Here is a 72,089-nt window from a genome sequence, read left to right on the forward strand (position 1 = left end):
AGCACATCAGTGTCAAAGCATGACTCATTTAATCAACGCATAAGCAAAGACTGGATTCTAATGCTACTAAAACTTCACAACATGACAGGTTTTTAAAAAGTTATCTGTAAGCAAATACATGATACCACCAAATGCTTCTCTCACACTGATCCCAAATACACACTAACTCACACTGTGATTCTAGACATGCACCACTATCCCTAGGAGTTTACCAAAACTCATTCACTACAGTGCAACTGGTAAGTTAACTGCACACAATCTACATATTTCAGGACTGCACTTTTCTGTCAAAGCCTGACTCATTTAATCAAATCATAAGCCATAACTGTCTTCTAATGCTACTAAAACTTCACAACATGACAAGTTAAAACAGTTATCTGTCAGCAAATACTCAATGTCAAATGCTTCTCTCACAGTGGTTCCCAAATGCACACAGACTCACTGTGTGATTCTAGACAAACAACACTATCACTTGCACTATACCAAAACACATTTCTTCATCTAGACGTAGTACTACATTTTAGTATAGAAACATAACATAACTCATTTCACAAATTCATAAACAATGACTGGTTTCTAATTCTACCAAAATATAAAAACAGCACAGTTATCTGTCTACAACCACATGAAAAACACAAATGCTTATCAAAGAATGGTTTCTACATGCACACACATTGTAGAGAAAAAAAGTACTCCCTACACTTTAGCAGGAAAAATACATTAGTCTGATTAAAATCAAAAAAGTCTACATACATCCCCTCACAATTAAATAACTCATCTTTCAAGTTCTTTTGTAGATTAAGAAGTATATCAGTCACTCACCATATTTTCTTTTACAGAATCTCTGCACTGTGCACCTCTCAGCAAAAGCAAAGAATGAAAAAGTTTCCCTTTCATTTTCCACACATATATATGTAAACATCAAATCACAATCCTTCGCACATAAACTCAAAAGCAAACACACATTTCTATTGGTTAAATATTTCAACCCTTTCCAACTGAAATACATTTCAACCCTTCCCCCAATCTGCCTTCTGCCTGTTACCATAGAAACAGGTAATGGAACACTGCACTGAGCTCACAGGTCACAAGTTCAGCACACAATGTTCCTACATAAGACAGGAAGTGTGCTTGACTTTTCAACATATCAGCTTATCATATATAATGTTCCTTACAATCTGTTTTTGTTAACCAATAACAATCATACCTTTAAAAAACAGAAATATACACCCTACCTTTCAGTGTAGAAAGTTGTCATATAACCAATGATTTCTTGTCGTTTTTCAAAAAACGTTGCTGTGGATCCGCGCACCCACCGCGAGAGAATCCGTGCATCCAACGCGATAGGATGCGCGCACCGTGCGCGCATTTCCCCGTGTTTTAAAAAAAAAAAGTGGGCCCCAGGGGGTCTTTCTGGGACCCCCTAAGCACCTCTAGAGGGTCAGAGTATTTCCACTCTGCCCCCTTTATATGTTTTACACACTTATTCCTCTTGCATCTTCAGCCTCGCTTCTACCGAGGCGGAAAATGGCCGCCAACAGTTCCTGGTTTCGAATGTAGAGAGACACTCGACAGCCAATTAGCATTCAGCGTGCAATCGGGAGGGTGCGCGCTCGGTTCGGGGAGGGTGCGCTTACGGTGCGGGTACGGTCCGCGGTTCCTCCGCGGCCATAGATATCACTAACTTTTTTACCCTAATTTTCTCAGGAACTACTGAACAGATTCACACCATATATGCAAAAAGCACGAGTCCGAACTGAGGACTAGCTCTTTGCCAAATTTGGTGTCATTCCGTTCAGTGGTTCGGGCTGTAGCTGCGACAACAGATCCTATGGGAAATTGCATGGGGAAAACGTGTTTTGGGACCCCCCTTTTTTCTCAGCCCTCGCTTGACGGATCACCGCAAAACTTTCAGGGGGTGGAGCAGAGCGTAGCTGGCCAAAAGTTTGGAAAATTTTGCGAGGATTCGTCAACCGGCGCCAACGTTATTCCAAATAGAATGTTGCGGATTTCCGATGGAAAATAGGTCCTAACTATAACTATCTACTTGCGACCGCCAGTAGATAATATATATATAAAACCATAGGTTTCAGGGGCGTTATAGTTAGTTGGACATTTCACTCGTACAAAACCATAGAAATTCCCCCGTTATAGTTAGTTCAGCTAACTATAACTGGCGCGCCCGCAATGCACTGCTGATGATGTCACATCCTACATCAGTCATGACATGATCAGTGACATCACTCATGACATCACTGGTGACATCTCAAATGACATCACTGATGACATCACTGATAACATCATCCTTGTGATAGAGTGGCGGACCTCTTCTCACCCTAATATAAACTTTGATACACACACTCAAGAATACAAACTAACATTTTCAAAACAATGGGCATACCAATACCAGTTACCAGTAATTCCAAGATCTACACACACATCAACTTATTCACCAACAGTCCCTATACAGTCACCCATACATGTACTCACTCATCACATGTACTCATACACCTATACATCCTGTTACACACTGCCACTCATCCATAGTGTTACTCACACACATAGTCACACATGCAAACAAAGTATCAAACATCCATTTACTTGCATATACAGTTATGCAGACACTACCACACTTACTTCTACAGAAACTTACACATACTCTCTTATACAATCACTTATAGAAACACCTACTTATTTGTACAGGAACTCTTCCAATCTCTCACTCTCACATATACTCACTTATATACACCAATACTCACATATACTAGTTTAAAAGATATATAGTTACTCATAAAGACACTATTGAGACAGTCATTCACTCACTAACACACCCATACACACACTCATTCACCTATACAGTCCTGCACACATGCTGTCTTCAACACATACAAACAGTGAGTCACTAATTCATGCATCTATGCACTACATAATACCCCCCGCCGAACCATGCAGACACTCAGACACTCATACTGGTACTCAAAAAACCAACTAATAACCCATATAGACACTCATGTAGCTACTCAACAATCCATGCAGCCACTTATACACAAAGTGAGAGACTGATACAGATATTTACATATTTAAACATTACTCACTAACCCATGTTTTCACTAAGATACACTTAAACAGTCAGTTACACAATTAATTTAAGCAAAAAATCATACATTTAGACACTTATATACCCATTTATTCTTCCATCGACCTTGAGATATACATATATAAAACATATTTAATTTTCAGAAAAACACACATTCACTGGATGATGTCATCAGTGATGTCATGAGTGATGTCACTGACCATGTCATGAGTGATGTAATATGTGACATCATCAGCAGTGCATTGCAGGCGTGCGAGTTATAGTAAGCTAAACTAACTATAACGGGGGAAATTCTATGGTTTTGTACGAGTGAAATGTCCAACTAACTATATCACCCCAGAAACCTATGGTTTTTTCAGTGAATTTCTAAAGTTTTTTAAATGCTAATTTCTAACTATAACGTGCCTGAAACCTATGAATTTTTCAGTGAATATATATATATATTTTACAATGTATACATGTGAAAATGTCTCGGTCTGCCTGTTTGCCTCGGTGGCACAGAAAAAATGGGTGGAACTGACGTCAGCACTCCGACGAGGTCCTCTTATGGCTCCGGTGACGTGATATGGTGTCGCGAGCGGAGCCGTGCTATTATGACGTCCTCGTCGACGTGGGAGAGCTAGGAAAGAATTTCCGTGGAATGCTGGTGCAGGGGATATTCACCTAAGTGTTCAGGCTAGTCCTTTGGGAGCAATTGTTTATGTTGCCACTCCAGAAACCGAAACCAGTGAGCAGAGGGCAGAGGCCCTGTAGATGGCAGACGAGGTGGGGTGCCCAGTCATGTGCATCAGCGGGGCAGCGAAGTGACAAGCACCACAACCCACAAAAAAGGTAACAAGGGCATTGAATAACACAGGATCTTCTCTTTGTATCTGGCAGAAACAACAAAGTTAAAATACCCTAGTACCAAAATGTAGAATTAGTGCTACAACGGTCTTCAAGAGGACCTGCGATGCCGCTTCTGCCTCCCGAACCCTGGAGGCGGCACATGGGTCACGCGTTACGGTCATACAACGGTGAGACGCACACTCGTTGACCTCTCATGGCACTGCTCCACACTTCAGGGTGGACTCTTTCCATTAGCTATGTTTTCTGATGACTTGTCGCGCCGGCCCGTCCAACAACAGAACTCCTTTAGATCCAAACAGACTCTTCCACTTTATCACCGGAAGTGAAACCAGGCCACGCGGACACTTTCACAATACAACAGCTGGGAATGCACTTTTCGGTAAAACAACCACATTCCTTCCTCCTAATTAATCAAATAAACGTCTCACTGAAGAACAGGGGCCAGCTTCGATCGGTAAACAGCTGTTACAATGACTTTTTTACTTTGCGATACCATTACAACGCATGCATTACCACGCATGCGTTGTACATCGCAAAGTCATTACTTCACATTTTTTTGGAATGCATGGTCATTTATCACACATGCCTTTACAACTAATTTTGTTGTAAAGGTATGTATGGTAAATGACCATGCGTTCTAAAAAACATGTAGACGATCCACGTTGTTGTAAGGAAACAGAGGCTGTTCCATTTCAACACAATGACATGCACTGCCCCTCAGAGACGACGTGAAGCAGGAACCATGAGGAGAGAGGAACCACGAGGAGTGAGAGGTAAGGGGGATTGGGTATGGGGTGTTTTTTGTTCTAGGGTTAAGGGTGGTGCAGTGGTGTTTGGGTAGTGTGGAGGGTCATGCTGGGGGTAGTGTTTTAGGGTTTAGGGTAGTGCAGTGATGTTTGGGTAATGTAGGGGGCCATGCTGGGGTAGTGTTTTATGGTTTAGGGTAGTGCAGTAGTGTAGGGGGTCGTGCTGGGGGTAGTGTTTTATGGTTTAGGGTAGTGCAGTGGTGTATGGGTAGTGTAGGGAGTCGTGCTGGTGTAGTGTTTTAGGGTAGTGCAGTGGTGTCTGAGTGGTGTAGGGGGTCATGCTGGTGGTAGTGTTTTAGGGTTTAGGGTAGTGCAGTGGTGTTTGTGTAGTGTAGGGGTAGTGCTGGGGTAGTGTTTTATGGTTTAGAGTAGTGCAGTGGTGTTTGGGTAGTGTAGGGGGTCGTGTTGGGATAGATTTAAGGTTTAGGGTAGTGCAGTGGTGTTTGGGTAGTGTAGGGAGTCATGCTGGTGATAGTGTTTAGGATTTAGGGTAGTGCAGTGGTGTTTGTGTAGTGTAGGGGGTTGTGCTGTGGGTAGTGTTTTAGGGTTTATGGTAGTGCAGTAGTGTTTGGGTAGTGTAGGGGTTAGTGCTGGGGTAGTGTTTTAGGGTTTAGGGTAGTGCAGTGGTGTTTGTGTAGTGTAGGGGGTAGTGCTGGTGTAGTGTTTTAGAGTTTAGGGTAGTGCAGTGGTGTTTGTGTAGTGTAGGGGTAGTGTTTTAGGGTTTAGGGTAGTGCAGTGGTGTTTGTGTACTGTAGGGGGTCGTGCTGGCTTCTAGTGGTTTAGGGTTTAGGGTAGTGCAGTGGTGTTTGTGTACTGTAGGGGGTCGTGTTTTAGGGTTTAGGTTCGTGCAGTGGTGTTTGGGTAGTGAAGGGGGTCGTGCTGTGAGTAGTGTTTTAGGGTTTAGGGTAGTGCAGTGGTGTTTGTGTAGTGTAGGGGGTCATGCTGGGGTAGTGTTTTAGGGTTTAAGGCAGTGCAGTGGTGTTTGTGTAGTGAAGGGGGTCGTGCTGGGTGTAGTGTTTTAGGGTTTAGGGTAGTGCAGTGGTGTTTGTGCAGTGTAGGGGGTTGTTCTGGGGGTAGATTAGGGTTTAGGGTAGTGCAGTGGTGTTTGGGTAGTGTAGGGAGTCGTGCTTGTGGTAGTGTTTTAGGGTTTAGGGTAGTGCTGAGTGTGGTGCTGGGGTTAGTGTTTTAGGATTTAGGGTAGTGCAGTGGTGTTTGGGTAGTGGAGGGGGTAGTGTTTTAGGGTTTAGGGTAGTGCACCCAACCAGCCACAATATCCGTGGGCAAAGGGGATCCTGACTCTTCTGAACACTCCGCCAATTGAATAATTTGGGTCAAGGGCCCTACCACGTCCAAGACCTATCAATTCCTTTCTTGGGATCCCTCCTATACTTGGAGAAAAAGGTGCATAGTTTCTCATCAATTTCAGGCGTGTGTGCCACCTTCCCCTTCAGTGAGGGCCTGGGGTATTTTTCCCTCATCCTATTCCTGACATCCCTTTCAAGGGGTTGATGGATTTTCCCCACCACATACTCTGCCACTTTGGTGTCAGGGGTCCACTCCGCCGACCTAGGAGGGTACATTTGGGTAGGCTCAAACATGTCCGAGTGGACCCCATCCCCCACCCAGGACTGAGAGGAGTGGGACTCTGGATGCCAGGGATGCCCCGAGTCCTTATCCTCATTGGAGGAGAACTTGTCCTCTGATACACCCTCTCCCTCTAAGGGAAACCCGCCGTTGGGATCTACAATAGTGGTGACAGCACCGCAATTTTCTCCGTACTCCTCCTCCTCCCGGCAGGGTGCATGTTTTAGCGCTTGCGGATTCTTGAAGAAGGTCTCTGTAAGTTTATCAAATCCTTCCAAGTGCCCCGTGTTATGCTTAACGGCCCTTTTTTTCCCCATCTGGAAGCTACTGGGACCCGCCACCACTAGATCTGGGTCACTGAACACCCCAGGGATGCTTTTCGCCAGCTTATCAACCTGATCCCTGAAAGGAGCTAGTGCCCTAGAAATAGCCAGAGAGAGGGCTTGGTCCACTGCTGGAGGGAGAAGTTGGGGGGCCATTCCTCCTCCACTTCCTGGTAGGAGGGTGTGAGCACAGAACAAATGCCCTTAAAATCCTTAAGGCAGCCCCCTCGCCGGTGCTCCAACAGCTGGGCTTTCCCCAAAGCTGTTACAAGAATAGACTGAGGTGCAATACCAATTACCACCACCTGGTGGTGCTGGTCACTAACGTGGCCATGTGGGGAAATCACCGCGTAGCGGTGTCAAAATTAGGCGAGGGTTGGTCGGGAATCAAGCGGACACTAAAGGAGTGACCGGATTCCCAAACGCGCATAAAGACCAGCGGGAGCACTCGACAGAGCATCCTCGCTCTGACCAGACGCGCCTGACAGGATTTCACTGCGCGCAGAGCGCACAGTGGGAGAAACTGCAAGGGGGAGAACGCTCTCGGGCAAGAGCCTGCTGCGCAGGGAATTTGAAACAATACCAAGGCTAATAACGTGCACAAGAAACCTCTAAACAAACAGCAACAACGTCAGATTAAGAAAAGAATGTAAGGAATGCACTTAACTGACGAGCAGTGAAGAAAGAGGAAGCGGAAGGGATGTCACGATATTATATACGATGGACTGTGATATGATTGGACTATAGTTGCCTTGGAGACTACCCCCTAATGGTTCATGGGTTGTGTAGTCTTTTGTTTAATGATTGTTGTGTCACGTTTTCTTTGAACTGCTATGCAAATAAATTGAGGAAAGATATGCATAATCCTCGCCTCCGTCCAGCCATAGAATTCATTAAACTTTATTTGATCTGATTTAGAAACATAGATCATAAAAGTGTACATAAAAACAGTAAATCCTCTTTCCTAATACAATACAGTGAGAATTAATTAAAACCAGTAGGTAAAAACGGGTGTTACAAAGCCCGGTTCAGAGCAACTTCCAGTTAACAGAATCGTAAAGTTCAATGTTTCACAAGATCAATCTCATGTACTTCGTGCAAAATACGCAGTAAGGGGTCCAAGTAAGATGTAACACTCCAATACCTGACCAGTCTGCACTATATAAAACTGCAGAAAAAATAAAAATAAAAAGTGTTTTGCACACTTCTGTCATTGGGCTATATGTGGGCTACATCTGGGTGATATTTGTGCTACATTTGAGCTCTTTTTACTCTGGTGGCCATCTTGGGAGACTTATTTGTTATGAAGTTTCCTAATTTCCTCATTCACTGCAGTCTCCTCAGTAGGAAATGCTTTCAGTTTTTTACTTTGATTCCACCAAGAAGGCATTCAGATGTGTTACACATTTGCCATATATTCAGAATGTTAGCACTCTGGTTGTTCATTAGATCACTGTAGAAAAGCTACTGCTCACCAGGGAGTTAACTGGAAGTCTACTGCTGGTATTGAAAGTGATTGTTTCAGCCTGCATGTCAGAATTTTCTAATGAAATAGAAGAGGACTTGAGATCTCACTTAAACATGCCATACATTTTCTTTCTGCAGCACTAACCATAATTTCTATGCCGAAATGAACCCCCTCATTTTGTTCCTTTTTAAATTAAATGTTTTTATTGCTATCAGACTATTCCAATCAAGATGGCTTCAGGTGTGCCATAATGTTGTCATAAGTAAGACTCTTAGCTCTCTAGTTGTTCTGTAGAACACTCTGAGAAGCTGCAGTAGAACACAAAGGCATCAATTGACAGGCTGCTCCTGGTGAAATATAACAGCAAGATATTTGAGATCTCACTTAAACCATGTCCTATTTTTTCTTTCTACAGCACTAACCATAATTTCTATGGCAAAATGAACCCCCTCATTTTGTTCCTTTTTAAATTAAATGTTTTTAGTGCTACCAGACTATTCCAATCAAGATGGCTTCAGGTGTGGCATAATGTTGTCATAAGTAAGACTCTTAGCTCTCTAGTTGTTCTTTAGAACACTCTGAGAAGCTGCAATAGAACACAAAGCCATCAACTGACAGGCTGCTCCTGGTGAAATATAACAGGAAGATACTTGAGATCTCACTTAAACCATGTCCTATTTTTTCTTTCTAAAGCACTAACCATAATTTCTATGGCAAAATGAACCCCCTCATGTTGTTACTTTTTAAATTAAATGTTTTAAGTGTTACCAGTTTATTCCAATCAAGATGGCTTCAGGCGTGCCATACTTTTGTCATAAGTAAGACTGTTAGCTCTCTAGTTGTTCTTTAGAAAACTCTGGGAAGCTGCAGTAGAACACAAAGGCATTAACTGACAGGCTGCTCCTGTTGAAATATAACAGGAAGATATTTGAGATCTCACTTAAAACATGTCTTAATTTTTCTTTCTACAGCACTAACCATAATTTCTATGACAAAATGAACCCCTGCATTGTGTTCCTTTTTAAATTAAATGTTTTAAGAGTTACCAGTTTATTCCAATCAAGATGGCTTCAAGTGTGCCATACATTTGTCATAAATAAGACTGTTAGCGCTCTAGTTGTTCTTTAGAACATTCTGGGAAGCTGCAGTAGAACACAAAGGCATCAACTGACAGGCGCTCCTGTTGAAATATAACAGGAAGGTATTTGAGATCACACTTGAAACGTCCTATTTTTTCTTTCTACAGCACTAACCATAATTTCTATGACATAATGAACCCCATCATTTTGTTCCTTTTTAAATTAATTTTTTTAAGTGTTACCAGTTTATTCCATTCAAGATGGCTTCAGGTGTGCCATACTTTTGTCATAAGTAAGGCTTTTAGCACTCTAGTTGTTCTTTAGAACACTCTGGGAAGCTGCAGTAGAACACAAAGGCATCAAATGACAGGTTGCTCCTGTTGAAATATAACAGGAAGATATTTGAGATCACATTTGAAACATGTCCTAATTTTTCTTCCTACAGCACTAACCATAATTTCTATGACAAAATGAACCCCATCATTGTGTTCCTTTTTAAATTAAATGTTTTAAGTGTTACCAGTTTATTCCAATCAAGATGGCTTCAGGTGTGCAATACTTTTGTCATAAGTAAGGCTGTTAGCGCTCTAGTAGTTCTTTAGAACACTCTGGGAAGCTGCAGTAGAACACAAAGGCATCAACTGACAGGCTGCTCCTGTTGAAATATAACAGGAAGATATTTGAGATCACACTTGAAAAATGTCCTCATTTTCCTTTCTACAGAACTAACCCTAATTTCCATGACAAAATGAACCCTATCGTTTTGTTCCTTTTTAAATTAAATGTTTTAAGTGTTACCAGTTTATTCCAATCAAGATGGCTTCAGGTGTGCCATACTTTTGTCATAAGTAAGGCTGTTAGTGCTCTAGTTGTTCTTTAGAACACTCTGGGAAGCTGAAGAAGAACACAAAGGAATCAACTGACAGTCTCTGCCCTTGTTGGATGTACATGATTTACTGAGAATGACAGACCTCATTCTCACATGACTGAGAAAGATAATGTGAATTTACAGAAAATATGATCTCATTTTAGCTTCAGTTTTCTCTCAAACATGATTCATGATATCCCAGCAGAAGGTTTTTCCCAGGGTAAAATCACCTTAGAACACACCACAATTCCAGAAATTAGTATGCTACCATCAACAAATGAATTCTAATGTAACTAAAGTCTGTTATCACCCTTTATAGTTCTCCTTTTGGTAACCCTCAAAATCTTTGATTCACTGCAATGCATTTCAATGGGGTACTATCATGTATATTGGTCCCAAGACGGCCGCCAGGATGAAGTGCTGACAGCCAATCAGATCTCACGATGAGATATGTTGTTAGGCTCTGCCCAGATATTGAAACTTTTTCTTTTTCTAATTTCTCATGAACTACTGAATGGATTTACATCATTTAACAAAAAGGGATCTTTCTGAACCAAGGGCTACCTTTTCGCCAAATTTGGTGTAATTCCGTTAAGCAGTTCGGGCTGTAGCCGTGTCTAAAGTTTCCTATGGGAATTAACATGGAGAAAACATGTTTTGGGACCCCCCTTTTTTCTCAGCCCCCGCTTGCCAAATCACCCCGAAACTTTTAAGATAGGAGATGATCGGAGTGCCCCACGAGCTTTGAAAATTTCGCAAAGATTCGTCAACTGACGCCAAAGTTATTGGGAAAAGAATGTTACGATTTTTCTATGGATAATAGGTCCCAACTATAACTACCTACTGGTGACTGCCAGTAGGTAGTATATATATATACATATATATATGTATATATATATATATATATATATATATATATATCGATATGAATGAATGAAATGAGTGACCGTTTCTTAGAACGAGAATATCCCCTTGGTGTAATTGAAACTGCAAAAAAGTCACCATGAAAGCAAGAGCTGATCTTCTACGATCCAACAGAGAAAATCCAGAAAGATGTAGGAAAGACAATACTATTCGACTAATCATTCATTTTAATAATCAAAGTAGAGAACTAAAAAACATCATCCGTAAGAACTGGGGTATACTAATGCTAGATGGAACACTTCAAAGGATACTGTCTCCCCAACCCAAAATCACGTATAGGAAAATTGCATCCCTGGGGGACATTCTAATACAGAGTCACCTACAACTGAAAAGACCAACTACATCATCTTGGCTGAATACTCCAGGGGCCTGGAAATGCTCTAAGTGCAGAGCGTACAAACATGGTCAAAATGTGACATCATATCGACTTCAGAATGGCCAAAGTGAAAACATTGAGCATCATATAACATGTGAATCAAAATTGGTGGTATACCTGTTAGAGTGTCCATGCAGAAAACAATATGTAGAAAGCACCATCAACAACTAAAAATTGAGAGTCCTACAACATTTATGAGCAATTAAAAATAAAGACTTCACTTACCCTATGGCTAAGCACTTTCACGACTTTCATTCAAGTGATTGTCAGCATCTAAAGTACTCTGGGATTAAGATTGTGAAACAAAATGAAAGAGGTGGAGATAGAACCCTCAATCTACGCCGAGCAGAATCAAGATTAATCCTAGCGATTGGCACGGAAAATCTATTTGGCCATAATCAAATGCAGAATTGCACATCCATCTGTAATGGTAGAAATAGAGGGTTGAAACATGGAGAAAAGAGAGGGAAAGAAAGAAAAAGCAAAAGGAAGGAAAAGGCTTATCTCCATTACTACCAGTGAAGATTTTTAAAATCCCAAAAACTTGATGGCTAGATCCTACATGAGAATCTATTAAAAAACACACTCACATTGGAAGATCAACTTTGAGATACCTCATAAGATTTTGATCTATTTGCTGCTAATGACTTGATAACTAGGAAAACAAGTGAAGGTTGAACACATGGGACACTGCCTTTTTTAGTATGAATACTGTGAAATGACTATTTTTTATTACTGATTTTAGACACTTAATCGACTATTTTATGGTACATTTTAAGACTTTTAAAAGTACTCTTGGAACATGAATTGAAAACCGATATCCTGTAGGGGTCAAGAGAGTAATATGTACTTTACTACTTATTGTTGTGAATAATGAATTTTATAATGAATGCACTAGTCACTTTATCAACAGATGACCAAACATCTCTTTTGACCGCTTTCTAGATATAATTTTGAGGACAGAAAAATAAAAAAAATAAAAGAAATCAAAACGATATTGGTTTACTAAACAAGGCTACAAATGTACTTTACATTTAATGGCTCATGTACCAATCACCTTGTGCTTATGAATGTACCTAATTGATAGTGATTATGTATGTGGGAAAAATAATATCACTTCATGTATAGAATCAGGAAGATCACAATGTACAATTACATTTTTGGGCAGGATAAAAATGAATACCTATGATGCTCAAAAATGTCCTTTAAAACTCGCACTTTGTATATTAATTAATTAATTTATAAATGAATGTCTTAATTCTGAATGGTAGACTGTTACATTTACAAACTTTTAATTTGGATTGACATTAAGTCTAGTCTGTTTTCTAATCGAAAGGAACATGGGTAAATTGCACTGAACACTTTAAAACAGACACTCTAGGCTCCAGGACTCTATGGTCCAGTAGAAGGCTGAGAGCCGAAACGTGTAGACCGTCCTCTACCATTTGAAATGTCATCAGTGATGTCATCAGTGATGTCACTGACGATGTCATGAATGATGTAATATGTGACATCATCAGCAGTGCATTGCGGGGGCGCGAGTTATAGTTAGCTCAACTAACTATAACAGTGGAATTTCTGTGGTTTTCTATGAGTGAAATGACCAACTAACTATAACGTCCCTGAAACCTATGGTTTTTTCAGTGAATTTCAAAGGTTTTTTAAATGCTAATTTGTAACTATAATGTCCCTAAAATCTATGGTTTTATCAGTGAATTTCAAAGGATTATTAAATGCTAATTTCTAACTATATCCTCACTGAAAGATACTATTAATAATATTAGCGGATACTTGTGTAAGTAACTAGTCCATTCCATAAGTACATAACTAGTAACTGGAATAGTTACTGTGCTGCAAACAGAGTGCATGATGAATTTGTAAGTGGTTACGTATTGCCTGAATGGGTGATTGGAGAAGTGCATCAGACTTACAGGAAGATTCCTACACTGCATGAGTAATAAATTCGTATTTAGAGGAGTGTGTTAGTAGTATATAGGAGGTTAGAGATCTGCATGGATAGTGTATAGAATATTGTAGCTGTACTTGTATTAGTAATTAGGCCATTCCATAAGTACGTGACTAGTAACTAAATGATTATAGTGCTGTAAAGAGAGTGCATAGTGTATTTATAAGTGCTTGGGTATTAGTAGACAGATTGCATTAGTATATAGTACTGGCTGGGTCACTGGAGATGGATATGGGGAATGACAGTGTCTTTGATAGACTGTAAGGGTAGTACCTGGGTGAATTAACCTTACCTATTTTCAAGTAGTTATCAAATTAATAGTAAATGATATGCACTTATTTTTTTTATGCAAATTTAAAATATGTTAAACTTTAGAAATAAGGTCTGTAAAAGAGAAGAAAAAATGTATGTGAATACATATAATTTTATAGTTTTTGCAACAGGATATGAGTATGCAATTACATCACATATTCAATTTGCCTTTTTTTCCTGTCTTCAGATTCTATAGAATTTCACCATACACAGTGATTTCAATCTTGATCATCAGATGACAGTGGGAAAAAAATACAATCAATAAGATTGATTAAAAACATATTTCTCTTCAAAATATCTACAACAAACGCAGCTCCGTATTTAAATTTTCACAAATGAACATCCTTAATAACATAGTATATAATACAAAGATCAAATATATGACCACCTTCTTTCAAACACAATTTTCCAAATGCAATATGAAAGAACAGAATCAATAATTAAATCCGTAATTACCAACATCTTCCCAACTGGCCGAATGATGTTTCTGAAAATATTTCCATTAAGTATATCGAAAATAAATTTTTGAATTCATATGCACACCTTCCCAATAGGCCGAATGCCGTTTCTGAAAACATTTGCAATGAGGATATCCAAGATAGACTTCTCAAATCATATTCACATGCTTCCAATAGGGTGAATGATGTCTCTAAAATCATTTGTAGTGGAAATATCCAAAATATAGTCAGTAATTCATGTTGATATCCTCTCAGAATTTTGGCATCAAAAATATTAAATATGAATTCGGTAATTCATTAGGCAACCAAACGTTATACTCTAAATGTGCATCATTACATAGTGTCCATCCTTTATTGCATTTTAAATATACAGTATAGTGTCCAGATGTTGAAGTAGTTCCATTGTGGAAAACAATAGCCACTGTTTTAAAAGTTCTTCCTGAAATTGAAACTTGACCTGCCACAAAAAAATGTATTTTGTTTTCCAATTTTGTCCCATCTCCTCTACAATTTTGCAGCATTAAAATTACATATATTGTCCACATCTTTCTATAAATAATGTTGATAACATTTCCGATTTGCACTGAGTACATTCCATATGTTGATTAGCTGATTTTACTAAATCATTGAAATACACTGTTTTCAATTCTGGCATTGTCAGATATATGAATCGTTCAGTGTCTATTTTAGTAGTAGATGAAAATTAACAGCTGTCACATGTATGAACCCATCTGTAACGTAGTCCAAACAGATTTTCAATTTGTATACCTTCATCTTCTAATACTGCAAGCATCAACATAAGAAATTCCTGAGCATCTTGCTGTACGTTCTGTGTAAATTGTGAAGATCCAGAACATATATCCAGAAGGTTCCGCACATCAGAAGCAGATTGGACTTTCGTTTTATCAGTTTTCAACTTCTCAAAAATATAAAGTAACAAAGAACATCTTTTTTTTCGATTTTCCATAATTGCATGCTGTAGATTTTCTAAAAAACACACAACGTTGATGATTACATTAATATAGCAGTTGATACCTGAACTATTTTCAAACTGATATCCTACAATATTAGCAACCTTGTTCCCTTCTATTTTCTTTCCAGACTCATTTTCAATTCTTTTTTTCTTTGCAACCTCAGTATAATCTTTATCATATTTTCGTTTTGGACGTATTAAACATTTTTCATAAATAGGATATTCACCTGAGCTAGGAGCATAGAGTCTTCTTAACCTATGGTATTCTTTTACACAATTTACATCTGCACTAATGTTTTCTTCACCAAAATCAATCAAATATAATCCAGACAAGGTTTTTACTCGAGATAATGCAACATATGCCATACCCTCCTTAAACACAGAACTTTCAATATTTACCAAAGCACTGTCTACACTTAAACCTTGAGATTTATAAACAGTCACTGCATATGCTAAGCAAACAGGAAACTGCTTTCTACGAACATACAAATCTTTTATAAGCAAGAAACGAACAGAACAGCGTCCAATCTGTTTCACCTCTTCAATCTGATTAAATGTATTCTTCAAAAATGCAATTCTATCTCTATTTGCATAACTAACAAAGTCAACAACTTTCCCCATTGCTCCATTTACTAATCCTTTCTCAACAACCAAATTATGCCGTAATTTTGCCCGGTAGTCTTGACATACATATAAGGTCTTTTCCAAACCAGCAGTCTTAGATATTGATTTTTCCAAAGAGTCTAATTTTAACTGCAATTTCTCTGACAAAAGAATAGTTTCCCCTTCATGTTCTATTTTATCAATAGCTACCATTTTCATTCTCCAGTTTTAACAGTTCTTCATTGAATGTAGAGCATTCTTTCAGTGTTGGCATAAGGCAAATGATAGATTTATTTTCTGTAATTCTTCTGTAGATTGTTTCAGCTGCAATATTTTCTTTTGGAAACAAGTTTCTTAGTAGCCAATTTTCTAAAGCATTTTTTCCATCCTTTGTTAAGACACCAATTCTAATATTTTGAAGAATGTTTCCAAAATCTTCATCATTTGTTTGTCGCATGTTCTTGATAAGTTCCTTATATTCAAAATAAGTCCAAATGTTCGCTTTTCCAATACTTCCCAATGATTTTTTAGTGTCTTCATGAAGAAGGGTCTTAAAAACTAGTTGGCCTTTCACAGGTGTGAGTTGAAGTCGATCACCAAATACAATTACATGTTTTCCTCCAAATAAAACAGCATACTTTGTTTTTAAAATCTGCTGCATCCTCAAATGTACACACGCAAGCATTAAGTTTGAGAACAGACTTACTTCATCAATTACCAGAAGTTTCATTTTCTTCAGTACTCTAGAAACTTTGAAACAAGATTCTCCAGATAGCTTGTGGTATTCCAACTTATTTTCATGTTCTACTGGTAACATAAGTAGACAATGTAATGTAATCCCTTTAATGTTGTGTGCTGCTAACCCAGTTGGAGCAGTTACAACACAAGATAAATGTGAATCCGTTGTTTTCTGTAGATAACTTGACAAACAATTAATCAAGAATCTTTTCCCCATTCCAGCTTGTCCACTGATGTACATAAGAATAGGTCTAAATGATGTACATTGACAATCATTCTTTTCATGCAGTAATCCATGTTGAATCTGTTGTGTAACTTGGTGATATATTTATTTCTGTTCAGTAGTCAAACGTTCCCCCAAATTTTCCAAATCAATATTCTCCTGTTGTGCTTGCTGCATCACTGTTTCCACTTCACTCATTGCTATTGCCGCTTCATTTTCAAGTATGGCTTCTCCTAGTGAATCTTGACTTTGTGGAGCAGAACTCTGACTATCTTGAGAACTATCTCTAGCAATTTCAGCTGTAATAGTTCTTTCTTGATTAATCTCTTCATTCAACATTTGTAGATAATTTAGAAAAATTGTACCTTCAATGCTATCTTTACATGCATTGAAATAATCTTCATAGCAGTCAAAATCTCCAAGTAATTTCATTTCAGTCCGCCAAGGTTTGAAGAGTTGCAGAAGAGCTAAATAGAAAAACTCTCTTTTATCTGGAGTATCACAACTTAATTTCCTGTGATTAATCAAATTTCCTTTGTCATGCTTTACCAAACATCCTTCAGATCCAATTACAGCGTATTTTCCTTCATTTATTTTTTCTGTAACTTTTTTTAAAACTATAATGTTGTAGTATTTCATATAGACATATGTTTTCCAGGTATGGACTTCTATTTGGATAGTATGTATCCAACATATTTGATTTCATAATATCTGTACTTTCTGGTTCATTCAGTGCCAAGTATTCAATTTCTTGTACAGATTTCAAAACTTGATTTTGTGCTGCAGCAAGGCCTAGACTTATCCAGATGATTCCTCTTGACTTTAATTATAAACTTTCAGATGTCAATCGATCCGAACATTCATAGGATCCAATTTCTCGATGTGAAAGCATCTTCAAGCTGAAGCTGTACAATTTTTTGCTAAGTGTCTTCGCCTGTGAAATTTCCTCCCACATTTCTTTCAATTCTGTCTTCTCAGATTTCGTAATATAGGATGTAACATAGCGAGCAACAGCAATTGAGTTATCTGCAACATATTGTATGTCCATATTTGCATTCCACATCTTTAAAATCACTGGATTGTAATCATTGATGTATTTCGATTCTTCTGTTCTTTTTATATTATAAGTATTTTTGGGGTATTTTCGCACCAGATATAATGTAGCCTTTTAGACTTTCCTCACATCTACTAACTCTTTCCTTATTTTCTGACTCTTGGTGGGTACACCATTAACAAGAATGACTACAGGTTCAGTATCCTCTCTTTCTACACCAACAGTTTCAACATTTTTCTTAAAATCTAAAGGTAAATACACAACTCTTACTTTTAAACCTCTTTGTAGATCTGTTGGAGGCAGCTTACCTGTTTTAGGCTTCATATGAATTATAGCCTGAAAAGGGTGCACGGATTGAATAAGGATGGCCTCATATGTATTTAAATCTTTAAGTTCAGGTGGTATAGCTACTAATTCTAAGTCATTATGGACAGCTCTCGCTGGCATTTTGTTTTCTTCTAGTTTATTTCAACAATATTTACAAATATATTGTACAGTACCTAGGTCAAAACGACCTTCCACAAACAAATAAGCAGCAAATTCTTTCCATTTATCATTGTTTTCGTTTTCAGTTTTTAAAAACACATCTACATTCCTAGTTTGAATTTTATAATGAGTGCGTCGACAACAAATACAAACATAGTTGGGATTTTCACCAGACACTACTTTAAACTTTGTTATTTCTTTTTCAAACTTCACATCAGTACTATCTTCCATCTCTTCTTCAACACCTACACTTATCAAACTCTCACTTTCTCTACACTCTTCTTGACCAGCAAAGAAACGTCACTCTAAATCATCAAAAACTTTTTTTACATCCAACACTGAACCATGCAAAAGTGTTGTGTTAATTTCATTTAGACATAATGCAGGACTTTTCACATAGTATAATCTTCTAACTAACTTCTGCATTTCGGAATGATGTACTGCTAACAGTCTCAAATGATCAAAACGACTTTGACACACTTTCCTAGAAAGACAAGCCAGAGAATGACCTTGCAACCCTGTATTTTTTCTCACTTTGCAAGGATCCAGACCTTGTAATATCTTAATCTTCTGTTTCACAGTTTTTCTTCCATATTCTCTTAAGAAATTTAGTAAAATATCAATAGATTGTTGACATATACTACAAATACTACTACAATCCCATGTAAACACTGGAGCCTGGGTACGTCTCGTTTGAACTTGCTCAGCTATTACTTGTTCAACATTTCTAGAAACTATCTATTTTAACCTCATAACAATGACCACAGGTATCAACTGCATGCAGTAATCTATTTTCTTGAACATAACTTTCTTCAGTAAAAAAAGGTTCCGTACTAGAAGTATGCTTCCATTCCCCGGAAAATATTTTACAAAAATTAGTTCTATTTACAATTCTTTTCCTTTTACATTTCTCCTTCATATGCTGCATTATTGTATTTCAAGACTTCGATCTTTTTACAATTAAGATAAATAATTTCTTTTCAATTCAAAGGCTTTTTCAATTTCACTTAGAATCTCCTTTTTTGTCTGTAAAATGCTGATCTCCTTTTATGTATTTTATTTTTTTTTTGTAAATTTTGTAGTGCTCTACTTTTATAGATTCGAATTTCTGAAAATTGTTTTTTCCTCCTTCCAACATAATTATTTTCCCGATAATCCAGTTTTCCACTATTTTGTATATTTTCTTTTCCTTTTGTTTCACTGTCCTTGTTGTATCCGTCTGTTTTTTAATTTTAAAATTAAAAACAGTTTTCACAAGTTTAAAAAAATCTTTACTTCTCTTACAGAACACTTTTTCTTTAAAGATACATGTTGTAGTTGATCTAATTCCTCATTTCCTTTTTGTTTTAAATAAACCTCTTTTCTGTGTTGTCTTTTTCTTTGCTCTTTTCTTGTCATTTTTACTCTTTCTTAAAAATTATGCAAAATGTCTGTAAAATAGGAAAAGTTTTGAAAACAATTCAATATACTTAAAATTATTATATAAAAATATTCACATATATAACTATAAAAATACATACAAAGAAACTAGATCAATGATTTCAGCAATGGAACAGTGCTACCTCCATAATCGTAGTAGTGTATGAGTAGTGTGAAAGATACTAGAGCACAGCATTAATAGTGCACATCTAATTATGGAACTGCATGGTAACAACCTCTATCATTCCATGAATACATGGCTAGTGACTAAAAGATTAAAATACTATATGGAGAGTGCCTGACTGCATTTATAAGTGCTTAGATATTGGCGGAGTAATAGGATAAGTAGATAGTGCTGAATGGGTGATTGGAGAAGTGTATATGGCTGACAAGAGGATTCCTAGACTGCATAGGTACTAACTGGATATTTAGAGAAGTGCACCAATAGTATGTATCTGGTTAAAGGTCTGCATAGATAGTGCACAGAATATTATACTTCTACTTGTATTAGTGGCTAGGCCATTCCATAAGTACATGACTAGTAATTGCAATGCTTACAGTGCTGCAAAAGGAGTGCATTGTGAATTTAAAATTGCTTAGGTATTCACAAAGTGATAGGATAAATAGATTGTGCTGATGGTTGATTGGAGAAGAGCATGGGATTGACATTTGGATTCCTACCCTGCACATCTATTAACTGTTTATTTATAGCAGTGCACCAATAGCATGTAGCTAGTTAAAGGTGTGCATAGATAGTGCACCAAATGTTGTAGATGTACTTGTCTTACTACCTACCCAATTCCATAACTACATAGCTACTAACTAGAATGATTACACTGCTGCAAACAGACTGGATGGTGAATTTCTAAGTACTAGATATTAGTAGAATAATAAGATAAGTATATAGTGCTGGAAGGGTGATTAGAAAAGTGCATGGGACTGACAGCATCATTCCTAGACTAGATGGGTACTAACTGGTTATTTATAGGACTGTACCAATAGTATGTAGCTATTTAGAGGTGTAGATAGATACTGCACAGAATATTATAGCTAGGCCATTCCATAAGTACATAACTACTAACTAGAATGATTACACTGCTGCAAACAGAGTGCATGGTAAATTTATAAGTGCTTACATATTGGCAGAGTGATAGGATAAGTTGATAGTGCTGGATGGATGATTGAAGAACTGCATGACACTGACAGCAGGATTGCTAAACTACATGGCACCCAGAGGTAGAGCTGCAGGCCGGCTAGCAGAGGAACAGCTACGACCCAAATACTATAATGAAAAGTACGGGCCACCGCTTTCCAAAGAGATAGCTACACCGCTTATATTGGAAGAGGTAGCATGAAGAACATATTGCGCAGACAGAACTACGGTATATTTCCAGTGTTGGCTTGCACAGCTACAACTGCGGGCCCGCCGGCTCGCAGACGAAGAGGTCTGAGGCGAATAATGGTTTGCAGAGGGTCAACTGTAAACTGGCGGGATCACTCGTATAGGGACAGCTGCAGACCGTGGGCTTGCAGAAAGAAAGATGCGGGCCAGCTCGCACACGGACAGCTGCTGGCTGACTGCTATAAAAAAAGGTGCAGGCCGTCAGCTTGCAAATCATGCATGTGGGAAGGTGATATGGGGAAAGTAAGCATGAAGGTAGTATCTCCTAGATACACACTTGCAGTATATTTCCAGTCTTGGTTTGTAAAGCTACAACTGCGGGCCTGACGGCTCACACACGAAGAGCTGCACGCCGACTACTGGTTCGCAGAGTGAAAGTAACAAGCCGCCTGGCTAGCTCGTAGAGTAAGAGCTGCGAGCCCACCAATAGTTGGCAGAGAGAGAGCTGCAGGCCGGCGGGCTGGCTCATAGAGAAAGAGCTCCAAGCACACTGACTGACTTATACAGAGAGAGCTGCGGCCCATCGGATCACAAAGGGAACAGCTGCGGGCGAACTGGTATGGGGAGAGGTGCGGGCCGTCGGCTTCTAAATGGAATGCGACACCATGATGTAGAGAAAGGGATCATGAAGGGAGTATCTCACAGAGAGAGAGAGCTGTGGTATATTTCCAGTGTTGACTTGCAGAGGTACAACTGTGGGTTGGCTCGCAGAGGAAGAGCTGTGAGCTGAACAATGATTTGGAGAGAGAGAGCTGTGGGCCGGCGGGCTGGCTCATAGAGGAAGAGCTCCAAGCCGACTAGCTGGCTCGCAGACGAACAGCTGCGGCCCGTCGGCTCGAGGAGGAAGAGCTCCGGGCCGGCTCGCACAGTAACAGCTGCGGGCTTACTGCTATAGGGAAAAATGCGGGACGTCGGCTGGCAAAGGCATACGTGCGGAACAGTAATGTGGAGAGAGTGATGAATACAAGCCCCAGCTAGGCCCGCAAGAGACAAGGGTTCGCTCTTCTGTAACGAAATCTATAAGGAAGTTGGCACGGAAACTGCAAAGTACAAAAACAACGTTTATTAACCCTTAAGGGTGGTCCTACAATCCACACAACACTCTTCAGTATTGCAAGGAGTAGCACAAAGAACTTGCGTACATTGTCCCCTTTTATACACTACAGAGGGGCTCATGAGTGGGTGGTTACCACAGAGTTGAAGAACATTACCATTTAGGGTCATTCTCGATACCAAATCAATACATGGGCGGAGCTAACACACTCCTTGGGCCCGCGAAAACACATGGTCAAGCAAAGCTAATTATAACAGATGTAGTCAAGTCTGGGCATGCGCCAGACGGACAAGAGAGAGCTATTTATAACTGTTGCTAGGCAGATTACAAGAGCAACTAACACAGAGGTCGGACTCTCCTCGTGGTGAACACGTGGCAGCATGTCAATACAAAATGGAGTCCGGACTTCGGCCAACATAATGAGGAAAACACGATAAAAGGGAAACACTAATGTTTTCAGTAAATGCTTAATCACATTCTGCCTTAATTTACAACAGACGACCCTTTCAGCATTTACTGAAGACATCTGGCTTCCAAGAATAATCATCGTATATGTCAATTATCATCATTCCTTTAACCTCTTTAGCTAGACCCTTCTGGCGGGCAACATCGGCAATAGCTTTCTTATCTGGAATGCAGAATGAAATGCATACGGAACAGCACAATGGTCCACATTGAATACACATACAGAAAAGGAACAGAATTGCTACAATAACACAGAGACCAGTTAGAACCTTCCAACCCCAGGCAGTAACCAACGCCCAAAACCATCCAGAAAAGGACCAAGTGCCGTTTTCTGTGTGGACTTCAGCTGCTATTTTGTGCAGTTTATTAATGGCATTATAAACGGATGGCGTATGATCAGGGATGAACACACAGCAGCTACTTCCAATAATTTTACAGGCTCCTCCTCGATCAGCTAGCATCACATCCAATACCATACGATTCTGTAATGCAACAATCCTGGTAATCTGTAATTCTTCCGTAAGATTCCCAAGAGCGGCAGCAGTCTGATTAGTCACAGCTTCTACCACTCTTGTTAATCTTCGGATCTTCCGACTATTCAGAGCGGCTCCAACAAAGAAAAACAGTCCTAAATTAAAATCAATATACTGTTGCAAGCTGGTATCTGTTTGATCCACCTCATCAATAGATAGAGTACGTTTATATCTATTTACAGTCACATTATTCAGCAATTTCAAATCCTTATGATATGACGCAGGTGCTAAGAATACAGGAGGTAATAGGAATGATACATAGCATACCCCAGACCACCCAGCCGGCAAACGGTAATAACCTTTATTTCCACATACAAAATAGGTATTATGGGATGCTAGGAAGGTGCTGTTATTTAACCCATCAATGTTTAACACAGTTATACAATCACTGACACCGACAGGGATAAAACCCACACTCTGGACGCACAGGTCCGCTTGGGCTTGTGCTACTTGGATTACAAATTTATCCTTCCCCACAGTGTCTCTGGTGTTCGTGAAGATATAGGGGATGGATTCATTGTCCGGTCGGTACTCTTCCCATTCCCAAATTGTCCCATTCGCTTGTGGATATCCATTCTTGTCCTGATGGCATTCTTTATTAAGTCTGAAAAGCAATCGTCCCACTGTCGGTTTTCGAGTGGCAAACAACAGAGTGTACCATGCTCTACAAGAGCCATTGTGAGAGAAAGGAAGTGGTATGAATGGCGTGCCTCCTTTCTTCTGATGGGCTAGCATCATCCCACATATCCAACAGTTCGTAGCATTTGTAGCAACGTGGGTGTGATGCAGCATCTGAATGAAAGTGTTATTCAAATAGGATTGTCGATGCTTCAACTCTTGATATGGCAATGTATAAAAGTAGTGCTCCGCAGGCACTGGAGTCGTCAACACAAGTGTCTCTCGGGCAGGAGTTGCCTCCTCCACAAACCATGTGGTTATACCAACGATAGCTACTGTTAGCATGAACCCCAACGCACAAAAAATTTTCTTCTTCTCCATGTCAAAGGAAACAATACCCTGATATCTTCCTGAAACTAAAAAGTCTGTCAGAACTCTTCCCCTTGGGCAGCGGTTGATTTCTTCACCAGCGGGCCAAGACGGGTGTCGCTACACTAATGCAGGGCTGATCCCCCCCCCTTGCCTCATTGGCTCTCCGTTTCACTAACCCAAGGGCCGTTCTGACAGTATGTCCCGGTACTGGAAACCTCACTTCCTTGGTCGCAGATGATATCGCCTTCCTCCAGAAGTCGTATGGTCCGGAAAGAGCTCCTCAGTCTCGTTTGGCTCTGCAGCACGGCCTGTCTCTGCTGCTAGGATGTCTCGTTGATCGGTCAGCACGGCAGACTCCACCAATCCGGGCGGTACCTTTCGACAGTGCAAGGAATGGATCCAATTCTTCCTGTTCGAGACTCGCACTGCCGTCCTCGTTGCAAGAAGGACTTGCTCAGGTCCGACCCATCTCGGCTCCAAACTGTTCGATCTGTCGAAAACCTTTATCATCACATGATCTCCAGGCCGGAGACCATGTCCTTCGCCAGTAGACCGATCAGGGAGCGCCTCTCGGACCTGTTGATGAATAGAAACCAAGTTATCCGTTAACTGTGCCAGATAATCACTCATCATCACACAAGGTACATCATACACAGCCTTAGGCCTTGGTGGACCCCAAATGTTCATTGGGCGTCCAAATACAATTTCATAGGGTGTAAGGCCGGTTCGAGAGTGTGGCACCGACCTAATTGACAATAACGCCAGTGGCAAAGCGTCTGGCCAAGTCAAAGACGTTGAAGCTTGAATTTTGGCGATCTTAAGCTTCAGTGTACCATTATACTTCTCGACTAGTCCTGCAGACTGAGGGTGGAACACGGCGTGGAACTTCTGGGTGATGCCTAGGCCCTTCAAGACATACTTTATAACATCTGCTACAAAGTGAGGGCCATTATCACTCCACAGAAGTCTACAGACGCCGTATCGGGGGAAAAATTCTTTCAGCAATAGCTTCGCTGTAGTCATTGCAGTATTGTCTTTCGCAGGGTACGCCTCGACCCATTTACTGAAGGCGCAAACCACTACTAGAACATATTTCAAATTGTTACAGCGCTCAAGCTGGATGTAATCCATCTGCAGAACCTCAAAGGGTGCAGTGGGTGTCGCAAATCCTCCTGCTGGGGTTCGCGTGCCTTTCCCTGGGTTATACTTCAGACAGATCATACAGGTCTGCACCACCCTCTTTGCCGTGCTAGCAATCTCTGGATGCTCCCAGACTTGGGTAAGCAATTTCACAATTGCGGAAGCTCCAACATGTGCTAGCCCATGTGCCATCTGGACCATAGGTTGTACAAAAGCCGTGGGTAATTTCCATCTATCCATCTGCTTATTTCTCCAGCAACCCTCGTCATCCAGTTCTCCTTCGCTAGCCCATTGTTCCCGCTCTTTGTCAGAAGCGGTCTTTTGTATTTCTCGCACTTCCTCCTTCGCATCATGCCATCTCTCCACCTGTGACTTCACTACATACATGGCAGTAGTACCGGGCTGCATCGCAGTCTCCCGTGCTACTCGATCCGCTAGCGCATTCCCTTCTCCAACCTTATCAACCACTTTCCTATGGGCGCTACATTTAACAATGGCGATTTTCTTTGGGTATGTCAATGCAGTTAAAAGGTTGTGGACTAACTCCCCATGCATTATCTGCACCCCATGTGACGTTAGAAACCCTCTCTCCTTCCAGAGTAGGCCGAAATCGTGCGCTACTCCGAAGGCATAGCGGCTGTCTGTGTAAACATTCACGCACAATCCTGTACTGAGCTCACACGCTCGTGTTAACGCTATCAGTTCCGCTGCTTGAGCCGATTTCTGTGGTATGCGTGCTGTCTCCACTATCGTGTGTAATGTGGTAATTGCATACGCTGCTGAAGTCGTACCATCTGGTAGCTTCAGGCATGATCCATCTACCCACAACTCTCCATCTACATCTGAAAAGGGCGTATCCTGGAGATCAATACGACCCTTTGTTTGTTCCTCAGTCACAAGAATACAATCATGCGCTTTCTGTGCCTCAGGCTGGGTCTCGGGGTATGGCAACAATGTGGCCGGGTTTAATGTCACGCACCTCTTTAACGTAATATGAGGAGCCAAAAGCGTCAGCTCATATCCCGTTAAACGGGCACTGGTCAAATGCTGCGTCTTTGTTTGATTAAGCAGGGCATCCACAGCATGGGGAACTAACACCAACAATTTATGGGACAACACAATTCCTTCACTTTGGCGTATTGACACAGCTGTCGCCGCTACCGAGCGAAAACACCCTGGTAATGCTCGGGCGACAGGATCAAGCACAGCCGAAAAGTATGCACAAGGGCGCTGCTTGTCGCCGTGCATCTGCACTAAAACTGACAATGCACATCCATCTTTCTCATGCACATACAACGAAAAGGGTTTTGCATAATCAGGGGTCCCTAACACTGGTGCTGAACAAAGGGCCTGTCTCAATTGCTGAAAAGCAGCGTCACACTCATCTGACCAGGGGATCGGGATGGGCGTGTCTTTTGTCAAGAGCGCTAGTAATGGCTTAGCTATGTGTGAAAACCCCAATATCCATTGTCTACAAAAAGAAACAAGACCCAAAAATGCACGCACATCCTTCTGCGTGGATGGCCTTGGTGTGTCCAAAATTACTTGGATACGATCTGGTGTGAGTGCACGCCCCTCCTTAGACAAAAGGTGACCCAAATAAGTCACCTTTGGTCTACAGAATTGCAATTTCTTCCTAGAGACCTTGTGATTGTGGGATGCTAAAAAGGAAAGTAAGGCTATCGTGCTTTTCTCGCACAACTCCAGGGTGTCAGCCGCCAACAGGATGTCATCGACATATTGAATGAGGGCGACCCCCTCGAGTAAAACAAAGGAATCCAACTGTCGCTTCAAAGCCTGACTATAAATACTAGGGCTTTCTGTATAGCCTTGGGGAATTCTACAAAAACGATAAGATCTATTGTTTAATGTGAACCCAAAAAGAAATCGGCTATCAGGGTGAATGGGAATAGAAAAGAAGGCATTTTTCAAATCAATCACTGAGAACATGGTCGCCGTAGGCGGGACCAAGGTAAGCAACGTCGTGATATCGGAAACCACCGGGTACTGAGGTATCACGATCTTGTTTACCTCCCTCAAATCAATTATAAACCGATAGACCTTTGCATCCGTGTCCTTTTTCAAAATTGGGAGAATCGGACTGTTACAGATATTATAGGGAACTTCTTCCACTACCCCCACTGCGATCAGGTCTTGCACAATCTGTATGAGAGCCTCCTCGCCCTCCTGGGAAATACGATACTGTGGGAGGCGTGGTAGTACCGCCCCCTCCTGGACACTAATGTGGACCGGAGGAATCACCATTTGTCCGACATCTGTGTCCGAAGTCGCCCATAAAGCTTGGGGGAGGGTAGCCAACAACGCATCCTCTGAGATTGTACACATCCGCCCAGATCGGGGGTAGTTGTCATTTAAAATCACCCTCACACCCTCAGGGGAACAACGAATTGTAGCCCTAAAGTACTTTAACATATCAAGGCCCATAATGTTATCCGGTGTGTACGGAGCAAGCAGAAACGGACAAGGCGCAGAAAAACAATCAACTTTAAATGCAAGGGGCTGTGAAAGAGGGCTTCGGGAGAGTGTACCGTCAAACCCTACCGATGTAACTATTGAGCCGGATGGGGGAGCCCCCGGAACCAAGTACCTAGACAATGCACTACGTGTCGCTCCTGTATCCACTAGGAACTGATCAGTAGAACCTAAAACCTCAGCCGATACATAAGGACCCGTCTGATCGACCGGCACCTCAACTGATTCGGACCCCCATCCTACGCATTCCTATGCATGCTGAGAATCATGATATCCCGATCGATCGGTGTCCGATACATGATACTGGTGCTGGCGATCGAAAACGTTTGAGCTATCAACCGGCAGTATCGAAACGGGCATTATCGTTGGAATTTCCTCTAAAGTTCGAGAAGCCCCCTCTACCTCTCGGGCCACCCGGAGCGTGCCCCTGACGCGAAGCACGCAACGCTGGGCAATCCCTGGCCCAATGGCCCAACTGCTTGCAATACGCACACTGGTTCCTATTCAAATCCGATCGGCCCGAAGGGGGACCATAAGATCCGCCCCTTCCCCTACTATTATTACCCCGGCGGGGCGGGCCATATACTTGTGCTAACATCACTTTGGTTTTAAGATCTTTCGATTTCTTCTCCTCCTGGCCCTTCGCCTCGTGCTCCTGACGCTCATAATACTGAGCAATGGTCAGAAGGGCCGTCGGTGTCGCGGAGGACCAAGAACTCTCACTCGCTTTCAACCGGGCCGCAACTGCCGGCAGCAGATTAGCCACATATTTGTCCGCGAAAAGGTGGCGGCCCGTGTCGTCAGTAAGCGACTGGCCACTAAAATCATGAAACGTCTCCTCAAAGCGCGTAAAGAAGTCCGCGACTGACTCGTCAACTTTCTGTTTACATGCAGCTAACATATTCCAGTCAATCTTTTTAGGGGGGATAATCGTCTTCAACTTAGCCACAATAGCCGCAGGGAGATCTAAAATATTCTGGGGTGGTTTCTGTGCGGGCTTCCGTTCCCTATCCTCATCCTCAAGGTCAGACCACCGGGCCTTGAAGGCAACCGCATCATCTACCTTCCGAACAGAGCGCCACGTATCCGGCGGTAGGATAAGGCCAAAGAATAGGTCTATATCCGCTAAGGTCATAATGCAAGAATTCAAGGCCCCCTCTACTTCTTCATAGAAGGCCGCTGGATTCTTGCGGGGGTCAGGCAGCGCATTCTTTAATGCCATAACATCGGCCCTATGCCATGGAGTATAAACCCAATTATACACAAAATATCCCCTAGCATCGACAGAATTAATATCCGAGCTAGTCCCTGCTCCCTTGGGAGGAACATACAAAGGCGCCGCCTCTCGCATTGGTTTAACATGCACTATGTCATCCTTATCTGACTGGGAGGCGGATGGGTGGCCCCCCTGCTGCAGACGAATCCGACTGCTTCTCCTCCTCCGTTTGTTGACGTGCTTTCTCTCTAAGGGCCAGCACTTCGTCCCGCAAAGCGAACAGCCGCCGAGCCGCCTCAGAAGCCTTAGGGGGAGAAAAAACACCATTACGTAATGCTCCGGCATCCGAAGACACGTCGGCAGGCTCAAGGACACTAGAATATTTTCGGAAAGCAGCAATTACTTCTTCTGAAAAATAAGACAGAAAATACACCCTCTCTCTATCTTGCCACGACCCCCAAGCATGGAACAACTCATCCATAGACATCTTGCCCTTAAGTGCACGGAGGGAAAGTTTCCGAAGCTCAGCCATATGCTCGGCCGATAACATGGACCGTGTGTCGACCTTACCCGGAGCCGGGCCAGAATCTTGCGGCCGTGGAGCGGATGCGCCAACATAAGGGGGCGGAGAGCGATCTAGTAAATAAAAATCGTCATCAGGATTATTAAGGACAGGATAAAGCGGCTGACGAACAACATATTGACCCGAAACTTGTAGCCTACGCTCTTTCTCTTGTCTGTCCGTTTGCTCTTTGTCCTCCCGACGCTTCGCTTCCTGCGCTCGCATATGATCATTCTTTCGTTGCTCCTTATCAAACAGCGCTTTCTCACGTTTCTCTCGCTCACGCACTTCCTTCACCCATAATCGCACACACTCAAACATATCCTGACGAGCACGTCGCTTACACATACACTGTTCCACATACTCAATCTTACGTATATCAAACGATCCATACAAAGGCCATCGCAACTCAGGATCCTTCCTAGTATATTTCCTCCATAACGTGCTGTACATTATGGAAGAAAGACCATGTTTCACGTACATATCCCTATTAGGAGTCCCCTCTGGGGGAGCTGGAGCAGATTCCTCGAGGTTCAACCGGTTCCCAAGACAGCAGCACCACTTACGAAGTGCGCTAAAAGCAGGCATGCTAGGAATAATGCAAAATATGCAGTATTATCAAGAAAAATGGCACTTAATCGTTGCGCCGTTCAAAGTTTACACAGCTCCGGAGAAATTTCTCCACATTACCTGCCTATATGTGTTGCAACGCATATATTTTCACAAAGACAAATTCAAAATATGACTAGTCACCATCAATCAAACTCAAATAGCCAGACCAGGCTTCAAAACTCGGAGCAAGTACCGTACAACGGTTCTTACCAATCAAGAGTCCAGGTTCCAACTGCCAAGCTCCACAATCGCCCAAACGGCTCTCACGGCAGGACCGACAGAAGAGGTCTCAGTCGATGACCGGCGCCACCCAGACGGTCAGCTCGGAAGGGAAGGAAGAAAAACCTCGGGATGCCAGGGCTAAGACGCCGCTGGCAGTGATCACGTCCCCGGCCAAACTCCTCACCTTCGTCGCGACCAATCCTTCGAGCATCCGAGTCGCCGATGAGCCCCACGTGACGGGCGCCAATTGATGAATACAAGCCCCAGCTAGGCCCGCAAGAGACAAGGGTTCGCTCTTCTGTAACGAAATCTATAAGGAAGTTGGCACGGAAACTGCAAAGTACAAAAACAACGTTTATTAACCCTTAAGGGTGGTCCTACAATCCACACAACACTCTTCAGTATTGCAAGGAGTAGCACAAAGAACTTGCGTACATTGTCCCCTTTTATACACTACAGAGGGGCTCATGAGTGGGTGGTTACCACAGAGTTGAAGAACATTACCATTTAGGGTCATTCTCGATACCAAATCAATACATGGGCGGAGCTAACACACTCCTTGGGCCCGCGAAAACACATGGTCAAGCAAAGCTAATTATAACAGATGTAGTCAAGTCTGGGCATGCGCCAGACGGACAAGAGAGAGCTATTTATAACTGTTGCTAGGCAGATTACAAGAGCAACTAACACAGAGGTCGGACTCTCCTCGTGGTGAACACGTGGCAGCATGTCAATACAAAATGGAGTCCGGACTTCGGCCAACATAATGAGGAAAACACGATAAAAGGGAAACACTAATGTTTTCAGTAAATGCTTAATCACATTCTGCCTTAATTTACAACAAGAGGGAACGTGAAGGGGATATCTTGTAGAGAGACAGCTGCGGTATATTTCCAGTGATGGCTTGCGAAGGTACAACTGCGGGCCCGACGGCTCCCAGACGAAGAGCTACGAGCTAACCGGTGATTCGCAGAGGGAGAGTTACAAGCCGGTGGACTGGTTCCTAGAGGAAGATCTACGAGCCAACTGGCTGGCTCGTAGAGAGAGAGCTGCAGCCCGTCGGCTTTATTAAGAGGGAGAGCTGCTGGCCGGCTCACAGAGGAACAGCTGCGGACCTACTAGTATAGGGAGAGGTGCGGACCATCCACTTGGAAAGAGAGAGGTTCAGGACAGTGATGTGGGGAGAGGGAGCGTGAAGGAGGTATCTCATAGAGAGAGAGCTGCGGTATATTTCCAGTATTGGCTGCAAGAGGTACAACTGCAGGCCCGAGGACTCGCAGAGGGAGAGCTTATTCCTAAAACCATGTAATCTTTCAAACATATGTCACGTCACTTTTGTATCATTGAATCTGATTACGACCTTCTCTTTACACTACACATCCCTCGAACCTGCCAATAAAACAATAACTACTATTTTCATACTAGATAAAGCTCTATTACTTAATTTTTACAAACAATACAGTTGGGTGCACAAAATGGGCGTGGTAGATAAGGAGAGTAAACTGAGGTGTAATTCCTAACCTTTTATTATACCATTCCTTTAATATACGTATATTCATGGCTTTAAGTGGAATGAAAAAAATGGCGGGTGTCTGAAAGGGGTAGCAGTGTTCAGCACCGGTAAGACCCGGTCCACGTAAAGGCCTGCATACATTCAGCACAGAGACATAACCTAACAATTATCATCACTTATAATCACAGTTAGTTTACTAGTGTTAAAAAGTCCTACAGAAAATATACTAAGAATTTTTTTTTTTCTTGTATATCTCTCACACACTTATGAAATATCTCTTGAAAGAAACACCCCTCTCCACCTTTATTTCATAAGAATGAGCAATAAATAATCCCTTGACCAGCATCTAGTCGCTAAGCACAAACACAGTTTCGATTATGTCTCAAAGTATCCTCAAATGATTCTAACCATGCATACATACAAAAAACAATGTGCACTTTTACTTTGCTCTCCATGTAATCTGTGCACATTCTGAATGGGTTCACAGTATAACACCTGTCTTCAATTATATTCAAATGTACCTCACAGTATAAAATATAACATCACAACCTATACATATAAAATATTTCCAACATAACACAGTGCACTTTTATACTATTGAAACTGACTGCAACATTCACTATATAGTACAAATCCTACCAATATGGCAATAAACTTAGAACTGCTATTTTTATAATAGGAAGAACTGTATTAGATTATTTTTATAAACAGTACCGCTGGGGGCACAAAATGGTGGTGGGAGCTGGACAGAATAAATAAAGGTGTAATTCACAAACTTTTTATGTATCGTCCCTTTACTATACGTATATTAACAGTTTAAGTGGAAAGAAAAATTTGGTAACTGTCTTAAATGGGTGGCGGAGCTCAGTACCAGCAACACACCAGTCTTAACTGATATTGAAATGTACCTTTCAGTATAAAAAATGAGACCACAAATTGTCCACATTGCATTTCTACTTTTTTTTCCATCTCTGTTAAGTTAATAACACATGAATTTTCTACTCTTACCCCTTCCCCATTATTTCCACACTAAGCATAATTTAGCTAACATTCGTAATTGGTATGCAGATTCCAAATGTCAAACAGTACATGTAATGCACCGCTCTCATCAAGAATGGAACCAGTAATGGCACAATTTCACTGTTGCTTCACACATAAATACATTTAAAAAACAAGTCAGAATAGTTTTTTCAAATTGCAAAGCATCTGTCTATTGGTTCTTTTTCAACTTTCAATATAAACAGTTTTTTAAAACATTTAACAACACATACAGATGACACGTTGAACATATTCTATCAACACACTTTCTAGAACATTCTACGAAACCTGCAGGTTAAAAGTTCATTATTTTTTCAAACCTACCGATATTTTTTTGCAACATTTTCTCCAACACTTAACGCACCTGCAGGTTAAAAGATCACCAGTGTTTTAAGTTCGAACAGTGCCTTCCAAATGCAACCCACAGGTGTGGTTGAACTGAGCAAATGTTATCCTATCATATGAACTCCACGGTCAAACTAATTTTTATTAACCAATGACAAAGATGCTTTTCGACAAACTAAAATGCACCCTACTTTTTAGTAAACAATGCTTTCATCACCCAATCAGTTATCCTTTTGTATGAGAAGAAAAAGTAGTTCCCCATCTTTAAACATGTCTCTTATTCTATAAACGGACTGCATGAGCTACAGACATTCTATCCATATCTTCCAGCTATACCTTCAAAATGCTAGTGTGGATTGTAAGACATAGCTATGTTTTCTGGTTGAAGAGGTATGCGGAACAAAGACATCTTGACTTAGACCTAGGTTTACAAAATGTGGACATTAAATTGTGTGGACAAAGAGGATTGAAGTGGCACCAGTTGCTCCCTTTGGTTTAAACTTGTTTGCATCTCCAACACCCTGACCTCATGATTGTACACTGTGGTGGTATCGACCTAGGCACATTGACTGGGGTAGGTTTGTAAATGCTAATGAAGGACACCTTTAGACAATTGATGTTGCTTTTGCCTCAAACTGTCTTTGTATATTCCAATATATGCCAAAGACAGAAGTGGAATTGGTCAAACCAATTTTGTCCTCAGATTGAAAAATCTAGGAAGTTTGTCAACAACGCTGTCTCTGCATACCTCAGAGACCATAGAATGGGATCGATCTACAATAACAACATACGTTTTCATATGGCTGATGTCTACAGAAGTGATGGTGTACACTTCACAGATCAGGGAAATCGAGTTTTTCTGAGTAACCTGAAGCTGTGCATCCGCACTTATATGTAGCTCCAACTCATAACTACAAAGGCTCTTTTTAGAGCTGCTTTATATTCCCAATATCGGTTTGCAGAGTGACAGCTGTGATCCGGCTACCACAGGGACACATGCGGGCCGTCGAGCAGCCTCTCAGAGGGACACCTGCGGCCCATGGGCTCGGCTCACACACAGAGAGCTATGGGTCGTCGGCTCCCAAAAGCAGAGCTGTGAGCCGATGGACTGCTAGTGTTTTGTGGTTTAGGGTAGTGGAGTAGTGTTCGGGTACGGTAGGGGGTCGAGCTGGGGGTAGATTTAGGGTTTACAGCAATGCAGTGGTTTTTCTGTAGTGTAGGGGATAGTGCTGTGGTTACTGTTTTAGGATTTAGGATGATGCAGTGGTGTTTCGGTAGTGTACGGGGTCATGCTGGGAATATCAATTTGCGGTTTAGGTTAGTGCAGTGGTGTTTGTGTAGTGTAGGAGATCATGCTTGGGTAGTGTTTTACAGTTTACGGCAGTGCAGAGCTATTTGCGTAGTATAGGAGGTCATGCTGGGAGTAGTATTTTAGGGTCTAGGGTAGTGTAGTGGTGTTTGGATACTCTAGGGGGTCGTGCTGGGGGTAGATTTAGGGTTTACGATAGTGCAGTGGTGTTTGGGTAGTATGGGGACTCATGTTGGGGGTAGATTTAGTGTTTAGGGTAGTGCAGTGGTGATTGTGTAGTGTAGGGGATCATGATGGGGTAATGTTTTACAGTTTACAGCAGTGCAAAGGTGCTTACGTAGTGTAGGAGTTCAAGCTGGGAGTAGTGTTTTAGGATAGTGCAGTAGTGTAGGAGGTCGTGCTGGGAGTAGTTTTAGTGTTTAAGGTAGTGCAGTGTTGTTTGCGTAGTGTAGAGGTTCATGCCGACAGACTGACTGACAGAGCTCCGAGCCAAAGGACTGACTTCAAAACGCATAGCCGTGACCTGGTGATGTGGGGAGAGGCAGCGTGAAAGGGGTATCTCGCACAGATGCCAGTGTTACCTCGCAGAAGTAAAACTACAGAGCCAAATCGCTTCTACACGGAGAGATGCGAGCTGACGGACTAAGTCACAAAATGCCTGCCAACACTTCCTAATTCCAACCGTTCACAACCAATGATTAGCAAGCTCGTGCTCGCAACTCCTCAAACAATCAATCAGATATCAGAATTCTCAAATATCGATATCTGTAAAATTTAATATTTCTCAAAAACTACTGAATAGATTTACACCATTTCAACAAAAGCATGCTTTCTGGACCACATCCTTTCTCCCTTCTAAATTTGGCGTAATTCTGTTCAACAGTTTTACCTGTAGCCTTGTCTAAAGTTTCCTATGGAAAATGCATTGAGAAAACACATTTTGAGACTCCCCTTTTTTCTCTGCCCCCCCTTGACCAATCACCCCTAAACTTTCAAGATAGCAACTGATCAAAAAAGAGAAACTTTTTGGAAAATGTTGTCAACAATCGTCAAACGACGCAAAAGTTATAAGCAAATAAAGGGCTCCAGGAGGGGGGCCGCACAACCCCCCTCCCAACATGAGTGAACCTCCGACACTGCAGGGACCCCAGTGTGCTCCCGCAGCCCCAGTGAGCCCCCGCTATTATTTTTTAAGAAATACCCCCGGAACCTAGCCCACCCCCGGTGTCTCATTAAAATAAAACACTGGAACCTGCGACCGGAGCACGAACTGCGCCGATTTAAAAAAAAATTTAGGGACCCTGGGGGTCCTTCTGGGACCCCGTGACCAGGCCTAGGGGGTCAGGGTGTTCCTACTCTACCCCCTTCTCTTGTTTTCTACCTTTGTTTCTCTGTTTTCTAGTGACTTGCTTCTACTGAGCCACAAGATGGCTGCCAACACTTCCTGGTTTGGAGTGTTGGCAGCCAATCCCAGTGTAGCTCGTGCACGGGACTTAGGCTCCGACCCAGATATGGAAACTTTTATTTTTCTAATTTCTCAGCAACTACTGAACGGATTTACACCATTTAAAAAAAAAAGGTTGCTTTCTGAACCAAGCTCTACCTTTCTGCCAAATTTGAGGTAATTCCATTCAGCAGTTCGGGCTGTAGCACATCGCAAAATTTCCTATGGAAATGAACATGGGGAAAACGCGTTTTGGGACCCCCCTTTTTTCTCAGCCCACCTTTGACGAATCACCCTCAAACATTCAGGATAGGAGCGGACCTGACCTGGATATATATATATATTGGTATGTGTGTGTGTACACACACATATAAACATGTATATTTATCTATCGAAAGTGACAGAGAAAGAGAGAGAGAGAGAGAGAGAGAGAGAGAGAGAGAGAGAAAGAGAGAGAAAGAAAGAGAGTTCTGCGTTTCCATTATAAGGGTGAATTTTGTTTTTCCTGATATTTTGGTACTACTTAATGAATCTGTTGAAAACTTTCTAAAACAATAGTGAATCTGACTTACTTTCAGCATGTCAAATTTCATGCAGATACGTTTGGAGGGAAGTAGAGTGGAGTCAAAAAGTGTGTTTATTTTGATCTCTTCTACACAGAGGTGTCTCTGCTTGGTGTGAACCCTGACACCCACAAACTCATCACAAACTTAGCAGACCCTAATCTGAGTTCAAGGACTATGAAATTTAGACTCCGTTCAGACTTCATGGACTATAAAAAACAAGGACCCTTGTTTGAGGATGGTCTGAAGGCCTAAATGTAACAAATAATAAACAATAAAGGCATCCCATTGGACTTGGGAGCTAATTCTCAAATTTTTCTTTTTTTCAACTTCGGCTCCAAATTGATGGCATGGACTGCAGTGATTAATTGTTTAATCATAACAGAGGAATTTGAGCCACCATTACACAATGCAAGGCACAATTCCCCATATCCTGAAAAAGACATTCACATGCCATATAAGGGGTAGGTAGGGCCCACTGATATCCCCAGGCCTTGCTGATCAAGCATAAATGGCTCCCCCAAAAGCTTAAATAACATAAAAATAAATTTTAAATGCGGTCAACGCACAAACTTATATTGAGTCATAGGTGTGACACCTGCAAACTTGTCTTTATGTTTTCTGACTCAAAAGGAGATCACAGGCTATAAAACTCATGCACACCTGCTGAGTGCCTTAGTTTGTGCACTTCCTGGAGAGTTCACAAACTATGAAACTTGTGAACCGATGTTGGGTCTCATGTTGTAGTTCACAGATTATAGACTGAGGGAGATATTCACAAGAATGTGTGATAACTACCGCAAGAGTAGTGTAACGCAACTCTCAACATCGCAGCCTATCGTGGGAAAACAACTCTGTGTCAACGTGGAATTCACGACAAGGCGGCCCCATGTGATAGTTTGGCAAAACCGCGGCCAATGCCTGCAATACAACCACCTCGATGAAGATAAAAACACAAACCCCAATGCCAAAAAACCTGCGATGGGTCAAAGCGCGATAAGGAAATCAGCGATAAGCAGCGCCAGGCCTGCAACACACACCTGTTAGGCAGAAAATATCACCATAAAAGTAGAAAAAATACCCAAACACAAACTTATCAACACCCAAGCACCATGGAGGCAGCCGGAGCAGGCGCAGAGGACGAGCGCAACCCCACAAGCACCCCAGACGACCAGCCCGGGATCTCAGGGACAGGGAAGAGCAAGGACAAGAAGAAGAGGAAGACGAAGTTCAGTCCGCAGGCAAACAGGATCATAGGAAGGTGATAAACCACCATCAACAACTATTCGTTACCTCCAACGTGTCATTGGACACCAAAACTGGAATATGGCGGGACATCGTGGACAAGGTGAATGCTGTCGGAGAGCACAAGAGGACAATGGATGAGGTCAAGAGGCGATGGAATGACATCAAGAGAAAGACCAAGGAGAAACTTGCAGCCAACCAGAAGGCAGCCATGCAGACTGGAGGTGGGGGCCCAGCACCACAGCTCGTGTTGGATGACATGGAGGAGCTTGTGTCGACAGTCATCAGTGTGGATACTGTGGCTGGGGTCGGGGGACCGTCACTGCTCGACAGGACACAACACAACCGCAACAGGGTGAGTGACTACCAGGTACTGGGGGAACGGGTGGAGATGGCACGATGGTACACATGCACAATCAAGCACAGCCCAGTGCACACCCTCAATGACTCTGGGTCATTGCCCAGATCTATAGACTGTCACAATGTACAATGCCATGCTGTCTGAATGTCAACATGTACCATGCAGCTATATACCTGTGGACACATTGAAATACACCATCTCCCCTCCAAATTGCAGGGACACTGTCAACACCCCCTGCAGAGCAGTCCCAGCCACTCTTCACTGATGACGAGGAGGACAACCCCAGCATCAAGCCTTCCTAGACATCATTGACATCGTCCGCAACTCACCTCCAGGATCAGGGCAGACCAGCTGCCTCGAGGAGACCCCACCCACCACCCAAATCACCCAGCAGGAGGCATTCATGGCCCCAGCAGTCTCCCAAGACCCCCAGGAACAACACACGGCCTTCCACCGCCATGTGCTGGAGGCCCAGAGGGAGACGGATGTGCAGGTGCGGGTGGGTTTCGACCTCATGGCCACCAAACTGGACACCATCCATGGGTGTCTAGGCCCGCTCCATGGTCTCCAACAAGCCCTGACTGACATCGCTGGAGTCCTGACGCGGAGAGAAGAACACCTGTCCGCTCAGAGGGGCACCAGCGATACCAGCCGTGAGCAGGCACACATGCGGAGGTTCATGGAGGACATGGTGTGGATAAAGGCAGAAAGGATGGCAGCCACTGCTAAACATCAGCAAAATGTAGCTGGGATCTACCATGCCCTGCAGATCATCATCATGGCATTGCTGCCACAAGGCGTGGCGTAGATGAATGCTGCTGCCCCCACACCATCCACATCTCCACCCCCTGGTGTGCCATTGTCTCACAGTGCGGCAGACGTATCCACTCCGGCACCTGATGTGTCAGTGACACACAGTGCCTCAGCCGGTACTACAACACCCACAGGTGAGGCAGAGCACACATTCGGGGATGAGGACGTGGATGGGTTTGTGATCAGGAGGCACTAGCATTCATTTCCGCCACCTGGTTTGTTTCTGCTTGGGCCTCATGACCATCCACTGATCCCCGATACACTCTGATGCAGTCACCTTGGACAGCGATATGGTCTGCCATATCATGTTTGATGACCAATGACACGGCGACCAGACTGCAGACTGTACCCTCTGTGGTAAATATTTCATTACCGGTACTATTTTTTATGCGGTAAAGTCTATTAAGAATAACTCAGTAAATATAAGAGGCAGAATCCGTGGTATTAGAGGTTTTAAAAGGCTTTATTCCTATACAAAGGAATACAATTCGAATTGTAGGCATTCTATTCCATCACCACGAAAGTTCAGGAAGGAAGGGCATACATTATTGACAGATAAGCAGTTTTATAGAAAATACATTACAGTGAAACAGATGCAAGAGGCGTGACAGCTGATAATACAGATAAACTGTGCATACGTAACTAATAGAGGCGTATACATGGGTGTAACTAAAATACGTCATTAAACATGATGTCACAAGTGGGTGGATCCATAAAAGAATCCTGCAATGTCAGCAGAAATGTTTGGCAGAGATGCGCGCGCAGCCGCATGACGTGTGATTGACGTGCAACTAGAGGGTGAAGGGGACTTGACATTTAGCTCTACATGTGGAGACAGAAGTCTGGGGGTTATGTCAACCTAATCCCAAATCATATCTAATATCCTATGTTTAAAGAACTGTGTTATCCAAAAGGAAAGGTCTCTAGGATAGAATCTATTCTATACTGACTGTTAGTGCGTGTGCAAGCGTCTAAGTGTCTACACTAGATGCGAGGGGGTAGGAATATTCCATGGTAACGGGGCTATGAATTACTTGCATGAGGACAGCGAGGCCTGGCCCTTTGCACGGTAGCTGGAGGAATGTTTACCTAAACTACTAGACAGGAATGCATCGGATGAGGAGCGGAGGAGATAATCTTGAAGGTGAAATACAGTTTTTGGCAGGCGATATGCTGGATCAGGCACCGTTAGCCGCGCAGGGAGTAGGACAAAGTTCATGGTCACAGATGCAGGCTCAGACTGGAGCTTTCAGAAGCAGAAGGCAGAAAAAGGCTTGATGACAGAATTCGGGCCTACTCGCCTGAATCTGTAAAATGTGGAAAGTGAACCATATAAAGTCGGTGGCCTTTCATACTTAGGAATGGAATATCTGACCCATTGATGGCGGATCTGAAAGAGGACATGTTGACGGTGGACGCACATATATTTGCGTCTTCAAAACTGGAGCAGGAGGGAACATACATGTACTTATAGCATGCACATGGAGCCGTTGGGGTCTACGATAGGGGACATAACTGATCACAAAATTCACATTTCCTCATTCCCTCCTTGTCCCCTACGGACCCTCAGGAGATATCGATCTTCATCAATCCATCGATCTGTTCATATAGCATCATTTGTTCTTCTTTCTTCTTCCGAGATCTTGAACGAAAACTTGGATGTGGGATACACGAGGTGGCACACAGACCACAAATCGCTGGCCCACATTGTAGACATAAGCAGCAACTGAATAGTATGAGAAAGCCAATACCAAGGAAGGATAGGATTCTCCATCCCCAGGCTGACAACACGCCCCAGAACCAACCGGACCAAGTCCAGGTGCCTGGACTCTGGTGTATCTGGCTTACAATCTTATGAAGGCGAGTTATGGCTTTATATACCGACGGCGAATTTTCTGGTATGAAAATGCAGCAACTTGATCCGATGACCCTACAAGCTCCGCCCCTATCGGCCAGGATGACGTCAAGGACAAGACGATTTTGAAGCACAACAATCCGCATAGCAGACTGCTCTTCTGTTAAATTGCCTAAGGCGGAAATAGTTTTGTTCACTACTGCTTCAAGGGTTCTGGTTAACCTACGTATCAGCTTACTATTAGTGACTGTACCTATATAGGGAAAGAAACCTTTATTGAAATCTGTGTATTTCTCCCATGCTGTTTCAGTGTAATCGACAATTGGGAGATCTCTCTGCTGTCTATTGTGTACTAAATGGGTATTTCTATGATAATCAGGAGGAGCTAGGAAAACAGGTGGCAGAAGAAATGCTATGTAACAGGTACCATCCCAATCTAGAGGTAGACATATATATGCGGTCTGGCCACATATGAAGTAGGAATGATGGGAAGCTCTAAATGTAGACTTGCCTTGATCACTGAATTTTATTACAGTGGTGCATTTACTATGGCCCATGTGTATGGAACCATTCTTTCTGATACATAATTCCCCTTTTCCTGGGAATACTGACATGGCGGGCAAGATTGGTGTAGCTTCAGATTCAACGTTCAGGATCATGAGGTTAAGTGTAAATTTACCTAATCCGTATACTTCATTTTCTAGATCAGTTCCTGTTCTTCTGGGAAGTCCCTCCTTGTTAGGGTAGCAGACTTTAAGCAAAACTAGGTTCAGGTTTCCCCATACCCAGTTGTCTTGATAAACTGCGGAATTTGAATCTAGGGAATTAATCAAACTAAACCATGCTCCACAGGAGCCATTGTGTGTGAACGGATAGGGAAAGAGGGGCAAAACTCCCTTATAGTTCTGATAGGGAGGGAGTCGGCCGCATATCCAACAATTTGTGGCATTGCTGGTTTGATGGGAATGATGTAACATACTAATGAATGTGTTGTTGCGCAGCGCAAATCTATAGGACAACTCATGCGGAGGAAATTCGCTAAAAGAATGTTCTGCAGTTATATTGTAAGCACGTTTAAGAATAGGGTAATACATGTGCAGTAGTATGCTGGAAAAAATAATCAGAAGACTTAGAGAAAACAAAATTAATAATGTTACTGTGCAGTGACTACGAAGTGATTTACAATACGCATGCCTCTTAAGCTGCATCTGGTAATTTCTTTCTCTATTCCGGTCTAGAGGATACATGTCAGAGACAAATTCAACCGATTCACCTTGGAGAGGACTTAAACAATCAAATTGTCTGACTTACTAGACCTCAATTTTAGTTTGTAAAGTTCTGGTTTTGATTGCTCAACCAAGGGGAGCTTTGAGTCTGTCTGTGAGGGAATACAGGGCTGAGTATTCACACTGGATGGTAGTCCATAAAATTTCTTGATATGACTCGAGTGCAACCACCCTTTCCGTCCTTCGATCTTCACGGCTGTCCTTGTAGTCAGTAGAACTAACTTAGGCGACTTCCACCTAGGATCCAGTTGGGTCTTCCGGTCAAAATTCCTGACCAGAACCAGGTCCCCAGGAACCACGTCATGGGGCTTCACCTCAGTATTATCGGGAAAAGCTGCGGTTACCTGTGAACGACAAGATTGTAGTGCAGACATCAAGGAAGCCAGGTAATCTGTCAGCATATTACAGTCAGCATCAGTGATTTTGCGCGGTATAGGCGTCCCCCACATATTTGGTGGTCTACCGAAGATCACCTCGTACGGGGATAGCCCTGTTCGAGAATGTGCTACCATTCTCATGTAAAAGAGCGCAACTGGTAAGGCTACTATCCAATCAACTCCTTTTTCTCTACATATTTTGGACAATCTAATTTTCAGAGTTTGATTATGACGTTCCACGAGACCTGCTGCCTCGGGATGCCGGACACAGTGGAATTTCCATTGGTAGCCTAATAAAAGGGAAACGTGTTTCATTAGTTCGGATGAGAACGGCTGGCCGTTATCTGAGTAGACAACACGTGGTAAACCGTACCGTGGGAAGAATTCTCGAAATAACTGTTTGGCAGTAGTCGGGGCAGTGTAATATGAAACCGGGTATGCTTCTGTCCAACGGGAAAGAGCACAGACAACTACGAGAACATATTTGAATCCTCGACATCGTTCCATCTGGATATAATCCATCTGGAGGACTTCAAAAGCATGATCGGGGGTTTGAAATCCACCCTGCTCTACGGGGATGCTTTTACCTGGATTAAACTGACAACATATCATACAGGTACGAACTTTTTGTTTAGCTGCTGCTCGCAAGTGTTTGTTGAACCAAATGTGTTGAATGCTGTCTAGCATAGCTTTTTCTCCTAGGTGCGCTGGACTATGTATAGTGTTAATGATGACTTGAACCATTGAGTCGGGAAGAAACCATATAGATTTTTCCTTCGTCATCCATCCTTGATCCGTTTGGATCCCTCCTAATTCAGTCCATTTCTTTATTTCTTCTGGTGTAGCATGTGTCTGTATGTCAATTACATCAAGGGCGGGATCCTTAACTGTCATGCAATGTGTTGGTGTCGGAACTATTGTCTTTGTCATGTCAGTTGTGTGAGTCTGATTCTGAGCAGTCTGTTTAGCTGTTCTGTCAGCTAGGTCATTACCCTGAGAAATGATGTCGGTAACCTTTGTGTGGGCTTTGCATTTCATAATCGATATTGCAGTAGGTAGATGAATCGCGTCTAATAGGGCTTGAATGAGGGGTCCGTGTTGGATGTGGGCACCGTGAGAAGTTAAATAACCTCTCTCTCGCCACAGTACGCCGAAGTCATGGACGACTCCGAATGCATAACGTGAATCCGTGTATATGTTGACTTTCTTATTTTTGGCTTGAATACAGGCTTGTGTCAGAGCGATGAGCTCTGCTGCTTGAGCTGACAAAGTGTTAATGCAATTTGTTTCAATGACTTCAGTGTCTGTTGTGACTGCGTAAGCGGCCACTAACTCTCCTGTACTTGTTCTCATACATGACCCATCTACATACAATGTCAAGTCTGGATCTGACAAAGGGATATCTGTCAAGTCTTGTCTGGGTTTCGTCGTGATAGTAATGACTTCGACACAATCATGTGCCAATGGATCTGTTCCGCCCACTGGTAACAGTGTGGCAGGATTTAACGTATTACAACGTCTGATTTCTATATGTGGCTGAAACAATGTCAGTTCGTAACCGGTGAGTCTCGCTATAGTCAAGTGTTGTGTTTGTGTGTGGTTCAAAAGAACCTCTACTGCGTGTGGTACTTGTACTGTCAATTGGTGTCCTAACACTATGGCATCGCTTTGTCTGATAGCTAAAGCTGTTGCTGCCACCGATTTTAGGCACGCAGGAAGAGCCTGAGCTACTGGATCTAATGTACTAGAGAAATAAGCACATGGTTTGTATGATCCTGCTTGTTCCTGAGTGAGTACTGACAAGGCAGTACCTTCGCGTTCTGTAACAAAGAGTGTAAACTGTTTATTGTAACATGGTGTTGCTAAGACAGGTGCTTGGCATAAAGCTTTCTTTAAGCTTTCAAAGGCGTGTGTATGTTCTTGAGTCCAAGGGAGGACAGTCGATGTGGCTGCCTCCTGTGTTGTCAACTGGATGAGTGGTTTTGCTAGAAATGCATATTGAGGGATCCACTGCCTACAGTATGAAGTGAGGCCTATAAAAGCCCGCACCTCCTTTTGTGTCTTGGGTGCTGACATGTTAGCAATTAACTGGATGCGATCAGGTGTAAGCTGCCTTCCCTCCTTGGACAGCGAGTGCCCAAGGTAAACAACTCGCTGGACACAGAATTGCAGCTTAGAAGGGGACACCTTGTGCCCCTTGTCGGCCAGAAATTTCAAAACCGTCAGTGACGCTTTTTCACATTCAGGTTCGCTTCGAGCGGTGATCAGCAGATCATCGACATATTGAAGCAAGGCAGTGTTAACTGGCATGTGGATACTGTCAAGTTCTCGTTTCAGTGCTTGGCTATAGATGCTGGGGCTTTCTGTAAATCCTTGAGGTGCGCGTGTGAATTTAAAACTTCGTCCATTTAAACTGAATCCGAACAGATATTGACTTTCCGGATCGATTGGGACACTAAAGAAAGCATTCTTGAGATCGATTACAGTGAAGAACGTTGCTTCGGGGTCAATAGCTGTGAGTAATGAAGAGATATCTGGGACCACAGAGTATTGTGGTACAATGCATTTATTTAATTCGCGCAGATCAATAACTAATCGATATACTGGTGGTGCTTTTGGATCCGTTCTTTTAAGAATCGGAATTATCGGAGAATTACATACATTGGAGTCGGTTTCGACAACCACTCCTTGTGCAATGAGCTCGTCAATGATTTGCAGTAAAGCCACTACAGCATCTGGTGGTAACTTGTATTGTCGCATTCGTGGTAGTACTATTCCTGTTTTCAGGGTAACTCGATATGGTGTAATGTTCATGCAACCAACATCAGTGGGGCCTTGTGCCCATAAATGTGTAGGTAAATTCTGCAGTCGGTGATCCATGTCTCTGGACACGTAGTGACCTTTAAAGTCACGTAAAAATAGTCGTACTCCTTCCGGAGAACAACATATTATAGCTCCTAGAGCTTTCAATGTTTTTATACCTAACAAGTTTTCTGGACATGATTTAGTAAGCAATAAATCTGTAGTACGTGTCAATGGACCGACCGTAAGTGGAAGAGGTTGTGTTACGTCATTAATTATAGGTTTTCCTGAGAATCCAAGGGAAATATTCTGTGAGCCTGAGAGGGGTGCCCCTGGAACTTCACTGCGTCTTATAGTTGTTCTGCTTGCCCCTGTATCAAGTAAAAACTTTCTGTCTTCCCCTAATAGTTCACTATGTACATAAGGTCCCTCTTGGTCTACAGGAACCTCTATAAGGGGTAAGCCAACTTCCCTCTCTAGGCTATCTCATGAGTATCGCTGATAATCGGGATAATCTGCTTGTGCATACTGATACATCTGTTGTGTTGTCGCTTGTGTTGCAGCAATAGGCGGCGCTTGTGGTGATGCTACAATCTGTTGTGGAGCTGTTTGTTGCGGAGCTAGTTGTTGCGGAGCTAACCTAGGTTGTGCATGCTGAGGGATTTGTTGTTGATTCTGATCCTGTCTAGGTGGACGTGGTCTCTCCTGAGTTCTACCTGTAGCAATATTATGTTTCAGGACTGGACAATCGTGTATATAATGACCTTGTTGTTTACAATAGTTGCATGTCCCTTTCGTTGGACCTGCGGAATCACCCTTTTGATGACCATCAGCTGGAACTGACTGTGCAACAAGCATTTTCATTTTTGTATCTTTCATACGTCTTTGTTCGTGTTCTTGTTCTTCTCTAATTCTATTGTGGTGATATTGTAACATCTGTAACATCTGTGATGGGGTATTACCTTGCCAGGTACTTTCGAATTTCAATACTCTATTCTTGACTTGCAGCAGAGAATTTTCAACTAATTTTGTCACAAACAGATGTGGATATGACTCACTACTGGCTTTTATACCACTATTTATACCAAAACATTTTTCAAATCGGGAATAGAAATCACTAGTGTCTTCGTCTGGCTTTTGTTTACAGGCTGAGATTGCACCCCAGTCTTCCTTTTTCGTAGTTAATAAACGTGGCAATACCTGTATTAGTAATCCTGCTAGTGCTGTAGTCTTTTCCCCAAGCCCTGCTCCTGCAGCTCGGGCTTTTTCTTCGTTTTCCAACGCTGTCCAATCTATCTTTTGGTCTCCCACCTCCCATTCCTTTTCTTTGAGTTTCTCATAAACACCGGCGGGTAATAGGACTTTTAATATTTTCATAATGTCGGGGTAGGTATACTCTCCCATGAGTAACATGTCCTTTATTTCACGGTGGAAATCTGCTGGGTCCTTGTCATGGCTGGGTACTACTTTCTTCATTTCTAATAATTCCAATTTAGTTATAGGTGTGTACACAAATACGCGTGTAAAATTATCACCGTCACCTCTGATTGGGTGCACTTCGCGTAACGGGTTCTGTCTATCTATGTGATACATTTTTCTTCCCATAATGGGAACTGGAACGTGTTCTGGGCATACGAAATTTAAATATTGGTTTCGGGATTCTAGAATTTCTTTAATCAAATCAGTACCTGACCCTCTCCATGTATTCGTGAGCAGTTCTGTCAATATGTCAGGTAAGGGTCCTGGATCGGAGCGTTGGCTTTTATATAATATAAGGAGGTGTTGAATCATGTATATACTAGCTAAACGCTGTTCGTATGGGTCAAGATTCAGAAACGTGTGTGCAAGTACATCATCATTGTATTCGCTGGGACTGTCAGCCCATTGTACTGCTGACCTGGCTAATTCTTGTTCGTCCATGGAATCGAGCATGTGGTATCCCCTTCGATCTCGGAGTAATTTATCGGCGGCTTGGAATAGGTGTTCAGGGGATTTTGTATTTAACATAGGGTTCGGAAAATGTCTATTATATTCTGGACGTATTGGACGTATCGGGTCGTTAAAGCCTCTAGTATTATTATGGGGTCTTCCTCTACCTACATAAGCTATCGTTTCTAATTGTTCTGATTCTTGCTCCTCCTCTTCTTCTGATTCTACTCTATCTGTTTCTCGTCTTTCTTTATGTATTCGTTCTACTTCCTTGCGGATCTTTCGACACATGGCGATTATACACGCCTGTCTATCATGTTTCTCTTCTGATATATTCTGACCCCATTTGGCAAGTCTTTGCATGGTATCGTGATCTGCCCCTGGCCTGTCTTGATTCCTAATTACACAATTTATGAAAAAACGTAGTAGTTGTCTTTGGACATCCACTTTCTGGTATTCCATAGCTTCGTTAATACTTTCTGGACCTCGCCCTGTTTGGACAAAGCAATATATTTCGTCTAGGTGTTCACCCATTCCTGGTATCGTCATTAAATATAATGTAGCTCGTCTTATACGTAGTGATGATATGAGCAATTTATCCTGTCTACCTGGTACTGGGTCGTATCTACAATCCACAAGCTGTTCTTTAAACATATCGGATGTCGCTAGTTGGGGTGTACGTTGGAGTGCTAAATCTCTAAGGGTCTGTTTATTTCGCGGCGGGGTGGCAAACATGTCTGTCGTACCTCCTGTAGCACCGTCTGAGGTGCTAGGCACGAAAGGATTCGTTGGGCGTAGGATAGAAATCGTAGATGCGGGAAAAACTGTAGAAACGGACGTACCTGTTGGGACTTGCGTAGGAGTTTGTAGTTGCGGGGATACAGACGAATGCTCTTGGTGTTGAACACCATCGGCAAGCGATGTGGGTGGTATGGCATTAGCATACTCGGAAGCTGCGTCATCTAAATAGGAGGAAAGGAAAACGTCCTTTGCTGTTTTGGGATGTGTTTTGGGATGTGCTTTTATCGGGAGCAATGGAGGAGTTAAGTCTTTTGGTATTTCCTGGGTAGCCTTAGGTAACCCTTCGGCCAGAAGAGGATACATACCATTCATAAGAGTGTTTCTTTGTCTATCTACTTGTTCTGATTTTACTCGGGTACCTTCCTCAAGTAATAGATTTTCTCGGGTTTTATTTGAATTCTCTCTACCTTTCTCTTCCTGTCTGAGTGCTTTTTCTGTACGTCTATATGATTCTTTACGCCATAATTCAATGGCATCTTTCTGTGACTGTCTGGCTTTCTTTTTCCATAATTCTTCTTCTACTCTCATGATGCAATCTGCATCCCAGGTCCCCGCTGCGGGCCATCTCTGACTCTCTGGTAATTCTTTGGTGTAGTCCACCCATAAATCAAGAAATAATACGGCGTCTAGGCCATGCTTATGATACATAAAGTACCCTGGAGTGTCCCTAGGTGGAATGGGAACGGCTTCTTCGAGTACACCTTTTCTAGTTTTGATCTGTCTTAGTTTCGAAACGAGCGGCATTTTTAGACCTTATTACTAGAACACACTTTATACAAGAAAACACAATAATGAACAGTCATTCACACCACAATATATAGAACGTATTTAAAACATTTAATACTTAACAGTTTTACGAACAATGATAACTAATAGAAAACTAGTTACTGACATAATACTGACACTAGAAAGTACTTATTTATATGCAAGACATACTATATATACTGCTAAACAGTACAGATACACTGCTAAAACAGTGCAGACCGGATCTGTGTACCCAAACCCGTCTTGACCGGCACAGACTATGTGCACGTTAAATGCCTCCCCGGTAATGGTACTCACCGGGTAGCTCGGAACGGAAGGCCTCGGAACGGAACTGAAACTGGACTTGACTTGACTCGACTGGGCTCGGAACTTCGGAACCTGGTGGGTCTCTGTATACCTCGGATCTTGCTCTCTCAGCTAGGCTCTGGTCGGGATACTTCGCACTTCTCACCGCCTCGTCTGGGTGTTGATCGCAGCCTCAGTCGTCCCCGCTTGGCCGGAGGGAGATACAGGAAATCCTGCAGGTACGCGTTTTTGTCCGTTCAGCTGTGGCAGGAGACCGGGCCTGCAACGCACCGCCGGCGCGTGAGATGAGAAAGTGTCCCTGTTCGGGCGCCAATTTATGTGGTAAATATTTCGTTACCGGTACTATTTTTTATGCGGTAAAGTCTATTAAGAATAACTCAGTAAATATAAGAGGCAGAATCCGTGGTATTAGAGGTTTTAAAAGGCTTTATTCCTATACAAAGGAATACAATTCGAATTGTAGGCATTCTATTCCATCACCACGAAAGTTCAGGAAGGAAGGGCATACATTATTGACAGATAAGCAGTTTTATAGAAAATACATTACAGTGAAACAGATGCAAGAGGCGTGACAGCTGATAATACAGATAAACTGTGCATACGTAACTAATAGAGGCGTATACATGGGTGTAACTAAAATACGTCATTAAACATGATGTCACAAGTGGGTGGATCCATAAAAGAATCCTGCAATGTCAGCAGAAATGTTTGGCAGAGATGCGCGCGCAGCCGCATGACGTGTGATTGACGTGCAACTAGAGGGTGAAGGGGACTTGACATTTAGCTCTACATGTGGAGACAGAAGTCTGGGGGTTATGTCAACCTAATCCCAAATCATATCTAATATCCTATGTTTAAAGAACTGTGTTATCCAAAAGGAAAGGTCTCTAGGATAGAATCTATTCTATACTGACTGTTAGTGCGTGTGCAAGCGTCTAAGTGTCTACACTAGATGCGAGGGGGTAGGAATATTCCATGGTAATGGGGCTATGAATTACTTGCATGAGGACAGCGAGGCCTGGCCCTTTGCACGGTAGCTGGAGGAATGTTTACCTAAACTACTAGACAGGAATGCATCGGATGAGGAGCGGAGGAGATAATCTTGAAGGTGAAATACAGTTTTTGGCAGGCGATATGCTGGATCAGGCACCGTTAGCCGCGCAGGGAGTAGGACAAAGTTCATGGTCACAGATGCAGGCTCAGACTGGAGCTTTCAGAAGCAGAAGGCAGAAAAAGGCTTGATGACAGAATTCGGGCCTACTCGCCTGAATCTGTAAAATGTGGAAAGTGAACCATATAAAGTCGGTGGCCTTTCATACTTAGGAATGGAATATCTGACCCATTCATGGCGGATCTGAAAGAGGACATGTTGACGGTGGACGCACATATATTTGCGTCTTCAAAACTGGAGCAGGAGGGAACATACATGTACTTATAGCATGCACATGGAGCCGTTGGGGTCTACGATAGGGGACATAACTGATCACAAAATTCACATTTCCTCACCTCTGTGAGAAGGTTGCCTGGTATATGCTGTACACTAGTTATAGTGGGCACCATGCAGCAGTCCAAACAACCCCTTATTGATGATAGGTTAAAGATAACCTTACTTGAAAGCTATCCTAGTGGTAGCAATGGAGAGCAGCCTTCAGGCTAAGTCTTGAAGGAATGTAAAGCAGATTGTTTTACCAGTCTATAATCTCTTGAGTGGCTTAGTGAAAGGAGACCACACCATGTATATATATAAAATATATGTATTTATTCCTAAACACACCTTACTAGTCCCTTTATGAGGCTAGAGGTAAAAGCACATACATTACACTTCAAATATTACAGTAAATTAGCATAATACACGTTAGGCCCTAGGGGCGGACCAAACCATATACTAAGAAAGTGGTATAAGAACCACAACTTGGGGAAACATGGCGGCCGCTTAGTCCGTTGTCGCGGAGGCTCCAGATAAAGGAGAAGGCAATATGGACTAATACGTAGATTTGAGAGTGCCCATGACATTTATATCAGAGAAAATAACCACTAAAGCGCAATGCGGGATATTGGAAGCATTTTAGGGGTATAGTGCCTCAGAGTAATACCTCGGCTGTGCGGCTCCGCATCGGCGTCTGTTCTGCGCTCTGTGCCTCCAGTGGCTCTTCCTGTTCTTCCGGTTCTGTCGGCTACATCTCTTCGGAGCATGGCGTGTGGTTCGTCGTGTTGTGTTGGGGGAATTGCGGGGGTCTGTGTGTGCTGAGGTGCTGTGGCGCTGACATCGAGGACATTGAGGACAGACGCTTGGAGGGCATATTGTGAAGGTGGAGATTGTAGGGTCCCCGATCCGGGACCCTTGCTGGGCCCGCGTAGCGCGAGAACTCGGCAGGGGCCAGAAAGCGCTGGTGAGGAGGACTTGCTATGGGGATATGCACAGAGAGCGGAGAAGCTCAGGGGTAAGTGTGGAGGCTGAAGGTGGTTTTGGGGAGGGGTGCAGCAATAACAAACAGATACAGAGAAGAAAGGGAAAACGAAAGACAACAGCGGTGATATAAATATTTTTGCAGAGAATTGGCATGCGCTCCCAGAGAAGAGAGGAGAAGGAGAAGGGGGAGACAACTTGATCTTAGCGTGTTCTCAGTTTGAAGGAAAAGTGGAAGGGGAAGAGACTGTGAGGGCCCTGCAAAATAGATACCATCTTAGAAGTGGCAAGGGGAAAAGTTGTAATGGGGCACCCAGAGTATGTCGTGAATAAACAGCGAGATAGAAAAATCACCCTCTTTGAAGCAAAGGGATACGGGTATAGTAGAGTGGTTAACCCCTAAGAAGAGAAAATCTAAGGTAAAGAGAGGAGAGATACAAGTACCAAACTTGAAGAGTACCCCTTCACTGAGGACCTTCTTTAAGGTAGTTCCCAAAACGCTGTTGTTAAAAAATCCTGCTTTAGCTTCCCCCGTTATAGTAAATTCAAACAAATATCAGATTTCGGCAGAGATTTCTGAAACCCAGGAGAGAGTGTCTATAAAAAGAGAGCGGTGTCAAGTTGAAAAAATTGAACCACAGTCCGCACAGACTCAGTCCCAGCCACAGATGCAGTCTCAAAAACAGATACGAGAAGCATTCTCTGAAGACCTGATAGTTACATCTAAGGAAAACTCTAGTGAAGGGGGTGCCTCGAGTTTAGTTGAAGTAACTCAACCAGGAAATCAAATTCAAATATTATCTATATCACAATCGTATCCTCAGCCTCAGCTGTTTGAGAATAGGAAATGGGTACAAAATTTAGTATGTACTGATCAGGAACTTACTATAACAGGGGTAGCAATTTTGATAAGAGTCAACTCCCAGATTGAGGTTGTGGAAAGTAGAGTGGATAAGACTGGTAGGTCGGGGATTTTGAAGATGAAATGCTACGAGCATCTATATACAGTGGTAGGGTATTATGGCCCCAACATAGACGACCCCACGCCATTTGGTAATTTACTTGCAGAATTGTTAGACTTTCCTGATCCGGTCATAATGGCAGGAGATTTTAATGTGGTCTTAGATGGAAGTCTAGATCGATCCACTAAAAGCAGAAGTATAACACATAATAAGTCAAGATCATTGATAATAAATTCAATCAAGAGCTTAGGATGGTGTGATATTTGGAGAGAAAAGATGGGGTCCTTTAATTTTTTTTACTTTTAATAACAAAAAATATATTCATCAGTCTAGAATAGATCTGTTTTTAGTTAACCAAAGTATAAAGAATCAGGTTGGAAATGTAAATCATGTGGGGGCACATTTGTCCGACCACTCTGCCATAACACTGATCCTTGTTCCCCCGACCTCCAAAGTACAACGGAGATGGACTATGGATCGTACTATAGTGTCTGATGATGATATTATGGATAAATTAGGGTTGGAGTCCCAAGAATTCTTCGACAACAATTTGGGTAGTGCTTCTATTGGAATAGTTTGGGATACATATAAGGCCTTTTTAAGAGGGAAGATTATATCACTGCAGTCACATAAGAATAAATAGAGAAAGGCAGAAATTCTGAACATAGAAAACAAAATCCAAAAGTTGGAACAGAAGATACAGCATAATGAAATAGAATATGAGGTGGGACAACTATCTATTCAGACTCTTAAAATTAATCTCTTGGCGGTAGTGGAAAGGAGGTTACAAGAAAGATGGGAAGCAAGTAAATTGGCCCACTTTAGTTACGGGGCAGGGTGTGGCAAGTTACTTGCATGGAAGACAAAAAACGACCAGGCAAAAAGTTTTATTAAAGAGCTAAATCATGCTACGGCTGGTGACCCAATAAGAGCGGGGGGAAGTACTGAGGCTACTTTATTAAAGTATTTTGAGGAAGTATACACGGAGGATTTATGTACAACAAGAGAGGAGGTATTAGAATGGTTAGACCAAGAACTTCCTCACAAGGAATCGGAGGCTCAAAAGGTCAGTATCAATGACTTGATAACTGAGGAAGAAATAAAGAATGCTATTAAAGTAGGAAAATCGAGTAAGGCAGCAGGTCCAGACGGTATCCCCATGGAAGTATATAAAAAATTTGAGAAATATCTAGTGCCGGTTCTTAGCAGGCTGCTTTCGGCAGTATTTGAAAATGGAGAAGAGATTCCCCTTTCATGGAATGAGGCCACTGTCACCCTAATACTTAAACCTGATAAACCACCAGACTGCTGTGACCCCTACAGGCCCATCTCGTTATTAAATTTGGATTATAAAATCTATTCGAAAATATTAGCTGATAGATTAAATGGGGTGGTGGGAGCACTCCTTCACGAAGATCAGAAAGGTTTTGTGCAAGGCAGAAGTATTAAAGATCTAACCTATAGTTGTATTGGGGCCATCGATCTAGCCTCTACAGATAAGGAGCCATTAGCAGTCATTACAGTGGACGCGACCAAGGCATTTGATCGCGTAAATTGGTGTTACCTGCAGGAAATCTTGAGATTATCCAACCTGGGGGAAAACTTTTGTAGGGCCATAAAACAGCTATATAAAGTCCCCTCAGCTAAAAAATTAATAAATGGGAATCTATCTAAGAACTTTATGATCTGAGGGGGACAAGACAGGGTTGCCCGCTATCAGCACTACTTTTTAACCTTTATATTGAACCCCTAGCCGAGAAAATCAGGAAACATGATAAGATAATTCCGTTTCATCAAGGGGTTGGTAAAAGAAGTGGGACTATATGCGGACGACTTGGTGGTGTATACATCAGACCTTAGTCTGGCACTACCAAAGGTTTATGAATTAGCTACAAGATTTGGGAAGATATCAGGGTATGAGATAAATCAAAGTAAAACGGTTATAATGGTCTGGAACATTAATACACAGGCAAATTGTGTAAAAAAGGAAATTAGGTATCTGGGTGTCAAAATCGTGCTGAATGTAGAACAAATACCTGAAACTAATTTTCAGAAGATTAACAAGGAAATTGGTAAATTTCTGCTGGGGTGGTCTCACCTGCCATTAACCATCTTTGGAAGAGTCAATATCATTAAAATGACAATGCTCCCAAAAACTCACTTTCCTATTTCAGAACATTCCCATGGCTTTTAAGGAAGAGTGACTTAAAAAGTCCCGGTCAAAAATAACCAGTTTTATATGGACTTCTAAAGGAGTCCGCATTTCATAGAAAAAATTGAGACGCCGATATGAGAAAGGAGGCTTGAAGTTGCCAGACCTATCCTATTACGCTTGGGTGTTCCAATTAAAAGGAGGGAAATGTCTGTTTAATATGCCAGACGGTTCGGAAATTGGGAAAATGTATAAAGCTATGTTACAAGATGTAGAAAGGGGAGAGTCTGGCTTTATTCATAAATACGGTGATCCACGCTATTTCAAGAAGATACGGTTGAAAACCTTACAGGGTTTGGAAATAACATGGCACAAAGTTAGGAGGGAACTAAAAATCAACTATTATAGCGGGATGGCGCCAATCTTTGACTCACCAGGATCTCCGGATTTGGACTAGGGATTGCTTGGCGCGTCCATTAAAAGATGCAGGAATAATTACCTGGAGCCAATTGGTGAAGAATGGAGACTTAATATCATGGGAAGAGGGTCAAGCTTTACTCAACGGCAGACTATCAAGATTTAAATATCTTCAAATGCTGAGTTGGAGCCTCACTGAAGGTCGTGGAGCAGGATTGCCTAATAAATTGGAATCAAGCTTGGTAGCTGGAGTAATTCAGAAAAAAGAGGTGGCAAACGGGTACTGGCTGTTAATGGAAATAGCAGATGGCGATTTCAACTTGCTAATGGTGCTGTGGGAGAAGAGCTTGCCAGTGGAGCAGAACGAAGATTTATGGCAAGTATCTTGTAACACATTATACTCCACAGTACGACCCGCAAATTTAAGGCGGAATCACCTCTTTTGTCTCTACACGGTCTATTGAACGCCATACAAACTATCTAAATTGGGTAACGGAGTGGTGCCAAAATGTCCTAAATGTGGTAAAGAGAAAAGTGATGACATCCACATGTATTTAGAACGTCCAGCGATTCAAGGTTTCTGGCTGGAAGTGAGTAATTTAACTTCTCTAATACTTGGTGAAACGCTCCAGGTAAGCAAATCCTTGTTTTTTTTGGGCTCCCAGTTAACAATGAATCTATGACAAAAAATGTCAAAAAATTGTTATTCTTTTTGATGTTACTTGCTCGCAGAGAAATATGTAAGAATTGGTTCAAAGTCCCTCCCCCTAATAAAACAGAATGGTTGGTCTCATTAAAGTATACTAATGTGTTAGACAGAGTATGTAAAAGTAAGCAGAACGATTTCTGGCTCACTTTTGAGAACTGGGTAGAATAATTTATGAATTAGTCCAATGATTAGGCCTCTATACCATATTGCTAAAATACTCTGGTGGTGGCTTTTTGATGTTTCAATGAAATAGTCACCAATGGTTGAGTAAGGATGGCAAGGTGTAGAGTGTTCCGTCCCGGAAAATTTGATCAGTGGTTGGTACCATTTTAGAAGTGAACATGGAGTAAATCTCTGCTATACCTGGGCCAATGAGGAAAAAAAAAAAAAGAAAAAGAACCACAACTTGACTAGACACAAGGTCTAGAGTCTGTAGAATCATTAGGACCCCAAGGAACCACCCAAGGTAGTGACACAGGAGACCCACGGGGGCCGTGTGCAGTGTGAGAATACAGCCGCGAGCTCCTGTTAGCTTCTATGGGGAAAGTCGCTGTTAGATTTTTTAAAGATTCCGGACACTTAGAGGTGGACTAGGAACAAACCCTTTTGGACTTAGATGGTTTTAGCGCCAACACCCACAGGAGCACCGAAGTACTCATGTTACTTTACCCAGGGAAGCGGAGTGCATAGGTGTCAAATGGTGTTGGGTCGTGTTGTCGTTTTTAATGGCAGCTAGCAGAAAAGTGATGATGCTGGGAAGAGGAGAAGTGTCCGAAGAGATCCACACCTAGATCGGAGAAGTGAAGAACCTGAAAGCAGAGGGGACAGAGTCTGGGTCACTTGCCAGTGACCAGGGGCACGATAGACGAATGCCCACCGATGTTGGGTGCTTCAGGTGCGAAGAGGGGAAGCTTGACTCTTAAGCCACGAGGACCAGGAAGCATTGAGGACAACCAGGAGCTGGACTTGAGCTGTCCCACGAAGGATGTCGAGTGCTGTCACATCGGTGCATGGATTGGACACAACAAGCCCTGGCAACAGCAACCCACACAGGAAGAGAAGAAATGCTTCGGTGCGGACCAGCAAGGCCCTGGGGACTCACGGAACACTTGTGGAGTGTAGGCCCGCAATCTTCAGTGGAAAAGGTGCTCGGGGTGTGGGCTACAAGTAACCCAATGCACAGCCTCAAGGGATGCCGAGAAGCTGTTGCACTTGCAAATGTGAATGGTGTGCAGGGGTTCCGGTTCCACGGCACCATCGAGGGCCACCGGTCTCAGCTTTGCTGGAGACTCGGGTCAGTCTCCGGGAAGTCTGGGAACCCACCTCCTGTGTTGCAAACTCTTCGAAGTCCGAGCGATGCAGACAGGACAGATGCAGCTTTGTTACCTGCCAAACAGGGGAGTAACTCCTTTACTCCAAGGGAGATTCTTCAGTCATCTAGTCATGTAGATCATCAAAGTTCCGGGATTTCTGTAGCAGAGTTTCATCCAGGTGTAATCTAAAGTCCTGTAGTCAGGGGTTCCCTCTTTATACCCAAGGAAGGGGTTGGACTTACTCTGGGGACTCACCTATGGGAGGGTAGCCCCTGCAACCGGATTGAGCTGGACTATGCACAGGGACACCAAATGTGCCCCCAGTGCAGACTTCTAAGCACTCCTGGAGTGCTCCCACCCAGCCCTAATCCACTAAGGCCTGTCTAGGAGGTGGTAACACCTCATTGTGACAGGAAACATATTGTTTAGGCCTCCCCTGCCAGAGTTTCGGTCCGCATCAGGAGGCCAGACCCGTGTCTGTAGCTGGCAACATCCATTTTGTGATGCCAGGCTCTGTTTAGCTGGTACCGGGTATACCGGTGCTGTCATGTCTCTCCCTCTAGAAGGGTGGGTCATACTCCCACACCAGTTACTGGTATGAGGGTATAATTCCAAGGTGTTTGACACCAAACACAACATGTTTCCGTGCAGCCAGTTCAAAGTTAGCATTTACCGTTTGGTTAAAATGCACTTAAGAGTATATGGTCAGGCTGCATCACAGACAACCCCGGAGAAGAGATTCCGAAGGCTGCAGAGGTGCTCTGCTTATGCATGGGCACCCTCTCACACAAAACCAAGCACCCTGTCTTCAGAATTGATAAGGCCTGCCATAGGGGTGACTGATAGGTTTATATGTGCACTGATAGGGGGAGATATAGTGAACCTATATCTCAGTAAGGGGTGCATGCGTCACCTTACCCAGGCTACAGTAGCAGACCAGTGATGTCATTTTGGCGGGCTTCCCAGGGGTGGCATAATTCATGCTGCAGCCCCTGGTAGGCCTTTGGAGTACCTATACCCTGGGCACATAGAATACCATATACTAGGGACTTATAAGGGCACCCCAGAATCTAATCTGTGGTGTACCTAAGGTACATGGAATCAATTTAGAGAGGAAGCAGCTAGGCTGGGGTCCTGAATAGCAGGGCCCCAGCCAGACTAAAGTCGAAAAACAGTGAAACATCAGCAACAAGTGGGGGTAACCATAAGAAGCAGATCCTACTCTCTTACCCCCCCCCCCCACTCCAAAAGCAGGGACATTAAACTAACCTTGACCAGTTGAGTCTTCATGTTATAAGTGGAAATATCTGGAGAATCCATCAGCACTGGCATGGTTACTCCCAGGTCTTTGTTCCACTGTATAGCCCATCCCCCTGTAGGGAAATGGACAACCTTAAAAGTTTTGGGGTTTTCACCCTTCATCTGTTTTAGCCATAAGAGGGGCTTATGGTCTGTCTCAACAATGAAGTGAGTACCAAACAAGTATGGCCTCAACTTCTTCAGAGTCCAAACCACAGCAAAGGCCTCCCTCTCAATGGCTGACCAACGTATCCTAATCGCTAATAAAAGCTACTGGCTGATCCTGACCTTCATCATTCAACCGTGACAGTACAACTCCTACCTCCAGTTCATATGCATCTGTTTGCACAATGAACTTTTTGGAGTAATCAGGTCTCTGCAGAATGGGAGCAGTGCACATGGCCTGCTTCAGGTCATCAAATGCCTTTTAACAGTTAACTGTCCACTGAAGTTTCTTTCTTTGAAGTAAGGTCATTCAATGGAGTCACAATGGATCCATAACATTTTACAAATCTTCTGTAATACCCAGTAAGGCCCAAGAAAGCTCTGACCTGAGTCTGGGTAGTTGGAGCAACCCAGTCCATGATGGTCTGGATTTTGCTCTGCAATGGTTGAACCTGGCCTTCACCTACAAAGTGGCCCAGGTACACAACCTGACTCTGCCCTATCTGGCACTTAGTAGCCTTGATAGTTAGGTCTGCTTTTTGCAGGGCCTCAAGAACATTCCTTAGGTGGACCAGATGATCCACCCAGGTAGAGCTAAAGACAGCAATATCGTCTAGATATGCTGCACTATAGTCTTCCAGGCCTGTAAGGACTTGATTCACCAACCTTTGGAAAGTGGCAGGTGCATTCTTCAAACCAAAGGGCATTACCACAAATTGATAGTGCCCACTAGGGGTAGAAAATACTGTCTTTGGCTTTGCATCATCAGCTAGTCTGATCTGCCAGTAGCCAGCTGTCAAGTCAAATGTGCTCAGAAACTTGGCTGAGGCCAAAGTATCTATCACCTCATATACACTTGGGATGGGATGGGCATCAGTCCTAAGACTGCATTGAGACCCCTGTAATCCACACAAAACCTCATCTCTGTCTTACCATCTTTGGTGTGAGGTTTAGGCACCAGGACTACTGGACTAGCCCAAGGGCTATCTGAGGGTTCAATGACTCCCAAATCCAACATCTTTTGGACGTCTGTCCTGATACAGTCCCTGAAATGATCAGGTTGCCTGTAAATCTTATTTTTAACAGGCAGACTGTCCCCAGTGTCCACTTCATGAGTGCACCAGGTAGTCTGACTTAGAGTCAGAGAGAACATATGTCCGAACTGGCTGAGAACCTTTCTGCACTCAGTTTCCTGCTAGACAGTGAGGCTGCCTGCCAAGGCTACACCATCTACTGATCCATCATCAGGGTTCTGAGAGAGCAGGTCAGGGAGTAGGTCACTCTCTTCCTCCTGTCCCTCATCAGTAGCCATGAGCATGCCCACGTCTGCCCTGTCAACATATGGTTTCAGTCTGTTGACATGGAGTACCCTATGGGGACTCCTGGGAGTTCCAAGGTCTATCAAGTAGATTACTTCTCCCTTCTGTTCAACAATTTTATGGGGGCCACTCCATTTATCTTGGAGGGCTGCTGGGGCCACAGGCTCCAACACCCACACCTTCTGCCCTGGCTGGTAAACAGTCAGCACAGCCTTTTGGTCATGCCAGGCCTTTTGTAATTCCTGGCTAGCCTCAAGGTTTTTAGTTGCCTTTTTTATATTCTCTGCCATCCTGGAGCGGAGACCAAGTACATAGTCCACTATGTCCTGTTTAGGCGGTTTGAGAGGTAACTCCCATCCCTCTTTCACCAGACACAATGAGCCCCTAACAGGATGGCTAAACAAAAGTTCAAAAGGGCTGTAACCAACCCCCTTTTGAGGCACCTCCCTGTAGGCAAATAAAATGCAGGGCAAAAGGATGTCCCATCTGCGCCTAAGCTTTTCTGGGAGTCCTTTGATCATGCCCTTTAAGGTTTTGTTAAATCTTTCAACTAAACCATTGCATTGTAGGTGATAGTGTGTGGTGAATTTGTAATTCACTCCACACTCCTTCCACATTGCAGTCAAGTGACTAGACATGAAGTTTGCATCCCTGTCAGATACTACCTCCTTAGGACAACCCACTCTTGAGAATACACCCAAGAGGGCCCTTGCCACCACAGGTGCTGTGGTGGTCCTAAGTGGAATTGCTTCTCGGTACCTAGTGGCATGGTCCACCACCACCAGGATACATCTGTGCCCAGAGGCTGTTTGAGGATCCATGGGACCAACTATATCAATCCCAACCCTCTCAAAGGGAACCTCCACCACAGGTAGTGGTATCAGGGGGGCCTTTGTGGTTCCAACTGCCTTCCCACGGGCATGACAGGTGACACAGGAACGACAAAACTCCTTGGTGTTTTCAGACATGTGTGGCAAATCAAAGTGAGGAACAATTCTGTACCAAGTCTTGTTTTGGCCCAAGTGTCCTGCTAGGGGAATATCATGGGCTAGTGTCAATAGGAAGCCCCTAAACTTCAAAGGTATTACCAACATCCTGTAAGCACCAGGCTTGGGGTCGCTATTCTCTGAATATAGGAGTCCATCATCCCAATAAATGTTATGGGTGCCACTAGCATTCCCAGCACCCTCATCAGCAGCTTTCCTTCTGAGGGGTTCAAGAGAGGGGCAGCTTAACTGCTCCTGGCTCAGATCTGCCCTGGAAGGGCCTCCTGTCCCCAAGAACTCAACCTGATCAGGCTCAAGCTCCTCTGGGACAGTCCCTTCTTCAGGACTAAGATCATCTCCCTCAGGAGGCTGATCTGTACTCTGAGTCAGGGGGGAAGGCACTGCCTTAACCCTACTGTTCCTCCTCTTGGGAGGCACCTGGTCCATTCTTCCAGAATCCAGGGCCTGTTCAGTGTTAGACATTTTGACCTATGACCTGGTCACAGCAAATACATGTGCAGGGATTCCTAACATTTCTGCATGTGTCCTGAGCTCCACTTCTGCCCAAGCTGAAGTTTCTAGATCATTGCCAAGCAAGCATTCTACAGAGTGGTCTGCATTTACCACAACTTTCTTGAGGCCAGTTACCCCTCCCCAGGAGATAATTAACAACTGCCAAGGAATGGTCTGTCCTGACATCGCTAGCATTGGTCACTTGGTACATTTCACCATGTAGAATCTGCTCAGGAGCCACAAGATCGTTTGTCACCATTGTGACACTTGCTCCTGTGTCCCTGAATGCCAAAGCCTCTTTTCCATTTATCAAAGGCTGCTGTCTTTATTTGCCCAAGTTACTGGGACTCACAAAGGAGGACATATCCATGCCTCCATCACAGATCAGGACAGCCTGAGTTGGAATTCTGACTAGGCCAGAGTCCATTTCAGAACCCAGGGTTAACCCTACTACACCCTTATTCTGAGTACCACCAATTGTAGCTGCATTAAGGGGACCAGTTACCTTAGGGGCAATGGTGGCTGGAGTTGATTCTTTGGACTTTGTACAGTCCCTAGTCCAATGGGTTTTCTGCTTACAGATTTTACACCATGGCTTCTTCTGGCCTTTACCTTTGTTAGATATGGGACTTCCCCCAGATGCAGATTTTTGGGGACCTTGAGGAGACTTCTGGTCTTTACCCTTTTCCGCATCTTTGAATCTTGCTTCTTTGGGTCACCACCTTGGTTCTGAACCTTCTGCTTCACCCTGGTTCTGACCCATTTGTCAACCTTCTTTCCCAATTCTTGGGGGGAGGTCAGATCAGAGTCCACCAGGTACAACAGCTGATTTTGACAATTATTAAGGATTTGCTCCCGCATAATTATGTTGTACAATCCTTTGAAATCACACACCTTACTGCCAAGTAACCAGCCCTCCAGAGCCTTAGTAGCAAAATCTACAAAGTCCACCTAGTCTTGATTATGTGCCTTTTGGGTATCCCTGAACCTTAACCTATATTGTTCAGTGGTTAGGCCAAACCCATCAATCAGTGCACTCTTCAAGCTTTGGTAATCATCAGCATCCTCTTCTCTTACAGTGAGGAGCTTATCTCTACCTTTGTCTGCAAAGGAAAACCACAAGATTGCTGCCCACTGCTCCTGGGGGACCCTCTGTACTTTACAGGCCCTTTCCAGTGCAGTAATCCATTTGTGGATGTCCTTCCCACTCTGGTAGGGAAGGACAATCTTGTTTAGGTTTCTATGGTCATGAGACCTCTCCCTAACAATAGGGAAGTTGCTGCCACCATGGGGCTCTAGCCCCAGCTTCTTTCTAATTTTCTGAAGCTCTAGGGACTCCCTTTCTAGGGCTATCTGCTCTCTTCTGATCCTAAGCTCTGAAGGAGATCTGGACCTTCTAGGCACACTCCCAACTCTTCCTGGTGGAGTAAAGAGACGGCCATCATGGCCATCTTCCTCACATTCTGGAGGAGTTACATTGTCCAGGTCAAGATCATTGTCATCTTCTTGGCCAGCTCCAGAGGTCAGGTCAGGGGTATCTGTACCCCTGGGCCCTTCCTCATCTGCTGCCCCACCCACTCTGCCTACCCCTTCAGACCCTGAGGTCTTTCTGAGATCATCCAACAGCAGTACCTCTATGAGGCATTGGGTGTTTGCACTTTTGCCTGTCTTCAACTTCCTAGTACTACACAATGCTCTCAATTCAAGTCAAGTCAAGAAAGCTTTATTCGGTAATACAATTTCATACCATAAAAGCATTTACATATTTAAAAGGACATTTACATATTTACAATAAGCATCATTTTAATTGCTAAATTATTTTTGCCTAGCTGAATACCAGTCTGTGCAAAGTTGGCATGAAAGAAGTATTCATATGGAGATCATAGCCATTTAAAAATAACTAAGAAGAAAAAGGATAAAAATGCTAAAAGAGCTGTACAGACGGTTACGAAGACAGACCCCCCAATAGCAGGTTTAAGATGCGTAGGAGGGTAATCCCAGTTCATCGTAGGGTAAGTTTAAGTGGGTCATAACCGCCATCTGTGTAGGACAATTAAAAAGGAGAGGTAAGAGAGCGAATTTCCTTTTAGAGATTTGATCTATGTCGCACACAAAATTTAAGAAATATTGCCATGTTTTGCGCCAACGCTTCTGTTTCTAACATTTGGAGAACCATGAGTGCAGGTCGACATTGGGTTAGAGCCATCTGTTTCAGAAAAGGAATGAGGAATAATTTCCGTGGTTCAATGTAAAATTTACAAAAAATAATTGTGTGCAAGGTCGATTGGGCAGAAAAGTCATCGCAGGGGCATAGCGTCAGTTGGGGTGTCCAGTCATTGGTCGCGGGAAAAGCAATTAGCCTATGGAACACGTTCAATCGCAGTCTAGTCAATAAGAATTTCTCGCAGTTACTTAGACTGGAGTTCAAGTATGGCTCTATTTGGTCAGTGGTCTGTATGGGAAGATAGAGCTGAACTGATTTTTTATTTGATTCGAGTGCCAGACGGAGGTGTGCTAGGTGATTTGTGCACATATCTCGTAGTCTTTTTCTGGGGATTAAGTTTATTTTAATAGGATTTGAAAAAAGATGAACGAGTCCAAGATCAGAAAGAAAGTTTTTGACGTAGGCAAACCAAGTGATGCGTAGGCCGTGATCCAATTTCATGCAATCAAGAATAAGAGCTTGGGTAAGTTTTAGTTCCGGGGTAGACCAGACACGATGCCATAAAAAGATTGGCTGAGTTCGTATCACATCGGTGATGTGCGGGAGACCCAGTTCACTATGAATATTAAAGGTCGAGATGGACGACGGAACTGCCAGCAAAGATTTCAAGAACGAGTTTTCTGTCTTTTGTATTGAGTCCACTCGTACACTGCCCCAGATCCCGGCCCCATAAATTGCCGTACTAAGGCATTTTGAATTATAAATGTCGGTCATTTCTTTAGAGGCTCTTTTACCCAGTGTCCGAGCAAAGGCTCGCAGAGCCGAGGTTGCTTTTAGGAATTGTAAGTTTCTGTTCTCCGTGGCGCTTTTACAAGTGGCTTTATTATCTATTACGACTCCCAGATAGGGGTAAGTGGCAGTGTGTTCTATTTTGGTGTCGTTTAGATAGATGTTTTTCATTTTACGGGATTTTTTACCTGAAGCCATTATAAAGGTTTTTTTGGGGTTGATATTTAGATCCAGATGGTTCATGAAGTTAGCATATCTGTCCAGGGCCCGCTGAAGCTCCAGGGGGGTATGGGCGACTATAACTGCGTCGTCCGCATAAAGCAGAGCGGGGATCGGGCGTGAGTTGATGTGTGGTTGGTCCTGACTACCCCTTACCAGGGCTGCTTCTAAGCCATTGGTATAGAGATGGAAAAGGAAGGGAGCCAGGACACAGCCTTGTCTGACCCCCCGCTCAATTCCAAAAGATGACGTTAACTGCCCCCCTGAGCCAAATCTTACTCTAGAGGTCGTGTTCGAGTAGATTTCCCTTATATAGTTAACCAAATTGGAATCAATTCCCATTTGTATCATCACCGTCCAGAGTTTATTGTGGTCAACGCAGTCAAAGGCTGCGGATAGGTCGACGTATGCCATGTAAAGGCTGCCACCCTTTGCATGAACATACTTCCCTCTTAGGAGTGTGAGATTCAAGACCTGTTCTATTGTTCCTCTTCCTTCCCTGAAACCAAACTGTAGGTCAGATAAAATGTTGTTTGTGTCTGCCCAGTTTTGTAAACGACCTAGGAGAATTCTGCCCACTGTTTTGCCAAAGGAGTCCAGTAAGGCTATAGGTCTATAGCACTTTGGGCAGTTTCTGTTTCCCTTTTTAAAAATAGGGACTAAAATCGAATCTGACCAAGAGGTTGGTAGTCCCACATGTCCCAATGTCTTTAGAACGTTGAGTAGCAGGGGGGCCCAGAGATCGGTGTTTGATTTGTAAAGATCCATAGGGATAGCATCCGGTTCCGGGGCCTTTCCTGAGCTACTCACATTCAAGGCCAGCTTCACCTCCTCTAGAGTGAAGTCCGTCACTAGTGGATTTATTCGGAGCGTTGAGGGAGTGTGAATCTGTCTATCTTTCCCCGCTGGAATGGAGAAGATTTTGGAAAAGTGGGTAACCCATTCTTGTTCAGAAATAGTTGTATCCAGCTTGCCACTATCTTTTGGTCCCGCCAGGAAGGAAGAATTGACAATCTCCCAGAAAGTAGTCGTGTTTTTGTTCTGGCAACTGGCATGTAAGGCAGTCCAGTGTTCCTCTTTTAATTCTTTTTTCCTGGAGGCAATTGCTTTATTGTATGTCTGCCTGGCTTTTGAGACTTCAAGCGTGTTTCTTGGGGATATTTTAAGGTTTTTTTTAAGGGTTTTGTATGCCCTGGAGCATGTTGAGTTGAACCATCTAAACTTGGGTTTTTCCTTGGAGGTTTTGTGCCTTGTAGGATAGACAGTCAAGGCATTCTTAACCTCCGAGGTTATTTTCTCGTAGTTAGCCACGATCTCTGTGGGGGGTAGCGTCTCCGTTAAACAGGCCTCGAAAGCTGGACGGGCCGCTTTAATTATTATTTCTAAGGTAGCTGCGGGATCGATGTTTGACCATTTGAGTGCGTAGCCGTTGGGCCGGGACATAGATATATTTTCATCATGATAGATTGTGTTAGACTTTTTCCGTGAAACAGTAGTTTGTATGGTGACGGAAACTGGGAAATGGTCACTAAATACACAATCGTGAGTAGTAACAACGGTGATCAGATTTGGAGGAGTGTTCCCTGCCAAAATAAAATCAAAACAGGAAGAGTGTCCTCTGCCATTAAAGGTTGGGGCGAAGGAAGTTGAGGGAACAGTCAGTTCATTGTCGAAAGTTAGTTGTAGGAGAGTCATGATCTCGTTCAGACAGGACCCCTTGTGGGAATGCGAAAAGTGGGAGATGTTGTTTTTAAGGTGATCAATGTAGCCACAATTACCATTTATGGTGCGCTTACACAGAGTCAGGTTAAAATCCCCCCTCCCAGATTATTATCGGTTCTTTCCCTTTTGTGAGGGTAGTTAACTTTAGTAAAAGTACACAAATTTCTTTTGTGATCTCCACAAAGGTAGGGTCTGTGAGATTATTATAGAAGTTAATTATTAAGATTGGGGGCATTCTGGCTATGTTTACGCGTGTTATCTGGTAATGTGATTCGTTTTTAAGGGGATAGGCTTCCAAAGTTGGAATCAAGTTTGAGACGTAGGTGACCAATCCACCCTTTGCTCTACCTGAAGTTGAGGGTAGTGCTGGGCTAAAAAAGGTTTTAAAGCCGTTTATATGGGTGGGGATGGTTGCCCATGTCTCCTGAGGAGTGATAATTTCGCTTTCTTTAAGGAATTTTAGCCATTCCTTGTTTTGGATCTTTGATCGAAGGCCCGATATATTCCAAAATGTTATTTTTAGGGCTGAGTGTTCGCACATGTCATAGGGATCCTGGGGATGTTTAAGTTGTCTGCAAGAAGGTCCACACTGGGACTAATATCACCCTTCCTACAAGATCTAAGTGTCGGTAGGGAAGTAGTTTCATGCATACTGATATGTTTGAGATTAGTAAGAATCCCTGAGTGATCTATGGGTTCCGAGTGGGTAGGGAGACAGGGGACCAAAAGATTACCTTTGTCATGGAAGAAAACAGGATGTCCATTTTGTGTGAGAGGAGATGGGGTAACACTTAGAGGAGAAAGACTGTCGTAAGATGTTAGTTGTCAGTCTACCTCCTCTAACGTAGCTAGTTGTTCGAACCTATTTTTAGTAAGAATGCACCCATTCCCTCTGTTGCTGTTTACTTGCTCGCTAAGATAGAAAAAGTCAAGTGACACCAAGTTAATACTTGTAGTTCCATGGGTTATTCTCCTGTTGATCCTAAGGAGGGAACGGACTAAGCCTGGGGATTTAAAATGTATGACTATGCAGTCACCAGGGTATTTTTTCTGAGAATCTCCTATCCAGCCCACTCTTCTGATCATCAGGATCTGGTTTATATGGTTTGGGTGAAAATGAATGTTTTTAGTAAGCCAATTAGTGACCTTGTTCCTTAGTGCAACCCATGTTTCTGTAGAGTTTTTTTGTAGGGGCGGGACGCCTGTTAGAACCAGAACGTATGGCCGAGCGGCCGGAAGAAGATTTAAGTGATCTTGATTTGGATTTGAAAGAGTTTTTGCGCCTACTGTCTTGTTGTTAGTTGGGCTTACGGAAGGTCTTACGGGAGGTTCCACCGCTGAATTTGGTCTAGACATCCCCTTTGAGTCCCGGTTGTCTGACAGTCTTAAGGTGGAAGTAATGGTGGGAGTATTTGCAATAGAATTGTTAGAGTGTACTATTATAGGAAGTAGATTCTGTTCCTGTGAGGGAGTTGATTGATCGTTTGCGGTCTGGATTATGGAAGGATTTGGTCGTGTTATGCCATCGAGTAGCGTTTTTTTGAGTTGGATGAATTTATCCTCAAAGACGGCAGAAAGTATTGAAATCATTTCACCCAGTTTTTCTTCTATTTCTTGGGTTACTACTGATTGAATTGCCTTTACGCTATTTTTAGCAGAGTTCTCCATAGTTTCACCGAGGGTATCCAGTTTGTCAAGAAGGGCTTGATTGCATTCCTCGGTTTGTGTGCCTGTGTCACACATAACTATGTGGGTTGTGGATTTCCCCGCTTTAGAAAATTGACCATTTCTGTTCGCCCCCCTTCCAATATTCGGTTTGGTTTTAGCTTTCCCTCGTGTTTGGGGACCTTTTGTTTGTGAGGGAGTAGATTTTGTCGGTGTTTCCTTGGACCCAGATGGAATCGGTGAAGAGGAAGAAAGGTTTAATGGATCAGGAGCAGTTGCCGACGTGAGTGGGGTAATCGTTTTGAGTTGGTTTGGAGCATCAGGTATCCTATTAGATCTTATAGTGGGTTCTAAGGAAAGCCTCCTTTCAGTAGTCTGGATTTCCTGCATAATTAAGGATTCCGCTCTTAGTAAGTAGGCATCTAAAGTGCCCATTGTGGTTTTGCGTATATCCATTTACGGGGTTTGGAATCGGTGCAATGGAAAGGGAGCAAAGTATGCTTTATGGCACCGTTTATGATGAGTAATGGAAAAGTCTTATGGATTCAGCTCGGTGTCAGCCAGACCATTTACAGCTGTGGTGGACTTAGTACCAAGGGTTTTTTTGACGTACCTCTGATAGATCATCAACGAGGGGTGGCCCAGCCCGGCCTCCTCCGGCCCCTGACGGCCACGGACGACCCGCCCTCTGCCCGGGCTCCGCCCGGCACCGCCCGCGCATGTCCACGAGGCGGAGGGAGCTACTTCCTTTTAAGCGCCTCCAGGCTCGTCGAACCAGGAAGTGGTCTGTGTCCCTCGGCAGGCTGGGAACCGTAGTCCGCCCCACTCCGCGGCTGAGCGATGGCAGGTGCTCAGCGGCGGGGGCGACCACAGCGTCGGGGCTCCTGTCAGGTCAGTGAAGTCAGCTCTGCCCTCTCCTTGGTTATTTCCGCAGAAAACGTGTCCCGCTCCACTACGGGAGCTGCCTCCTTTTAAGCGCCTCCAGGCGCGTCGAACCAGGAAGTGGTCTGTGTCCCTCGGCAGGTTGGGAACCGTAGTTCGCCCCACTCCGCGGCTGAGCGATGGCAGGTGCTCAGAGGCGGGGGCGACCACAGCGTCGGGGCTCCTGTCAGGTCAGTGAAGTCAGCTCTGCCCTCTCCTTGGTTATTTCCGCAGAAAAAGTGTCCCGCTGCACTACAGGAGCTGCCTCCTTTTAAGCGCCTCTAGGCGCGTCGAACCAGGAAGTGGTCTGTGTCCCTCGGCAGGCTGGGAACCGTAGTTCGCCCCACTCCGCGGCTGAGCGATGGCAGGTGCTCAGCGGCGGGGGCGACCACAGCGTCGGGGCTCCTGTCAGGTCAGTGAAGTCAGCTCTGCCCTCTCCTTGGTTATTTCCGCAGAAAAAGTGTCCCGCTCCACTACGGGAGCAGCCTCCTTTTAAGCGCCCCCAGGCGCGTCGAACCAGGAAGTGGTCTGTGTCCCTCGGCAGGCTGGGAACCGTAGTCCGCCCCACTCCGCGGCTGAGCGATGGCAGGTGCTCAGCGGCGGGGGCAACCACAGCGTCGGGGCTCCTGTCAGGTCAGTGAAGTCAGCTCTGCCCTCTCCTTGGTTATTTCCGCAGAAAAAGTGTCCTCAATTCCAAGAATGGGAATTTGTCATACTTGGAGGCTAGAAGCCCACTGACTTCTGGCAGGGACCCACTGGTTCCTGGCCTTGAAGACAACACCAGTGAGGTGTGGTGTGTGCACTACCTACTCTAGTGTGGCCTACTAAACTCTCTTGAGTTGCAGAAAGGGTGTGCTAAGCCCTTGACACACAACTCTAAGTTTAGTAGAACTTACTGTAGTTTAAGCTTGTATTTTTATTTACCTTAGGTACCTTTAGTGGTTTTCAGGTAGTCACTCACTTGATATTATCTGGTAAAACAATGGCAAGCTTGAATCCCAACTGCTGCACACCAATGTGAGAAGTTGGCCTGGTATATGCTGTCCACTAGTTATAGTGGGCACCTTGCACCAGTCCAAACAACCCCTTATTGATGACAGGTTAAAGACAACCTTATTTGAAAGCTATCCTAGTGGTAGCTATGGAGAGCAGCCTTCAGGCTAAGTCTTGAAGGAATGTAAAGCAGCTTGTTTTACCAGTCTATAATCTCTTGAGTGGCTAAATGAAAGGAGACCACACCAGGTATATATATAAAATATATGTATTTATTCCTAAACACATCCTACTAGTCTCTTTATGAGGTTAGAGGTAAAAGCACATAAGTTACACTTCAAATATTACAGTAAATGAGTACAATACACGTTAGGCCCTATGGGTGGACCAAACTATATACTAAGAAAGTAGTATAAGAACCACAACTTGACTAGACACAAGGCCTAGAGCCTGTTGAATCGCTGGGACCCCAAGGAACCACCCAAGGTAGTGATACAGGGGACCCACAGGGGCCGTGTGTAGTGTGAGAACACAGCCACGAGCTCCCCTTCACTTCTATGGGGAAAGTCACTGTTAGAATTTTAAAGTTTAAGGACACTTAGAGGTGGACTAGGAACAAACCCTTTTGGAATTAGATTTTTCTAGGGCCAACACCCACGGGAGCACCGGAGTACTCGTGTTACCTCATCCAGGGAAGCTTGGTGCATAGTAGGCCTGGGCAAAAATTTCGTTCCGTTCGCGGAAATTGCGATAATTTGGCATTTTTGCGTTCCGCGGAGAGCGCGAAAATGTCAAAAATTCCGGTTTCCGCAGCTTGGCGATAATTTGTTTCTTGCTCGCGCTGTAAAATGATACATTCTCGCGCGCGCGCGATCGCCTTACCTGAATCCCTGCGTTCGCCGACAAGTTTTCTTGATCCGGTCGCGTTCTCCATGAGATGTTGTATTGTTTTTAGCCATTTGCGCTGTCTCGCGACAGTTCGCGCCCGCAGTGACGTCATGCGTCGCGCGATCACGTCTTTCTTCTCGCGATCATGCACCGCGAGAACAACTCAAAACAAGATGGCCGCGCCCGCAAGCAACCACATGGGTAAGTTGGCGACCCGCAACCATGCAGAAAATCTCGCGAACATGCCGGAAAAAAACTTCCGCATCTTCGCGATATTTCTGCTTGTTTGCGATAATTTTAAACATTCTCGCGATAATTTGCGAAGGTTAATTCCGCAAATTCCGCCCACCCCTAGTGCATAGGTTTCAAATGGTGTCGGGTCGCGTCGTCGTTTTCAATGGCAGCTAGCAGAAAAGTGCTGATGCGGGGAAGAGGAGAAGTGTCCCAAGAGATCCAAGCCTGGATCAGAGATATGAAGAACCTGAAAGCAGAGAGGACAGAGTCTGGGCCGCTTGCCAGTGACCAGAAGCACGATAGACGACTGCCCACCGATGTTGGGTGCTTCAAGTTCGAAGAGGAGAATCTTGACTCTTCAGTGACGAGGACCAGGAGGTGTCGAGGATGACCAGAAGCTGGATTCGAGCTTTCCCACAAAGGATGTCGAGTGCTGCAGCATCGGTGCATGGATTAGACACAACAAGCCTTGGAAACAGCAACCCACACAGGAAGAGAAGAATTGCTTTGGTGCGGGCCAGCAAGCTCCTGGGGACTCCCTAAGCAATGGAGAGCCAGGGCAAGTCTGGAGCAACCAGGAAAGCCCAATGGAAGTAAGAGTTGCCTTCACAGGGACCCACCAGTCAACAAACAAAGCATTGCGAAGGAACCTCGAGCGAACACACAAATGGCAGGCTCACAGAACACTCGTGGAGTGTAGGCCTGCAATTTTCAGTAGAAAAGGTGCTCAGGGTCTGGCCTACAAGTAATTCAATGCACAGCCTCAAGGGACGTCGAGAAGTTGTTGCACTTTCAAATGTGCACGGTGTCCAGGCGTTCTGGTTCCGTGGCACCCAGGAGGGCTACTGGTCTCAGCTTTGCTGGGGACTCGGGTCAGCCTCTGGGAAGTCCAGAAACCCACCTCCTGTGTTGCAAAGTCTTTGGCGTCCGGCGGGAGCTGCGGAGATGCAGACCGGACAGATGCATCTTTGGTGCATGCCTAGCAGGGGAGTAACTCCTTTACTCAAAGGGAGATTCTTCAGTCATCTAGTCGTGTAGATTGCCGAAGTTCCAGGATTTCTGTAGCAGAGTTTTGTCCAGGTGTAATCTAAAGTCCTGTAATCAGGGGTTCCATCTTTATACCCAAGAAAGGGGTTGGACTTACTCTAGGGACCCACTTATGGGAGGGTTTGGAAAGAGGGGTGGCTGCACCCATTTCCTTTGTC

The sequence above is a fragment of the Triturus cristatus genome, chromosome 4_1, assembly GCF_964204655.1.
Source record: "Triturus cristatus chromosome 4_1, aTriCri1.1, whole genome shotgun sequence".
NCBI lineage: Eukaryota > Metazoa > Chordata > Amphibia > Caudata > Salamandridae > Triturus > Triturus cristatus.